The sequence below is a fragment of the Dipodomys merriami genome, unplaced genomic scaffold (genome assembly GCF_024711535.1).
Source record: "Dipodomys merriami isolate MVZ:Mamm:240054 unplaced genomic scaffold, mDipMer1.0.p SCAF_78, whole genome shotgun sequence".
In the NCBI taxonomy this organism is placed as follows: domain Eukaryota; kingdom Metazoa; phylum Chordata; class Mammalia; order Rodentia; family Heteromyidae; genus Dipodomys; species Dipodomys merriami.
In genome coordinates this window covers 5,031,035-5,101,574 of record NW_027206379.1, presented here as the reverse complement: position 1 = coordinate 5,101,574, position 70,540 = coordinate 5,031,035, and the positions used below count along the sequence as shown (strand labels likewise).

General features: G+C 50.2%; 4 protein-coding genes and 1 pseudogene across 4 annotated transcripts; 4 read left to right on the top strand and 1 right to left on the bottom strand.

Moving 5' to 3' along the window:
• Nucleotides 1-10,861: 10,861 nt before the first annotated feature.
• On the bottom strand, nt 10,862-11,749 carry LOC138818642 (keratin-associated protein 5-4-like). Its single transcript, XM_070009619.1, has one exon. The coding sequence runs from the start codon at nt 11,747-11,749 to the stop codon at nt 10,862-10,864; it is 888 nt and encodes a 295-aa protein (XP_069865720.1).
• Nucleotides 11,750-14,896: 3,147 nt separating this feature from the next.
• Nucleotides 14,897-22,988, top strand: LOC138818641 (keratin-associated protein 5-2-like; annotated as a pseudogene).
• Nucleotides 22,989-30,334: 7,346 nt separating this feature from the next.
• LOC138818640 (keratin-associated protein 5-5-like) lies at nt 30,335-30,976 on the top strand. Its single transcript, XM_070009617.1, has one exon. The coding sequence runs from the start codon at nt 30,335-30,337 to the stop codon at nt 30,974-30,976; it is 642 nt and encodes a 213-aa protein (XP_069865718.1).
• Nucleotides 30,977-38,385: 7,409 nt separating this feature from the next.
• LOC138818639 (keratin-associated protein 5-5-like) lies at nt 38,386-39,027 on the top strand. Its single transcript, XM_070009616.1, has one exon. It carries the CDS (start codon nt 38,386-38,388, stop codon nt 39,025-39,027), a length of 642 nt encoding a protein of 213 aa, XP_069865717.1.
• An 8,404-nt stretch (nt 39,028-47,431) lies between these two features.
• Nucleotides 47,432-48,043, top strand: LOC138818637 (keratin-associated protein 5-5-like). Its single transcript, XM_070009615.1, has one exon. It carries the CDS (start codon nt 47,432-47,434, stop codon nt 48,041-48,043), a length of 612 nt encoding a protein of 203 aa, XP_069865716.1.
• Nucleotides 48,044-70,540: the final 22,497 nt, after the last annotated feature.

Here is a 70,540-nt window from a genome sequence, read left to right as displayed (position 1 = left end):
AGGGCCAGGGCTGGCCTAGAACCATGATCTTCCGATCTCAGCCTCTTGAGTAGCTAGGATTACAGATATGAGCCACGGGTGCCCGGCTCAGACACAGACGCCTGGACTTCAGGCTGAGCCTGAGCAGCCCCCATGGAGGTGCCAGGCTGGAGACAGCCAAAACTGAGCACCTCCACAGTTGTTAGGATCCAAGGGGGAGCCCATTGGGTCCCTACCTCTCCTGTACAGTGGGATTCACACGGAACGCAGTTGGCTGTTCAGTGGGGGCAGCCACACCCGCCTCCGCGGCACCACCCACACCCGGTACACCCCACGGCCCTCCCGGCTCCCCGGCGGGGGCCCCTCCCCATCAGAGCTGCTCCCAGCTCTTGGCACCCACTGTCCCCATTCCTCCTCTGCACTGCCTACTTCAGACAGGACATGAAAACAGGGCCTCGCTGGGCCTGTGACCTAACGTCAAGTATTTGAGGCACATGTACCTCACACACCAATCAGAACCTTATTCCTCTTGGTGGGGAATCTCCCCACAGAGGCCAAAGGGCCAGGGTGCTTGCCTCAACCTCCCCTAGCCAGAGGACCCTAAGGTCACTGGCGGGACAGGACATGTCAGACAAGGAAGGAGTGAAGTGTGGAATCACTTGAGGCTGTGAAGCAGAGGAACTAGAGGAAATATCACCCCCAGAGTCAAAGACCCCTCCAGAGGCCCAGCGACCCCTGCCCCCCGCCATGCTCCTGTGCCTGAAACACAGGCCGGGCAGTGTGTCCACCACCCAAACACAGCAAGGACTCAGCCCAGAGCCCAACCTCCACCCTGTTCCATCCAGCAAAAGGACACTAGAATGTAGAGTGTACAAGCATGTCTCGGGAGTTAAACACGTCTGGAACAAAGACAGAGATTTCCCCTGCCTGAGCAGCCGTGGACAGCCATGGGGACCCGAGTGGCCAGAGGTGAAGGTTTTCCCTGGCATTAGAAGGAGGAGAGACGCGGAGTTCCCTCCTTGGTCCTGGTGAGGATCACAAGTTCCAAGTGCCGGGGCCTTCGGTGCTGGGGCCACTGGCGAGGCCCAGGGCTTTATCAGAACCATCGCCCCGACTCTGCCCCGACTCCTCACAGCTCCCGCCTTGACCATGACAGCTGTGACCACAGCCAGCCTCGCCCTGGGGCAAGCTCCTCAGTCCTGCTCCTGCTCCTGACTGGGCTGGTCAGAAGCCAGCCAAGGGTGCTGCTCCCTCCCACTGACTCCAACCCGGGAGTGCTCCCTCCCACTGACTCCACTTGTTCCTTCACTTCAATGAAGTCAAGAACACTGCCCCGCGCTCCCCTGACCAACCCAGGAAGCGCTGTGTGCCCTTCCGAGTGCCCACAGGGGTGCTCTTCACCCCAGGACCCGAGCCCTCTCCTCTTCATAGCAGGCAAGACCTCCAGCTGGCCACTTGGCACCTCGTGGAGGGGGCTGGGGCTCAGAGCAGGCCCATCCTGTCTTCCAGAAGCTCCAGGTACAAGGCCACTTGCGGAAAAGCCAGCTAGGGACACCTCCATCGAGGGCTGGTGTGGGCACCAGTGCGGGATGGTGTGGGCACAGGACACCAACTGGGAAGGAACTGGGCAAGGCTGAGGCCCCCTCTGCGGAAGGGCACAGCACCCACGAGGAAACAAAGAAGTGCAACGGACCAGCTCGGCCGGAGCACTGGGACCGACGGGACAGGGATCTTGGGATAGGTGGGCAAGGAGTCGGCGAAGTGACAAACAGACACAGACTCAAAAGAGTTGCATCTGAGTGTATCTTTATTGAGGAGAATTAACATTTTTATACAGTGTGTGATTGTGACATAGATTCTTTATTTAAGCACGTAATCAATTTTTTAAAAGGCAAAGCATTGATGAATTATATGAAAATTGATGACTATCCCACCAACTGTTAAAGCTAAGTGGTGTGAAACAAGTCTAGCAGATTGTTTAATAGAATGCATCATCTATTCAGCCTTTTTAGTTTAATAATTAACAAACCTAAGAAAGGGCTGTACTTATATTGTACTTTTTTATTTTTATTTTTATCCAACTATTTTCATCTTTATAAGCTCCTGTATAAGGAAATGGTTCTTTGGTTGGTTCAGGAAATATGATGTTACTAACTTTATATTTTGTGTGAAACCACCATCTATTCCCTATAACGTAAGTTGGACTAAACTCAATCATAACTGTTGGGAGAATCTTTCTTTTTCTTTTATAATCAGAGGTCCCCCTTTTTTTTAGAACTCTCTGAACAACTGGGATAACTCTTTCTAACTTAGTTTAATTTATTGATTTTGTCTGTTGAACATATCTGGAAATTTTAAGTCTCTATATTTATTATGCATGAGCTGCAAAACTGCTTGTGAAGTTGTAGGAGTTTTTGGAGGCAACATCACATCAGATGATAGATTGATTGGGGCATTGCCCACATTTAATCTTTGGTCTTAGTCTTTATTACTTAGAGAAGCCGTCTCTATTGGACTGGAAAGATACAACATGCTCTGTTCGCGGATCAATAGAAAAATAGCCAAAATGAGGATAAAGGCAACGAATGTACAGCCAAGAAGAATATAGTAAGAATAAAGGTAGAGGCTATAAAGGTGCAGCCAAGTGTATGGGAAGCCTTGAACCAGCACCCCCTTCCTGCAGGCATGCTTTCTTGAAGCTCTTTGTCTAACACGATCTCTCACGCAGACTCCGCAGAAGGTGGCGTGGCACCCACTGGCCACAGAAAGATGTCCACCCAGCTGGAGATACCAGGAACCACTGGAAGTGCAGAAACTTAAGCATTTGACCTGGTTTCTCTGGCCAGAGACTATTCATTGAATTTGCAGCCCCTTATTCTGTTGCCAATGTCAAATCAGAAGCCATCTATCCACCACAGGCAGCTTCATTAGATGTTCAAATTGGTTATGGAAGTGCCCTGCCCACCTGCGCCGGCCTCTCTTTGCTGAATCCAGCTAAGGACTCCTTGCAGACACATCCTCATGGCTGCTTTGCCTGCTGTGATCTCTGCTCCTTTCCAAACACTTGCTTCGGCAGCTTCCCCTCCATTGTGCCTGTGCCTCTCGGACTGGGTTCCCATGGTGGTTGGATATTGAGCTGCTTGTTAGAGGAGAAAACAAGGGTTGCTGTGTACAATGGAAGGCCTGAACTGGCCTGGAGGCAGGACAGACGCTCTCCCAGGTGGGACTTGTCAGGGCACAGGGCAGGCATCCTGCCCCTGGGCCCTGGGTCACTGTGGTGAGCAGCAGTCACACTGGAACTTCTCTTTCTCAGAGAACAATGGGTTATGTCTGACCAGATTTTCTTCTCTAGGGAATCTGGTTCTCCACCAATTTCTGGGGGATGCCTGGGGCTTAAGTCTATGCCAGGCTCCACTCCTGTCCAGAACCTTTCATTCCAGAAGTTTCAACCAAGTGTATGTGGCATGGCAAAGAAGTAAACACACAGGGCAGGCACAGGTTTCTCCCAATGTGAAACCGCCCTTTGCTCTGATTGGTCAGAACTTCTATGCAATTGGCTACCTAGAACTGGGTTGAAAGTGTATTCTAACATCAAACCTGGACACCTGGTCAAAGCAGGAACTTCTCAGAAAATCAATTTTTTAAAAAAAATTTTTTATTATGATTAAGTGATTACATAATTTCCCAAATTTCACAGTATTGTGGGATAGTGATGCTATCACAAACACATTCTAACTTTCCTGGGGCAGATTGTTTATCATGGTCTATAACATTTATGAGTCCTATGAGCTTTGCAATAGTTATTTCTTCCACATTGGTGATATGTACATTTCTTTTGTTTTGCATAGCATCAGCTGTTTCCTCTCTCCCACTTGTTCCCTCCCTCCCATCGCTGCCATTGAGTTGCTTAGTTCATTTTGATCAATGTCCAGTGCAGCTGATGGGTCCCGCTGTTGTATGTTTTTCCCTGATTCCCTCTAGTTCTGTGTCCTCCTCCTGGTTTCCCTCCAGTGTGCACATATATACCCTACACGTGATCAGCAGCGTGGGGTTATTTGGTAGTGACTTGACCAGATGAGTGGAAATCCTTTGAGAAAATCAATTCTTACTCAGATGGTGCTCTCCCACTTGAGCCACGCCTCCAGCCAGTAGGAAAACAATTCTAGATCTTAGAATAGGATGTGACTTCGCTCAAATGGCTTCTGGCTTAAGGACGGCTACCCTTAAAATGGCAGTGCTTCTGTCAAGCGACCACTTTGACAGAAAAGACTGACTCCTTCGGGATACCCAGGCACTTCGCACACACATTTAACCGCACACACCCACTCCCTCTCTCTCATGCCTCTTCCTGCTGTTCCCTGTGGTCCTACCAGAACACAGCACTTGCTCAGGGCCACCTCTCTACCCTGCCAAACTCACCTGGCACATCACCCAGCGAGAGACAGGTGCAAGGCTTGTGCCAAGCAGGTGGATACACAGGAACAAAGCTTATTTTGGCTGTAGAGCATGATGTGATGGCTGGCGTGTATCTCACAGAGCTGTAGCTCATCACGGCATCTTTGAGTGCTGTTTGTTTCCATTCCTGGAGCCATTTAAACAGGCACAGCTGGGAGTGGAGACGCTGCGTCCTGATTCTCTAGCAAGCCTCCCTGGGTGGTTTTTTTTCCTTCCTTCCATTTCATTGACAAGTAAAAAGAAAAGCTCTTCTCACTGAACTTCGGTGATGCTGTTGAGCTTTGTTACTATTCTCCATGAAAACAGTATTATTTCTATTTTGCCATGTTTTTTCTAACGAAGATGCTGTTAACTTCTGAGGTGTTGTCAGGACAAATGTTTCTGCTCCACTTCTGTTAAGCCTTTTAAACAAGTTCTAAGCTATTACTTAAGACACTTTGCACTCAACTGAATGAAAATAGAATATTGTTTCAAAAAAGAAAAAAGACTCTGCTGCACGTGGGCCTCGTGTCCTGTGCAGGCCGCTGGGGCCACGGGGCCTCGCCTCCTGAGGTCCCTGCTCACACCGGCACCTGCTCGCTACCCTCCTCACACCTGAAGCACACCGGGAAGTGCATCCTCCCGCTGTGTCCCTGAAGGGCTTGTGTGGAACCGCGTCTCTCCTACGTGTGTGTGTGTGTGTGCACGTGCATGCATGTGTGTGTTCCATTTCCTCTTGAGTCAATTGTGAGAACTAATGCCCTGCTAGGAATTCTTCCATGTCATCAAAGGTATCTCATTTGTGATCTGAAAGTTGCTTAGATTCCATTATAACTGGTTTTCACCTGACTCCTTGAGAAGTTTTTTAATGTTTGTAAAGTTGGGAGTAAGTTTGTTGCATTCTCTGTGTGTGTGTATGTGTGTGTGTGTGTGTGTGTGTGTGAGAGAGAGAGAGAGAGAGAGAGAGAGAGAGAGAGAGAGAGAGAGAGAGAGAGAGAGAGAGAGAGAGAGAGAGAGAGAGGAGGGGGGATAGTAGGGCTTGAATTCAGGGCCTGTATGCTAACCCTTAGCTTTTTTGCTCAGGACTGGTACCTAACACTCTAGCCACATCTCCACATCCAACTTTTTTTTGCCAGTTAATTAGACATAAGAGTCTTCCAGACTTTCCTGCCCAGGCCGACTTTGAACCTTGATAGTAGCTGGGATTACAGGTAAGAAATACTGGCACTGATTTTAGGAATTTGAGTCTTCTCTCCTGGCCAGCCTGGCTAAAGATTTGTCAATTTTGCTGGCATTTTCAAGAATATTCAGATTTGGTCTTATTAATTTTCATTAGTCTGGCTAGGTGCTGGTAACTCACACCGGGAATCCTAGCTATTCAGGAGGCTGAGATCTGAGGATCACAGTTCAAAGCCAGCCCAGGCAGGAAAGTCGGAGACTCTTATCTCCAATAAACCACCAGAGAACCAGAAGTAGTGCTGTGGCTCAAGTGGTAGAGCACTTGCTTTGAGCTGAAGAGCTGAGGGACGGTGCCCAGGCCCAGAGTTCAAGCCCCATGACCAACAAAATAATAATAATAATAATTTAAAAATTCACTAGTCTGCTTTTAGTTTTTGTTTCACTTACACTTGTGTGGCTCTGGCTTTTTGTTTTTCTTTTTTCCTTCTACTTGCTTTGGGTTTGGTTTTTCTCTCCTCCCAGCTTCTGAAGGCAGAAAGCTGAGTTATTGATCCGAGATCTTCTTTCCCTAGGGGAAGACAATACCACGCATCTGTGCAGGTGTCGGGTGCTGTCCGCCTGCCCGTGGTCAGTCATAACTGTTAGCATGATCGCACCTTTGGTCCTCAGCTCCACCCACACCTGAGCTCCTCCCAGCCCCGGAGTTCCCGCCCTCAGCTGGCTGCTCCCCCTCTCTGCCCAGACCCACTCCTGCACCCGTTTTACCTCACTTCTACCCTCATTCCTCCGGGGGTGGGGTGGGGGACAGAAGCCATGCGCCCTCTCCCCCAGGGAGATAAGGCCCTTCTAATAAACCTCACAATACTGTTTCTCCTATGCTGCCTGCCTGCCTCTGCGTGGTCCTCTGAAGGGCCCTGGAGGATCCTTTCATTCGGTGCCAAAACTCAGGATAGATTCCCCAGTGGATTTGCTCCCCCCTCTACTTCGGGTGGGGGTCCAACCGGCTGCCCCAGGACCTAGCTCACAGCCCACAATACCGTCGCCGGAGGACCAGCAAGGTTAGTTTCTCTGACAGCGCTCTGCCTCCTACCCATCCAACAGTGGGTAGTTTGTTCCTATTCCTGGGTAAGTGACCAGAAGACTGTAGATCCAGCCTCCACTATATTAAGGCTACGTGGGCTGCCCCGGACCGGGTTCTGTCGGGATGACGGAGGACACCTAGGGGAGGAACCTGGAATAGGATGGGGAGATGGCAAACAGACAACTCACACACAAGAGGAGTGGATGCTGAGTGCGATTTAATACAGAGGAAAACAAACTTTTATAACAGAAGTCTTCATGAGAAAGGGCAAAAGGTTACACAATCTTGCTGCATGGCTTCATTTTTGGGTGGTTACCAGATGGTCACCTGATAGGCACTTGTTTCCGGCTTATCTCTAAGAAATACAATGGGTTTCGATGTTTGTCACCAATTAACCATTACCTTCTTTTATAGAGGCCTTAACTGTCTCATTAAGATCTTTCCTGTTCCTTTTTTAATAGTAAACACCAAGGAGACCTAGATCTAGCAAGTCTCTTAGTAAATAGCAGGAAATTCTTTCTCCTAAATAATTATCTCAGCAATTGCCATACATTCTTTCTGTTCTAGCCGACCTACAGCTTCTTGCAAATCTCTTACAAACAATTCCTTCTGCTGAAGTGACATCGTGAAACCCCCAATACTTTTATATTTACTTGTGACTTGTCTACTAGCCTCCATAAGAGGGGCTTCCAGGGTAGCACTTAACTCTGGTGAGTTAGTCATATTTTTAAGGCACTCATCAGATATTGGAGTCGTCAATACTCTTAAGAAAGAGCTTTGAATAAGGGAACGTTGACAATGAGTAAGTACAAAGAGCAGTAGAAACAGTAAAAGATTAATAGGCACTCTTGTGAGGAAAAGAAAGACAGAAACATATCTTTCCCAGGGGTTTGCCAGCCTTTCCAGGAGTAGGCCTCTTAGAAGCCCTATTCTCCGAGGTAGACTTCGGTGAAGTCCCAAAACTCGGAGATAGGTCTCTGTAAAGCCCCATTCTCTGAGGTAGACTTCGGTGAAGTCCCAATACTCAGAGATAGGTCTCTGAAGCCCCATTCTCAGGTCTGAAAGCTGGTTTCCCATGCTAAGAAGACTCCACTGGAGTAGGCGTGGCAGTGGGCCTTGGTGGGTTGATGAATGCCCCATATTAAAGGGGGGATACTCCTGAGTACTGACGGGGAAGAGGTCACATTTGCACCCCAGGACAGTGGCTGTCACCAGTCCCACAGCCGTCATGTGAGCAGATTAGATCTGAGCCAGATCTGAGCCTCACTGACTCCGGAGGAGAAGCGAAGGCCGCAGGGGGGGCAGGGCTGTGCAGGAGGGCGCTGCACTGGCCTCAGTCCTTGAGGGCCTCTGGGGCCCCAGCGATGTGTGACAGACCCGCAGTGCACAGAGCCTCACACCCGAGGCTGCATGCGCACCTTGGCCATCTTGGAGTTGCTGTCCACAATGACAGGCAGCCCGCAGGGCAGTGACAGACCATGGCTGCCGCTCTCCCTGGGGACAGACACTAACCCTCCCGACCTCTTCTCCCCACACCCAGCTCTGCAGCTCTCCACCTCATTAGTTCAGTCTTCAGGTTTTGGTGTCACCCACAAACTCGAGGATGGTTTCAGCTCCCCAAATTGTCACCAGGAGCACCTGTGACCCCAGCTCCCTCTCTCCCTCTTAGCATGGACGCCCTCTGCCTGACCCTGGCAGGGCTGACTCCGCTGGGACTGCCCGGGCCCTGGGTGGCGATCCTCCCCTCCAGGTGTCTCCCTCCCCCAGTGGACATGGTCACCCCTTTCCTGTGGCCCCGTCTGTTTCCTTCATGAGCTCACCACCATGCCTTATTGACTTCCGGTTTATGGTGTGTGTGTGTGTGTGTGTGTGTGTGTGAGACTGGTTTATCATAGTTGTCTTCCATCATGAGTGGGGGGGCCTCCTCATTTGTCCCCTGCTCTAGGGCCAGGCCCCCCCCCCACACCCCCACACTGTAAATCTTGATTCTGAGCACAGGCCACTGGAAGGGGCTGGGAGCCTCGGGAGGCAGGACTGAGCGGGAGGCAGGACTGAGCGGGAGGCCCTGGGCCTCTGGGGTGTGGGTGTGCGGGTAAAGGGGCTGTGGGGCTGTGTCCTTCTCTTGCTCACTTGTGCTTCCTGGCCAGGAGGCAGGCAGTTTTGCACTACTGCTTCTGCATGAGCTCAAAGCCCAGGGTCCTCTGCTCCCGGGACGGACTGAACCTTTCTTCTTGGTGATCCCATTGTCTCAAGGGCTTTGTCTCAGCCTGGGACTGGACCTAGAGGGGCTCAGGCCGCAGCCGCAGGGTCTGTGCAGACGCTGCCTTCCGGGACTGGCTCAGCTCGCGCCTGAGACCCGTGTCTCCTGCGGCACGAGGCCCAGTGGGCTGAGGCACCAAGGACGGAAGGAGAAGCTGTGGGAGCTGAGCCCGCGCTGAGCAGGGCCGGCGCGGAGCACGGGTCGGCGGGCAGCCCGGCCCGCGTGCTCGGTTGACAGCACCAGGGTAGAGACTTCCAGAAACATACTGCTGAGGAGAAAGCAAGACATTTTGTCCAGGACGTCACCCCAAGGCAACCACAATTGGGGGAAGGCTCTATGAGAAAACGTGTACTTTTAATACTCCACTTGGCATCCCAGCAAGAATTCAGACGAGGTGAAAGTTCAGAGGATGGCTACTCTATCATGCAAGGAGCACTCAACTTCCAACCAGGCCTGGGGCGGTGAGAGACGGGGCGGCGGCCACCTTCCTCGTCATCTCTGCCGGTCCACAGTCCTGACTGCAGAGTGGCGGGGCGCGAGGACATGGGGCCTCCTGTGTGAGGGTCAGGGCGCTTGCTAGCCTGTGAGAACGGCCAGCAGGCGGAGGGTGCTCGACGCAGCCCACTGCACAGGCCAGTCACAGGACGGGACCCCAGGCGCTGATGTGAGCCCAGGGTGCTGTGCCCTCTTGGCTGGGTTGGCCCTGCTCCTTTGCCCAAACTTGGGCAGAAGACACCTCGCTTGGAGGCAGCTGGGGGGCTGCGGTGAGCAGGCTGGCCGGGCCTGCAGGTCCCCCTCAAGAGCTGCCCCTAACCGGAGGATGACCTGCATGCCCCTCCCCCAGACTGACCACTGCATGCCCCTCCCCCAGGCTGAACATGCATGTCCCTCCCACAGGCTGACCACTGCATGTCCCTCCCCCAGGCTGAACATGCATGTCCCTCCCCCAGACTGACCACTGCATGCCCCTCCCCCAGGCTGACCTGCATGTCCCTCCCCCAGGCTGACCTCTGCATGTCCCTCACCCAGGCTGACCTCTGCTTGTCCTTCCCCCTGGCTGACCCTGCATGTCCCTCCCCCTGGCTGACCCTGCATGTCCCTCCCCCAGGCTTACCCTGCATGCCCATCCCCCAGACTGACCACTGCATGACCCTCCCCCAGGCTGACCCCTGCATGCCCCTCCCCCAGGCTTACCCTGCATGCCCATCCCCCAGACTGACCACTGCATGCCCCTCCCCCAGGCTGACCACTGCATGCCCCTCCCCCAGACTGACCACTGCATGCCCCTCCCCCAGGATGACCCTGCATGCCCCTCCCCCAGTCTGACCACTGCATGCCCCTCCCCCAGGCTGACCACTGCATGTCACCTCACTGTCCCCTCCAGGCTGCCTCATTGACCGTGAATTTGCTCACCATTCTGACACAGAACCAAGTTGGTAGCACAGAAGCAAGGTTGTGTTTGCAGTGTCAGGAAATGATTTTATTGAAAGGAAATATTGCTTTGGACAGACAGAGGCAGACCCACAGGAAGGCAGGGTGGACCAGACGCTCTGGGGTTTGCAGAGAAGCTGGGATGAGGGCCAAGCATTTCTTCACTTGCTACCTCAGGCCTGGCCCAGCCCTGCTGAGGACCGGCTCCCGGTTAGTGGGAAAGAGCCAGAAAGGCCAGAGGGCACGGGTCTCCAGAGGGCTGTGGTTACAATATGCGGCTCTTCTGAGAAGAGCGTGGCAAGGCCAAGAAGAGCCAGGCCCATGGGCACCAGTGCTGTCCTCAGGCAGGAGAGGGAGAGCAGGAGAGAGCTGCAGGCAGAAATACACCAGGAACAGTGGGCCAGAGACCTTCCCAGGGAGCAGTCTGGGTGACTTACCTAGAGACTCGACTCTGTCATTTCAGACCTTGCACTGGCAACACACGGGGGCACAGCAGTTTAGCAAGAGCAGGACTCACAGCAGCAGGGTTTGCAACAGCTGGACTGGCAGCAGCAGGGTTTGCAACAGCAGGACTGACAGCAGCAGGGTTTGCAACAGCAGGACTGACAGCAGCAGGGCTTGCAGGACTGACAGCAGCAGGGCTTGCAACAGCTGGACTGGCAGGAGCAGGGCTTGCAACAGCAGGACTCACAGCAGCAGGGCTTGCAACAGCTGGACTCACAGCAGCAGGGTTTGCAACAGCTGGACTCACAGCAGCAGGGTTTGCAACAGCAGGACTGGCAGCAGCAGGGCTTGCAACAGCTGGACTGACAGCAGCAGGGCTTGCAACAGCAGGACTCACAGCAGCAGGGCTTGCAACAGCTGGACTCACAGCAGCAGGGTTGGCAACAGCTGGACTCACAGCAGCAGGGTTTGCAACAGCTGGACTGACAGCAGCAGGGTTTGCAACAGCTGGACTGGCAGCAGCAGGGCTTGCAACAGCTGGACTGGCAGCAGCAGGGCTTGCAACAGCTGGACTGGCAGCAGCAGCAGGGCTTGCAACAGCTGGACTGGCAGCAGCAGGGTTTGCAACAGCAGGACTCACAGCAGCAGGGTTTGCAACAGCTGGACTGACAGCAGCAGGGTTTGCAACAGCCTCCCTTGCAGCCCCCACAGGAGCCACAGCCCCCCTTGCAGCCCCCGCAGGAGCCACAGCCCCCCTTGCAGCCCCCACAGGAGCCACAGCCCCCCTTGCAGCCCCCGCAGGAGCCACAGCCCCCCTTGCAGCCCCCACAGGAGCCACAGCCCCCCTTGCAGCTCCCGCAGGAGCCACAGCCCCCTTTGCAGCCCCCGCAGGAGCCACAGCGGGAGCAGGAGCAGGAGCAGGCTGGCACACAGCAGCTCATGGTTGTGGTGGTGGAGGGTGGAGGAGGTGAGAGGAGCAGGTGGAGAGAGGTGAGTGGTGTGGGGCCTCCTGGCCTGGCCTTTATGTCCCTGTGGGGTCAGGTGTGGACTGGGCACGAGGTCACTTCCTGGTCCTGCCATGTGGTCACTTCCTGGTCCTGGCACACGGTCTCTTCCTGGTTCTGGCACGCGTGCACTTCCTCCTGTGTGGAGCTGTTTCCTGGCGGCTGCCTACAGTCTGTTTGCTCTTCTGGTTCTCTGCTGACCCTGTGATCTGGTCAGGTGTCTTGGCGCTCCCTGTCCCCCAGGCTCAGCTCGCTCGACCTCATGACCCTGCACAGTGCCCACCTGCCTCAAGCTGACCCCGACACTAACAGTGGACGCTCCAGTCCTGGCTGCTTTCCATCGGTGGCTTTGGGTCTTCAGTTCTTTATTTTGATGTCTGATTTGGGGCTTGGTTACATGAGGAGGATTGAGGCCCGGGATCTGAGGTCCCAGTGTTTCTGGCCGTGACTCTCTGCTGGTGTGCAAGGAGCTTCTCTGAAGACATGATGGAGCTGGGGTTGGAGGCTGGGCGCACGCGCTGCGCGGACCCCTGTGAGGGCGGCGGAGGCAGCGTGGGCTCCACGGGGCACACGGGACAGTGAGGGCCCCACACGGAGCTGGGACCGAAGATTTCTCGCTGCTCCTTGTGATTGCATGGATTTAGGCAGTGCCGTGGGTTGAATCCGGGTGTAGCCATTGCCGGGAGCAGTGCCAGCCCTGGAGGCCCTGGCCCGACACTGGTTGGGGGTCTGGTGCTGCGGCAGCCACAGGAAGATGATGGAGATGCTCCTATGCACACATGGAGTGTGGCTGACTGTGTCCACGATGGTGGAGGTGGCGTGGAGGGGGCCGTGGTGGAGGAGAGGAGAAGGTGCCTCCAGCAGACAAGGGCCAGCCTGGGTATTCAAGCTGGGGGAGGGGAGGAGCATTGAGGGACAGGAGGCTGGGGCCGGCGGTGGGGAAGACAGCGGTGGTTGTGGGCAAGGTGGTATCCTGTTCTCTGTGTTTGGAGAGAGGCCTGACATTTCCTTTGCTTGTATTCATTCGTTTATTTGTTTATTATTTGCAGGCACCTAGGTTTGACCTCAGGGCCTGGGCAGAAGCTCCTGGGACTGGAATGCCTGCTTCTTCCATTCTGCTTTTTGTTGGTTGTTTTAGAGATGGAGTCGCTTGGAATTTATTTCATGCTATTTAGTTCACCTTCTATTAATTTTTTGTTTTTGTTTGTTTTTTGCATTCATGGGGCCTGAACTCTGGGCCTGGGTGCTGTCCCTCAGCTCTTCAGCTCAAGGCCAGCGCTCTACCACTTGAGCCACAGCACCACTTCCAGTGTTCTGGTGGTTCATTGTAGATAAAAGTCTCAGGGACCTTCCTGTTGGGCTGGCTTTGAACCACAATCATCATATCTCTGCCTCCTGATGAGCAGGATTACAGGTGTGAGCCTCCTCTTTTTATTATTTAATAGGTTTCTTCACAAGATGTGTTTTCAGTGACCAGGAAGACTTACATAGTTATGGTTTGTGATGTGACATTTTGGATTAAGTGCCTAGAGACAAGGCCCAGTGACTGGGGTCCTGGTTTACTGACTGTGGGCGTGGCTCCGTGACTGTGGGCGTGGCTCACTGATGGCTTAGCTCACTGGCTGGGGGTGTGGCTCATGACTGGGGGCGTGGCTCAGTGACTGGGGATGAGGCTCAGTGGCCTATACTGGGGTCTGTGGGCATTTTCCTACCACATGCAAGGCCCTTCGGGTTCCATCCCCAGCAATGCAGAAATAAATGTAATTTGAAACATAAAGTGTGTCATAAATTGAGGCCACACATACACATCTATAGGAGACAAGACATCGTGAGGTAAGGAATTCGTTTTCTCCGTAAATACAATACAAGTCAAAGGACATGTAAGTTGCCTGAGAGTCAAACCACACCCACAGTAATAATGAAAGAAATTCAGGAGATACCCCTTTCTACCTTTGAAGGGCATGAAGATTTCAAAGCTACATCGCTGGTTGGCGGTGGCTCACGCCTGTCATCTTAGCTACTCAGGAGACTGAGATCTGAGGCTCACAGTTCAAAACCAGCCCAGGAAGGAAAGTTGTGAGACTCCTAGGGTGCTAGCAGCATTGAGGAAAGATGTTCAGGGACAGCATCCAATCCCCGATTTCATTCCCCAGTGCCAGCCTGTAGGTGGTGCCAGTGTACACACACACACACACACACACACACACACACACACACATACACACACGCACACTAACATTGACTGTGGTGAATGCTATTTATGAATATATAAAATGTGTATACAAAACAGTACCTACAGATCTGAAAGAGGACAAAGGTGAAATTAATGAGCCTGTGACCAGGTGTAGACACTGGGTGGGATATGACATTTCTTCTCCCAGTAGTCTCTCTAATGATGTGGATAAAAGTGTGGTTTTAAAATACTGTAATCAGCAGACACTATGCTTAAAGTGGACTGTACAACCTGTGGGTGGGGACGGGAGGGAAGACCTAGGACTGAAGGAGGGGGAGACACTGTCCAAACAGAAATGCACGCATTACCTGCCTGTGTAAGCCCACTGTACACCACCTTGTAACAATAAAAGAATTCTAAAGTGCTGTACTGGAACAGGGTGGAATTTGCATAGAAATACAGTTGTATGTGGGGGGAGATGGGAGAAATCAGTCAGAATGGCCCTGGGAAGCCACGCCCCTGGAAGCCACGCCCCAGAGGCCACACCCACAGTCAGTCCTACCCCCACGGAGCCACACACCATGGGAGACCACGCCCACAGAGAGCCACACCCATGGGAGACCACGCCCAGAGAGCCACACCCACAAGAGACCACGCCCACAGAGCCACACCCACGGGAGACCACGCCCAGAGAGCCACACCCACAAGAGAACACACCCACAGAGCCACACCCATGAGAGACCACGCCCACAGAGCCACACCCACGGGAGACGACGCCCACAGAGGCCACACTCACAGTGACCACGCCTACAGAAAGCCACACACATAAAGGCCAGGCCAGGAGGCCCCACACCACTCACCTCTCTCTCCACCTGCTCCTCTCACCTCCTCCACCCTCCACCACCACAACCATGAGCTGCTGTGTGCCAGCCTGCTCCTGCTCCTGCTCCAGCTGTGGCTCCTGCGGGAGCTGCAAGGGGGGCTATGGCTGCTGCGGGAGCTGCAAGGGAGGCTGTGAGCCACACACATGGGAGACCACACCCACAGAGCCACACCCACAAGAGACCACGCCCACAGAGCCACACCCATGGGAGACCACGCCCAGAGAGCCACACCCACAAGAGACCACGCCCACAGAGCCACACCCACGGGAGACCACACCCACAGAGCCACACCCATGGGAGACCACACCCACAGAGCCACACCCATGAGAGACCACGCCCACCGAGCCACACCTATGAGAGACCACGCCCACAGAGCCACACCCATGGGAGACCACGCCCAGAGAGCCACACCCACAAGAGACCACGCCCACAGAGCCACAGCCATGGGAGACCACACCCACAGAGCCACACCCATGAGAGACCACGCCCATAGAGAGCCACACCCACGGGAGACCACGCCCACAGAGCCACACCCACAGGAGACCATGCCCACAGAGCCACACCCATGAGAGACCACGCCCACAGAGCCACACCCACGGGAGACGACGCCCACAGAGGCCACACTCACAGTGACCACGCCTTCAGAAAGCCACACACATAAAGGCCAGGCCAGGAGGCCCCACACCACTCACCTCTCTCTCCACCTGCTCCTCTCACCTCCTCCACCCTCCACCACCACAACCATGAGCTGCTGTGTGCCAGCCTGCTCCTGCTCCTGCTCCAGCTGTGGCTCCTGCGGGAGCTGCAAGGGGGGCTATGGCTGCTGCGGGAGCTGCAAGGGAGGCTGTGGCTCCTGCGGGGCTGCAGTGGGGGCTGTGGCTCCTGCGGGGGCTGCAGTGGGGGTTGTGGCTCCTGTGGGGGCTGCAAGTCTTGCTGTTGTAAACCCTGCTGTGGTGAGTCCAGCTCTTCAAAGCCTTGCTGCTGTAGGGAGCCCAGGCGAGACTCCGCCCACTCCCTTGCAGCTTTGAGGTAACCACCCCAGACGGTGCTTGGTGGGAGGCCTGGGCTGTGCGCGTGCACGAGCCAGGTAGAGCCCCCAGCCAATCCCATGACACCTGGTGACGGTGAAAGGCAGGCGACCAACAATAGAAAGACCCGCGTTCCGATTCTCCTATATAAGCGGCTGTGTTTCGGGTGCACGCTCTCTCGCGCCCAAGCTCTCCTACAACTAAAAGGCTCTCCAATAAAGCGTGATCTGAGAAGACTCCTGGTGTGGTGGTCGTTTTTCCTCGCTGGTCGAGTAGACGGTCACTACAGCTGCTGCCAATCCCGCTGTTGTGAGTCCGTCTGTTATGAGCCCTGCTGCTGTCAGTCCATCTGTTGTGAGCCCGGCTGCTGCCCGTCCAGCTGCTGTGCCCCGTGTGCTGCCAGTTCAGGGCTGAGGCTTGGAACTCAGCCAGGTCCTTGCAGAGCTGCTGCTATGGCCTGGCCTTTGTCACTGAGCCTCACACCGTGATGTGTAGTCATTCTCCCACTTCGCTGGTAGAGTGAGGGCAGGGTTGGGTCCAGACGCCAGGAGGGGGACGTCCCCATGCCTGGTGTCCGGAGGAAACCTCAGGTCCCCTGCTGCTGTCAGAGCCGCCGGAGCCTTGGCGCACAGCGGCCTGTCCTGGGTTATAATCTTGGGGTTCAGGGTGGGTGAGGACTTCCCCTGGGCAGCCTTGCACTCAAACCCTGTTTCATCTTCAATTGAATGCTGCAAAGCAATGAAATGCTAAGCCAGCACACGGAAAGCCGTCCCACAGGGTTCGGTGGCCTGCTGTCTCAGCGCTGGGGTGGCTTCTTGGTCTTGCTGTGTGGGACCTCGGAAGCCGCCGTCCCCCTCCTTCCCACCGTTCTGTCTCTGCCCTGGGTCTCAGCAGCCACTGGTCTGAGGAGACAGGCCTGACCCTGGGCCAGGCCCACAGAAGGCCAGGCCGGCAGCTCCCGGCGGTCCAGCCCCTGCCCACCTCCCCATCCTTACACATCTCCCTTCCAATGCTTCACAACTGACTGCTCTCCTCTCCTTTGTGATGGGTAAATGGACGGTGCCTTTGAAGCCGATGTTTCTATATCCACCGACCTTCTCAGTGGGACCCGAGATCCTATCTACACCCACATGGTGGCCTGGAGACTGCCACGTCCCCACAGCAGGAGGCTTTGCGTGCTCTCATAAGCCCGCCGGGCACTGGAGGGGAGGCTGACTCCATGGTAGTCCTCCCTGGCTTGTCCCGATCTGCACACCACCTGCAGAATTGTCTGGGAGAGACACAGGGCTGCGTCCAGAGTCCAGCCCTTGGGGCCCCCGGTGCCCTCCTGCTCCTGCCCTTGCGGCCGGCGTTCTCTCAAGACTCTTAACCTGTGCTACTGATTCTTATTTCAAATCATCTGAAAACACGATATTTTGCTGGCAGGAAATGTCCAAAGCAAACAAAAGGCTCATGCCTGTAATTTAGTTACTCAGGAGGCTGAGATCTGAGGGTCCTGGTTCAAAGCCAGTCTGGGGAGGAAAGTTTCTGAAAGTCTCTCTCTCTTTGTATTGCCAGGCTTGGGGCTTGAACTCAGGGCCTGGATGTTGTCTCTGAGTGTCTTTTGTTCAAGGCTAGCTCTCCACCACTTGAGCCACAGTGCCACTTCCCGCTCTTTCTGTTAATGTGGTACGGAGGAATCAAACCCAGGGCTGCATGCGTGCTAGGCAAGCACTCTAACACTGAGCTACCTTCCCAGCCCCTAAACTCTTTTCTGCAATTAATCACCAGAAAGAAAGCTAGAAGTAGAGCTGTGGCTAAAGTGGCTGAACATTAGCCTTGAGAGAGAGGGAAAAAAAGCTGAGTGAAAGCACCTAGTCCTGAGTTCAAGCCCCAGGTCTGGCAAGAAATACTGTAAGAAGGGAAGGCAGGGACGGGTAGGAGTGATAAGGGAATGGATTTGGTGGAGATACGCTGTGTGTGTGTATGCAGATTCCACAGCCAAACTCTTTTTCTTAATCAATGTATGCGGTCAAAAATGTAAGATACAAACTAAGCAAAAGACAAAATACAGGCAGAAAAATATACTTCAAGAAATTGTTTAGAAAAAGATTCAAATGAAGCCAGGCACCGGTGGCTCATGCCTGCAATCCCAGCTACTCAGGAAGCTGACATCTGAGGATCACAGTTCAAAGCCAGCTTGGTCAGGATAGTCTGAGGGACTCTTATCTCCAGTCAACCACTGAAAACCAGACATGGTGCTGGGACTCCAGTGGTAGAGTGCTAGCCTTGAGCTGAAGAGCTCAGGAACAGCGCCCAGGCCCACAATTCAAGACCCAAGATGGACTAAAAGAAAACAAGACTCAAATGAACAAAGGACTTCAGTGAAAAGTCAATGAATTCATGAAATCCACGGTGGTGTCTACTCACCATGGAGTGTTTTCAGCCACAAAGCAGTGACATCAGCAGCAGGTACATGGGTAGAGCTGCAGACCTTTCTGCTAAGTGAGACAAGCCAGGGTCAGAAGGACGAAGGTCACACTTTCCTTCATATGCACATTACACAGACAAGTGTGCACTGCAGGGGAGGAGGATGAGGAGAAGGAACAGAAGCTGCTAGATAGTGGGAGGAGGAGGGGAAACGAGCCAGCGATGGAGGGGTTGATCTGATCCGAGTGTGCTGTACTGGACTGTTAGCAGACTCCAACAGGAAGCATGCATGTGAAGAGTGCAAATGCGTGCAGGCAAAGAGCACAAGGACACTTGGATTGGCACATCAGGGGGAAGCCCCTGTGTGTGCGTTCCCTCCCGTCCATAAGGACAGAGATCTCAGGATGTGGGTGTTGCCCAGCCAGCGGCCAGGCCAGCTTGCTTCTACACAGACAGGCCCACGCGCACACCAGTGGGGTGTGAAGCCACAGTCACACTCACACACACTCACACACTCACACATTACACACTCCCACTCACACAGGCACACACACATGCACACACACACACACACATACACACTCACACACACACAGGTGGGAGCAACTGCCCTTCATCCTGGTGCAGTGGGCCCCACCCCCTTACCTGGATTGGTCAGGCTCAGGTTTGTAGTCTCTCAGGATTGGCTAACACCAACACTTAGCCCACAAAGCTGGGGGCTCAGTGGGCCTTCAAGGAGCAAAGGGCCAGGGAAGTCTGGACCAGTTTCACCAAGAAGGAGGGCGGAGGAAGCAAGAATCCAGAAAAAGAATCCAGAGCAGGACAAGTAAACATGGTGTCTTCCAAGGAAGGTAACCATGCACGCTGACAGAAACCCTGTCCCTACTTAGAGAGGACTAGTGGCCTGCCAGTGATCACCACTAATGCCAAGAGTTTTACTCTTCTTCTCCTCCTCCTCCTCCTCCTGCTCCTCCTCCTCCTCCTCCTCCTCCTCCTCCTGCTCCTCCTCCTCCTCCTCCTCTTCATCCTCCTCCTCCTCCTCCTCCTCCTCCTCTTCATCCTCCTCCTCCTCCTCTTCATCCTCCTCCTCCTCCTCCTCCACTCCTCCTCCTCTCCTCTTCCTCTTCTCTTCCTCCTCCTTTCCTCCTCTCCTCTTCTTCTCCTCCCCTCTCCTCCTCTCTTCTTCCTCCTCCTCTTCTCCTCCAAAACTTTTCTGCCTATGGCTGACTTTTGAACTCTGATCCTCTGGACCTCATCCTTCTCAGACTCTGGGACATCCTGGCCGCCCTTCCTTCCTTCCGTCCTTCTTCCTTCTTCTTTTCTTCCTTCCTTCCTTCTTTCCCTTCCTCAATCTTCCCCCTTTCCTTCCTTTCCTCCTTCCTTCCTTCTTTCCTCCTTTCCTTTCTTTCTTCCTTCCCTCCTTCCCCGTCTTTCTCTTTGTTGCTTGTATTTTTGTTGATTTTTCTTTTCAGAGGGGCTTTACTATGTGACCCAGGCTGGCCTTGAGTTTTCATCCTGTGACCTCAGACTCGCAAATGCTGGGATTATGGGCATGTGAGACCATGGCTTTTTTGTTTTGTTTTGTGTTGTGTTTGTCGGTCCTGGGGCTTGAACTCAGGCCTGGATGCTGTTTCTGAGCTCTTTTTTCCTTTTTTTTTTTTTTTCTCAATGCTAGTGTTCTATCCCCTGAGCCACATTTCCACTTCTGGGCTTTTCATTTTCTAAAGTTAATTGGAGAAAAAGTCTCATAGACTTTGCTGCCTGGACTAGCTTTAAACTGGGATCCGCAGCTCTCAGCCTCCTGAGGAGCTTGGGTTACAGGTGTGCGTCCCTGGCACCGGGCTGAATTTTTCCCCTAGACAATTTTTTGGATCTAAACAAAGTCTGAGTTCTCCGGACAGATGGACCGGGAATGAATGGATGAATCTGGACCATCTTTTGGCTTTAGAAAGAAGGAGAGGGCAGGGAGCCCCAAGGTGGTGCCAGGACCCCGGCGGGCTCGGTCCTGCCTTGCCAGCCCGCTCCAGTGGCGTGTCCCGTCCGGCCTGGCCACCGCTCTCATTCTACGACAGTGTCGGCTCAGTTCACTGGCTGGGTCAGGGGCTGGATGACAGGCGAGGCTCAGAGCCCACAGCCCTGTCCCGTGGGCCCTGCAGGGCACGGCCAGGCTTGTGTGAGGACACCAGGACAGGCGGCAGGAGAACAGGCAGGCTGCACAGGCAGGGCTGGGGGCCTCTGCACAGCCAGGGACAAGGGAGTCCCCGATTGAAAGGAAACATCTCCTGTCCCCCTCTATCGGCCCCACGGGGGCCACGGCTGTTGCGGGGGCTGATGGCCGCTCCCACCAGTGGAGGGGCCGAGGGGGCACCAGGTGGGCACAGGAGTGGCGGGCGCCTCCCTGTTCCCGCTCAGCTGTCCCAGGTCGCTCCGCCACTTCTTCCGCAGAGGAGTCTTGCTGCGGGCGGTCAGGGCTCCGGCTGGGGCAGGACATCCACACACCCCAGAGGACATCCTGGCCACCCGTGCTGGCCCGGGAGCCTCCCCCTGACCTCCGGGAAGCAGCCCAAGGCCCAAGACCCCACAGGGCAGGGGCAGGGGCAGGGGCAGGGCGACGGACAGAGGGCAGAGGGCAAGAGGCAGAGGGCAGGGAGGAGGAAGTCTGCTAATCCAGGCACCACACACACACTCTACCAGCTCGCTCTGTGAGACATATTTAGGATCTAATTTGCCAATTGCCGAACTAGTTATTGTCCTAATCAGCCGCTTCACAGCCACACCTGCCCCAAGCCCTCACCAGCCAACTCCCCTTCCACAGGCTGCCTGACATCCTCTCCCACCTCCTCCTCCTCCAGGCTGCCTGACATCCTCTCCCACCACCTCCTCCTCCTCCTCCAGGCTTGGTGCTCTTTCTCCTTTTTTGGGGTGTGGGGGTTGAACTTAAAGCCTCATGCCTACTAGTCAGGGATTTGAACCCCGAGCCAGATGAGCCTACTCCCCAAGGGGTCTCCCAAAGCCAGCTGAGGCTCCTCCCTAAGCCAGCTGAGGCTTCTCCCCACAGGGTCTCCCCAAAGCCAGCTGAGGCTCCTCCCCACAGGGTCTCTCACAGCCAGCTGAGTCTCCACGATTGGGTCCGGCAGTCATTGTCCAGGCTGGATCTGATCTTGGCCTTGACCCTGCACAGGACCTCTGCTGGGACTTTCCAGTGCAAGGCACTGAAGCCTCTCGCCCGGGAACCTCTGGAGAGCACATGTCACAGGCGGTGGCCCTAAACATGTGGACATGAAACCAGCAGCACAGGGGCTGCCCAAAGAAAACCAGGCAGACCTAGAACCACAGCCAGACACAGAGAGAAGAGATCACCCAAAGACTGCCTGCCTCTCCTCTTCCATTCCCCTCCCCTTCCTCTACCTGCTTCCTCTCCTCTTCCTCTCCTCCTTCCCCTCCCTTCTTCTACCTTATTCCTCTCATCTTCCTCTCCCCCTTCCTCTCCTCTTTACTTCGCTTCTTATGCTCACCCTTCTCTTCTCCATCCTCCATCCTCTCCCTCCATTCCTTCCTATTCCTCCCTTCTCCCTCCCTTACTCCCCTCTCTTCTCCTCTCCACTCATTTCTTTTCTCCTGCCTCCGCTCCCTCTTCTCTTCCTTCTTTCCTTCCTCCCTTCCTTACTTCCTCCTTCGTTGGCTTAGAGTAGCTGACAGGACACTGATGATATTAAAAATAAACAAAAACAAGACAGAATCATGTGAGGTGGACAAACACTGGTGGGGACATAAAGGCCAGACCAGGAGGCCCCACACCACTCACCTCTCTCTCCACCTGCTCCTCTCACCTCCTCCACACTCCACCACCACAACCATGAGCTGCTGTGTGCCAGCCTGCTCCTGCTCCTGCTCCAGCTGTGGCTCCTGCGGGGGCTGCAAGGGGGGCTGTGGCTCCTGTGGGGGCTGCAAGGGGGGCTGTGGCTCCTGTGGGGGCTGCAAGGGGGGCTGTGGCTCCTGTGGGGGCTGCAAGGGGGGCTGTGGCTCCTGCGGGGGCTGCAAGGGGGGCTGTGGATCCTGCGGGGGCTGCAAGGGGGGCTGTGGCTCCTGTGGGGGCTGCAAGGGAGACTGTGGCTCCTGTGGGGACTGCAAATCCAGCTGTTGCAAGCCCTGCTGCTGTGAGTCCAGCTGTTGCAAACCCTGCTGCTGCCAGTCCAGTTGTTGCAAGCCCTGCTGCTGTCAGTCCAGCTGTTGCAAACCCTGCTGCTGTCAGTCCAGCTGTTGCAAACCCTGCTGCTGTGAGTCCTGCTGTTGTAAACCCTGCTGCTGCAAGTCTGGCTGTTGCAAACCATGCTGCTGTGAGTCCTGCTGTTGCAAGCCCTGCTGCTGCCAGTCCAGCTGTTGCAAGCCCTGCTGCTGCCAGTCCAGTTGTTGCAAACCCTGCTGCTGCCAGTCCAGCTGTTGCAAGCCCTGCTGCTGTGAGTCCTGCTGTTGCAAGCCCTGCTGCTGCCAGTCCAGCTGTTGCAAGCCCTGCTGCTGCCAGTCCAGCTGTTGCAAACCCTGCTGCTCCAGCTGCTGTGCCCCCGTGTGCTGCCAGTGCAAGGTCTGAGGCTCTCATCACAGACACAGGTAAGCTGGAACAGTTGGGTATCTCAGCAAAGGTCTTGCTGCTTCTCCCAGACCTGAAGCTCCACCCCCACTAGGCTCCAGAACCCTGGCCTCCTGCAGAGCCAGCATTCAGGGCACTAGCAGGGAGCCCAGCCCAGGGGCACAGCCCAAGCTGCTCCTGCTGTCTTTGCTGACCCACCCCTTCTCAAGAGCCATCACCCCCAGCCCTCTTGGTCCTTTAAGCTCCCTGAACCCCTGGACCAGCCCTGCCAGAGCATCCCTGACTCCTCCAGCTCTTCAACACTGGCCCTGACATTGCTCTCTCCCTCCTTGCCTGCCTCACTGCCTGCCTCCTTCCTTCTCTCCCTCTCTCCTTCCCTCCTTCTCTGCTTGCAGCCCTGCCTTCCTTCCTCTGTCCCTTTCTCTTCCTCCCTCCCTCTTTCTCACTTCCCTTTCTCCCTTTCCCCTCTCTTTATTCCTTCCCCCTCCTCCCTGCCCCTTTTTCCTGCTTTCGACTGTCCTTCTTCTCCCTCCTTCCCCCCCGCCCCCTCCCCGTTTTGTCTCTCTCATCCTCCCCCTACCATGTCCAACAGGATGCTGTGGCATCCTTAAATAAAAAGCTTTTCAAAGCATGGTCTAATTCGTATCGTGAGCTTTATTAATTTATTGACATTATATGAGCTTCAATCTGACTAATAAAGTACAGTTCTTTGGTTCCTCATTCATCCAGGGACGGTGGTCCCTGGCAGACCCAGCTGGAGCCTCCGGGTCCAGGGTACGGGTGGCCAGGTAGGAAAGCTGGACACGATGCCTGGTCCAAGCTGCCTGGGCCCCTGCCCAAGCCTAGGCCTTCCTGAGAGGAGGCTGAGCCTGTGTGAGCCTGGAGTGTGCCCGGATGACAAGTATGCACTACCACACAGTTACTTCTGTCAAGATGGAGTCTTGTGAGCCAGATGCTGGTGACTGGTTCCTGTAATCCTAGCTGCTTCAGGAGCCTGAGATCTGAAGAGGTCAATTCAACTTCTGCTGGGTCAGAAAAGTCTCCTTGACTCGATTTCCAATTAGCAAGCAAAATACAACACCTGAGGTGCTGCTCAAGCGGTAGAGCCGCAGCCATAAGCAAAACAGCTGAGTGAGCATGTGAGGCCCTGAGCTCTCTAGCCTTGGTACCAGAACACAACAACAACAAGGCAAAACAACACAAGAAACCTATGGAGTCTTGAAGAGTGTTTTCTCCATTCTTCATGGAACACGCATAACTCTCCCAGGGCCAAAATCCCCCCAGCTCTTCTCCTTTGAAGCTCAGAGTTACATGGAAAGGAAATTGCTTTCAATTCCTGGGTGCCTCCCTGGCAGTCCTGCAATTATCTAGCCATTTACAGCCTCCTACCTATTGCAGTGTGCAGGTCTTGAAAGACCACAGCAAGGCAGGCCTGCCTCCACTCACAACGCTTACTTAAAAATTATTTGGTCTTCCTTTTTCTCCTTCCTTCCTTCCTTTCTTCCATCCTTTCATCCTTCCTTCCTTCCTTCCTTCCTTCCTTCCTTCCTTCCTTCCTTCCTTCCTTCCTTCCTTCCTTCCTTCCTTCCTGCTCTTTCTCCTTTATTTCTCTCTCTCATTCTTCCTTCCTTCCTTCTAACTTTTTTGCAATACTTGGGTTTGAACTCAGGGCCTTGCACTTGCTCTGCTGGTACTCTACCACTGGAATCATACAACCACCCTGCTATTTTGCTCATTATTTTGGGGATAGAATCTAGAAAACTTTTCTGTCCAGGCTGATCTTGAACCATGACCCTCCAGATCTCAGCCTTGGGAGTAGCTAGGATAGCAGGTGTGATCCACCAGCACTCGGCTCATTTGGGCTATTTCCAAAGATTGCAAAGATAACATGGGTAGTATAGAACAGCACCAAGAAATGTTCTTAAGCCCCAGCAGAGCATCACTGCCCCGCCAACCTTCCCAAAGGCCGGGTACCTCCTTTCAGGACCCTTCAGACTTAGAGAATGGTGGTGCTTTAATTATTAGTCTGCTTTCTGTTGGTAAAATGAAATAATGGAGGAAAGAGGTGGACTTGGCTCACAGTTCCAAGGCTGAGAGTGGGACAGCGAAGGCCCCTCACCCATCTCATGGTTCTGTGGGAGAGGACAGGAGGCCCATGCCCTCACCCCTCCACTCCCTGAGAGCTGACCAGACCCAAATCCACCTCCATCTGACCTAACAGACCTGCCAGCCCTCTCAAGGGCCCACAACTCCTAATGGTTGACACACTCTGAACTCCAAGGGCACATGTGAGCATTCCCAAGTATGGAGCTTTCCAGGACCCCTCACTCCTGATGCCACAGGATAGGGCCTGGAGCTGGAGGGCCAGCTAACCCCCTGATTCTGTGTGTGGAGGGCCTGGGGAGCTCAGGACCTACTGAGCCTCTGATCTTGCATGGTGGGATCCCTGGGCTGGAGAACCCGCTGGCCAGGGTGCTGTCTGGCTCCTTTGCCCTTTTCCCACCATCCCTCAGGGCACTGGGCAGAGCTGGCCTGCCGGGAAATTGAGCGGGACACGTGGCTGGCACATGTCGTGCCAACCCCTCCCCCCAGCATCTGGAGTCCCACACGGGGCCTCCATGCTCTGTGTGTGCACTCACCCCTCCAGCCCAGCCTGGCATCCTGGGGCTGTGAAAGGCTCCCCAAAAAGGAAGCAAAGATCACAAGGCAGAAATCCCAAAATGCAAGGAAAGCACATCCTGTGTTCATTTGTACCCTCTATGGAGCCTTCAAATGTTTTCCTCCCCTAGTGATGAAACCCATTGCATCCCAGGAGCTGAAATGCCACACAAGGAGCTCAAAGTCTAGTTTAGAAATGGTCAATGGCCTCAAAGAGGATTCAAATAAATGGATAGAGTTGGAAAGCTAATTTGAAATAAGAAGCAATTCAGCAGCTGAGATGAGAAATACAGAAGGCAAGTTGAGATTCTAAAAACAACAACAGGAAACAAAACAAAAAAAGAAACAAAAATCAGCATTGATAAGGATGCAGTGCCCACATAAATACACATGCTAAATGGAAACCATTTTAAAAAGAAAAGCAGCAAAAGAGAAAAAACTCTCAAAATGGAAAACATGTTTGGCAACCATTTGAAGGTAATAAAGTGGAAAACCCAGATTCTTGTGTCTCACGCCTGTAATCCTAGCTCCTCAGGAGGCTGAGATCTGAAGATTATAGTCCAAAACCAGCTGGGGTAGAAAAGTATGTGACAACCTTATGTCCAACTAACCACCAAAAAGTTAGAAGTGGATCTGGGCTCAAGTGGTAGAGCACAAGGCTTGAGCACAAAACCCAGGCACTGAGTTCAAACCCCAGGATTCGTATACAAACACATGCAAACACATACACTCACACATACATGCACACACACACACACAAACACCCACCACACAAATACACACACATACGAGGAAAAAATGGGAATATTGGAATTGAAAAACTCCATAAATAAAATAGAAAGCCTCAATGGAAAGTGTCGCCAGTGGACTAGATCAAGCAGAAGAAAGGATGTCAGCGAGGAAGATGGTGTCATGGAAGTGTGAAAATCAGACAGAAACAAAACAACAGAAATCACATGCCAGCTTTCCAGTGCTCTGAGACAGATCAAGAGACCAAACTAAGAATCCGTGCATTAGAGGAAGGAGCTGAGATGCAAACAAAAACTACAAAAAAGACAGATCGTCTATGCAGTGAAATTATAGCAGGAAACTCTCTGAACCTAGGGAAGATATGGAAAACCAGGAAGTATCTAGAGCAGCAGATACTACACTTGACCAGAAAAGATCTTCCACTTCACATTACAGTTAAAATGTAGAAAACAGAACCAAGGAATGATATCGGTAGGGGGGGGGGGCGGGGAGGGCATGGAGGCCTTGGTTACTCACAAAGGCAAATTCATCAGATCTAAATCAAGAGAAACCCTAGAATCCAGGAAAATGTGGAATGATAAATTCAAGTCCTGAAAATAATACCTGCCAACCAAGATTACTGTATCCAACAAACAAAATTATCCCATAACATTGATGGAGAGATAAAACTAAACCAAAACAATTCAGGACCAATATTTACTAAAGAAATCCCAAACAGAGATGAGAAAGCAAGCTGGAGATGATGGGAATGCTGAGGAGGCATGGATGGAAGAGAGGGACAAATAGATAATGAGAGGGATGGATGACTAATGATAACAGATAAATAATACGAGAGATAGATGGCTCATGAGACAACTGGATGTCTAATGAGAAGGATAGCTGGATAATGAGAGAGAGAGGTGAATATCAGATGGACAGATGGACAAAAAGAGGAACCGATAGATAATGAGAGGAAAGGACAGATAATGAGAGGAATGGATGAACAAAAAAGAACTGGGAAAGAGTAGAGCATGTTCCACTCACATACACAGTCAACAGCAGGACAAATTATACATGACTCTAAACATTCACACGGTGAGAAGAAAGACAGATATTCTCAGGAGAGGATCACAAAGGCCCAATAGCTATATGCATCTGATCATATAAAATGCCACGCACTGAAATGAACTCCAAGAAATGGAAACAAGAGGGTTTGGTTATTTTGCTAGTTTTTTTCTCCTTTGTTGCCGTTTTTGATTTTTGTACCTTCTGAATTGTATGTAAGTTTATCAGTTTGGGGGAGGGTAAGGGAAGTACAGAAATGGAGGGACAAAGGGTGAACAAACGCCGTTGTGATATTCACTAGACACTTTGAAAACAAATTATACAACTTGTGGGGGAGGGGTTCAGGAGGGAAAAATGGAGATAATGAGGGAAGATGAGACACTGTTAAAACAAAGAAATGTACTCATTTTCTGACTTATGTAACTGTAACCCCCTATATATCACCCTTACAATAACAAGAAAAGACTTAAAATAAAAAATGAAAATCAGCCACCTCCCAAAACAATTGAGGAGGATATAAAAATAAAGCTATGCAGGATAAGCAGAAAAAGACACACTGAATGATGACCATCAGCTCATGACAGTCCACAATGACCCCAAGGTAAATGGTCTTAACTCTCCACTTAAAAGATACACTCTTGGTTGATACGATTTTAAAAAAAGAAAAAGAAGAAGAAGAAGTTTCAGTGGAAAGAAACTCAGCTCACTGGGAAAGAAACTCAGGTCACTGGCAAAGATACTCACAGGCTTAGGGAAAGGATGGAAGATCACATGCCCAGTGAAGAGAAGCTAGATGGTGACTGGAGTACCTGTGCTTATATCTCACAATGTAGATAGACTCCAAGCAAAATCCAGCTGAAGAGATAAAAGCCAGGTTACTTGCATAAAAGGAGTGATCCAGCGAGACCCACAGCAATAGTAAAGAGACAGCATTAAATGCTGCACAAGACAAAAACGCTGCAGGGCATAAAATAACAGAGGGTCTAGATGCAATCATACTTCATGGGGAGCAAGAAATCTTTCCTTTGTGTGACTTTTCCCACTGTATTGGTGGGGGTAAAAAATCAATTAAACAATCCTTGATTTTTTTAAATAGTAGGAGATTTCAATACCCCACTCTACCCTGAGATGATCCCAACACCCCTCCAGAAAAAACTAACAAAGGTGTCATGTCTGCCCTGGGGCAAGCTGGCCCTGTGCAGAGGCCTCCCCACCTCCTGGCTAAGTCTCCCCCCAGTGTCTGTTACCTAGGGAACCCGCACACCTGGAAACAGTCGCTGCCCCTCCTGCTAGACCACAACCTGGGCTGCCGGTGGTCCTGGCTTCCATCTGACCATAGGAGGGTCCCAGGACCTGAGGTCACATCCAGATGCAGTGTGGACACACCTTTCCTCCACGTGGCCACACCTCTTCCCATCTCTGGCACAGATAAGTCTTGGCCTGGGGTGGGTCTCCCCTTTCCAACATGACATTCGACCATGCACTGCAGGGGGCAGCAGGGCCATAAATACACGTCTTTTCCTGTCTGAATACCGCGTGGTACTCTCTTCATGGGCCACCTAGCGAAACTACCTACTGAATACACATTACAGAAGGCAGGTCAGCATTAGGCTGATGGCCTCAGCAGATGTCTCCGGTCTAGTCCATGTGGAGCCTCAGCATGATCCCTCTTCTAAGCCAACCAAGGAATGACTCCAAATAGATTTCACTTCAGCCCATGTCTTCCAACAAGTAGAAATAACTATTTCCTTACAGCCACCTGTATCACAGTAGAAGACAAAAAGACATCACAGAGAGAAAACACACTCACCCAATAGACCCTTCATTGAAGAAGGAGGAGAGGGGAACAAAAGGCTTGCTAGAATCCAATGGAAGTAAAGATGACACTTTTCAGTGTTTGCAATTCCACAGCAATGAAACGAGGGGAAGAAGGAAGGTTTGTAGCGATGGGAACCTACATGAAAGATCAGAGCTAAGCATGCCCATCCATGTCTGAAGAGAAGGAAGAGCAAGCCCAGCCCCAAGTCAGCAGAAGGAGAGAGACAATGAAGATCAGAACCGAGCAAAGGGTGGACAAATGCAGCCGTGTTCCTCACTGGACACAACGTGGAAAATGGACTCTAGAACTTGTGGGCAGGGGCAGAGGGAAAATCTAGGACAGACTGAGGGCAGGGGTGACACTGTCCAAAAGGAAATGAACTCTACCTGACCTATGCAACTATAACCCCTCTGCCATCCCCTTTAAAGTAACAAGAATTATTTTTGCAAAGCATCAGAGCTGATGAGTGAAAAATGAAATAATACTGCAGAGCAATGGATGAAGCAGCACTCTTTGAGAGAATAAACCCGAGTGACAATTCTTGACCAAACTAACCAGAGCAAAGGGCCCCAGGCCAGCAGGACGCCAGAGAATGAAGCAGGACGGCACAGCAAGAAAGTCGCCAAGGAAGCTCAGGGGAAGGAGCCCCAGAGCCCAGGCCACAGGGTCCCAGACCACCGGCATAGGGGAGAGTGACTGCTCCAGAACTTTCTCTCTCAGACAGGATCTAGCGTCAAGAGCAGGCCCAGAACTCTGACTACCTGAAACCCCAAGACCAGGGAGCCCGTGGAGAGCCTGCTGTTGTTCAAGACCTCCTGGAACAGCACAGACATGGAGGGGTGAGTGTGGCGGGCAGCAGGGACAGAGCCCAGCTCCGCTCACTAAGTGTCCTGTTTCATTTGTCCTGCAAGGTTTGTCCCAGGAAGTGTGTCTCAGGAAGTGTGCCACATGACTCATCCATGCTTGTTACTTTGCAATGACACACAACTTCCCAGGGAAAGCCCACACAGGACCAGGAAGTGACCATGTGCCCCAGACCAGGAAGTGACCTCGTGCCCAGTCCACACCTGACCCCACAGGGACATAAAGGCCAGGCCAGGAGGCCCCACACCACTCACCTCTCTCTCCACCTGCTCCTCTCACCTCCTCCACCCTCCACCACCACAACCATGAGCTGCTGTGTGCCAGCCTGCTCCTGCTCCTGCTCCAGCTGTGGCTCCTGCGGGGGCTGCAAAGGGGGCTGTGGCTCCTGCGGGAGCTGCAAGGGGGGCTGTGGCTCCTGCGGGGGCTGCAAGGGAGGCTGTGGCTCCTGTGGGGGCTGCAAGGGAGGTTGTGGCTCCTGTGGGGGCTGCAAGGGGGGCTGCGGTTCTTGTGGGGGCTGCAAATCCAGCTGTTGCAAACCCTGCTGCTGTGAGTCCAGCTGTTGCAAGCCCTGCTGCTGTCAGTCCAGCTGTTGCAAACCCTGCTGCTGTGAGTCCTGCTGTTGCAAACCCTGCTGCTGCCCATCCTGCTGTTGCAAACCCTGCTGCTGTGAGTCCTGCTGTTGTAAACCCTGCTGCTGTGAATCCTGCTGTTGTAAACCTTGTTGCTGTGAGTCCTGCTGTTGCAAGCCCTGCTGCTGCCAGTCCAGTTGTTGTAAACCCTGCTGCTGCCAGTCCAGCTGTTGCAAGCCCTGCTGCTGTGAGTCCTGCTGTTGCAAGCCCTGCTGCTGCCAGTCCAGCTGTTGCAAGCCCTGCTGCTGCCAGTCCAGCTGTTGCAAACCCTGCTGCTCCAGCTGCTGTGCCCCCGTGTGCTGCCAGTGCAAGGTCTGAGGCTCTCATCACAGACACAGGTAAGCTGGAACAGTTGGGTATCTCAGCAAAGGTCTTGCTGCTTCTCCCAGACCTGAAGCTCCACCCCCACTAGGCTCCAGAACCCTGGCCTCCTGCAGAGCCAGCATTCAGGGCACTAGCAGGGAGCCCAGCCCAGGGGCACAGCCCAAGCTGCTCCTGCTGTCTTTGCTGACCCACCCCTTCTCAAGAGCCAACACCCCCAGTCCTCTTGGTCCTTTAAGCTCCCTGAATCCTTGGACCAGCCCTGCCAGAGCATCCCTGACTCCTCCAGCTCTTCTACAGTTGCCCTGACAATGCTCTCTCCCTCCCTGCCTCCCTGCCTGCCTCCTTCCTTCCCTCCCTCTCTCCTCTCCTCTCTCCCTGCCTGCTGCCCTGCCTATCTTCTTTTCTCCCTTTCTCTCTTCCTCCCTCCCTCTCTCTCACTTCCCTTTCTCTCTTTCCCCTCTCTTTATTCCTTCCCCCTCCTCCCTGCCCCTTTTTCCTGCTTTCGACTGTCCTTCTTCTCCCTCCTTCCCCCCGCCCCCTCCCCGTTTTGTCTCTCTCATCCTCCCCCTACCATGTCCAACAGGATGCTGTGGCATCCTTAAATAAAAAGCTTTTCAAAGCATGGTCTAATTCGTATCGTGAGCTTTATTTATTTATTGACATTATATGAGCTTCAATCTGACTAATAAAGTACAGTTCTTTGGTTCCTCATTCATCCAGGGACGGTGGTCCCTGGCAGACCCAGGTGGAGCCTCAGGGTCCAGGGTACGGGTGGCCAGGAAGGAAAGCTGGACACGCTGCCTGGGCCAAGCTGCCTGGGCCAAGCTGCCTGGGCCCCTGCCGAAGCCCTGGCCTTCCTGAGAGGAGGCTGAGCCTGTGTGAGCCTGGAGTGTGCCCGGATAACAAGTATGCACTACCACACACAGTTACTCTGTCAAGATGGAGTCTTGTGAGCCAGATGCTGGTGACTGGTTCCTGTAATCCTAGCTACTTCAGGAGCCTGAGATCTAAAGAGATCAATTCAACTTCTGCTGGGGCAGAAGTCTGCTTGACTCGATCTCCAATTAGCCAGCAAAATACAACACCTGAGGTGCTGCTCAAACCGTAGAGCCGCAGCCATGAGCAAAACAGCTGAGTGAGCGCGTGAGGCCCTGAGCTCTAGCCTTGGTACCAGAACACAACAACAACAAGGCAAAACAACACAAGAAACCTATGGAGTCTTGAAGAGTGTTTTCTCCATTCTGCGTGGAGCACGTATAACTCTCTCAGGACCAACCTCACCCCAGCTCTTCTCCTTTGAAGCTCAGAGTTACTGGGAAAGGGAATTGCTTTCAATTACTGGGTGCCTCTCCTGGCAGTCCTGCAATTATCTAGCCATTTACAGCCTCCTACCTATTGCAGTGCGCAGGTCTTGAAAGACCACAGCAAGGCAGGTCTGCCTCCACTCACAACGCTTACTTAAAAATTATTTGGTCTTCCTTTTTCTCCATCCTTCCTTCCTTCCTTCCTTCCTTCCTTCCTTCCTTCCTTCCTTCCTTCCTTCCTTCCTTCCTGCTCTTTCTCCTTTATTTCTCTCTCTCATTCTTCCTTCCTTCCTTCTAACTTTTTTGCAATACTTGGGTTTGAACTCAGGGCCTTGCACTTGCTCTGCTGGTACTCTACCACTGGAATCATACAACCACCCTGCTATTTTGCTCATTATTTTGGGGATAGAATCTAGAAAACTTTTCTGTCCAGGCTGATCTTGAACCATGACCCTCCAGATCTCAGCCTTGGGAGTAGCTAGGATAGCAGGTGTGATCCACCAGCACTCGGCTCATTTGGGCTATTTCCAAAGATTGCAAAGATAACATGGGTAGTATAGAACAGCACCAAGAAATGTTCTTAAGCCCCAGCAGAGCATCACTGCCCCGCCAACCTTCCCAAAGGCCGGGTACCTCCTTTCAGGACCCTTCAGACTTAGAGAATGGTGGTGCTTTAATTATTAGTCTGCTTTCTGTTGGTAAAATGAAATAATGGAGGAAAGAGGTGGACTTGGCTCACAGTTCCAAGGCTGAGAGTGGGACAGCGAAGGCCCCTCACCCATCTCATGGTTCTGTGGGAGAGGACAGGAGGCCCATGCCCTCACCCCTCCACTCCCTGAGAGCTGACCAGACCCAAATCCACCTCCATCTGACCTAACAGACCTGCCAGCCCTCTCAAGGGCCCACAACTCCTAATGGTTGACACACTCTGAACTCCAAGGGCACATGTGAGCATTCCCAAGTATGGAGCTTTCCAGGACCCCTCACTCCTGATGCCACAGGATAGGGCCTGGAGCTGGAGGGCCAGCTAACCCCCTGATTCTGTGTGTGGAGGGCCTGGGGAGCTCAGGACCTACTGAGCCTCTGATCTTGCATGGTGGGATCCCTGGGCTGGAGAACCCGCTGGCCAGGGTGCTGTCTGGCTCCTTTGCCCTTTTCCCACCATCCCTCAGGGCACTGGGCAGAGCTGGCCTGCCGGGAAATTGAGCGGGACACGTGGCTGGCACATGTCGTGCCAACCCCTCCCCCCAGCATCTGGAGTCCCACACGGGGCCTCCATGCTCTGTGTGTGCACTCACCCCTCCAGCCCAGCCTGGCATCCTGGGGCTGTGAAAGGCTCCCCAAAAAGGAAGCAAAGATCACAAGGCAGAAATCCCAAAATGCAAGGAAAGCACATCCTGTGTTCATTTGTACCCTCTATGGAGCCTTCAAATGTTTTCCTCCCCTAGTGATGAAACCCATTGCATCCCAGGAGCTGAAATGCCACACAAGGAGCTCAAAGTCTAGTTTAGAAATGGTCAATGGCCTCAAAGAGGATTCAAATAAATGGATAGAGTTGGAAAGCTAATTTGAAATAAGAAGCAATTCAGCAGCTGAGATGAGAAATACAGAAGGCAAGTTGAGATTCTAAAAACAACAACAGGAAACAAAACAAAAAAAGAAACAAAAATCAGCATTGATAAGGATGCAGTGCCCACATAAATACACATGCTAAATGGAAACCATTTTAAAAAGAAAAGCAGCAAAAGAGAAAAAACTCTCAAAATGGAAAACATGTTTGGCAACCATTTGAAGGTAATAAAGTGGAAAACCCAGATTCTTGTGTCTCACGCCTGTAATCCTAGCTCCTCAGGAGGCTGAGATCTGAAGATTATAGTCCAAAACCAGCTGGGGTAGAAAAGTATGTGACAACCTTATGTCCAACTAACCACCAAAAAGTTAGAAGTGGATCTGGGCTCAAGTGGTAGAGCACAAGGCTTGAGCACAAAACCCAGGCACTGAGTTCAAACCCCAGGATTCGTATACAAACACATGCAAACACATACACTCACACATACATGCACACACACACACACAAACACCCACCACACAAATACACACACATACGAGGAAAAAATGGGAATATTGGAATTGAAAAACTCCATAAATAAAATAGAAAGCCTCAATGGAAAGTGTCGCCAGTGGACTAGATCAAGCAGAAGAAAGGATGTCAGCGAGGAAGATGGTGTCATGGAAGTGTGAAAATCAGACAGAAACAAAACAACAGAAATCACATGCCAGCTTTCCAGTGCTCTGAGACAGATCAAGAGACCAAACTAAGAATCCGTGCATTAGAGGAAGGAGCTGAGATGCAAACAAAAACTACAAAAAAGACAGATCGTCTATGCAGTGAAATTATAGCAGGAAACTCTCTGAACCTAGGGAAGATATGGAAAACCAGGAAGTATCTAGAGCAGCAGATACTACACTTGACCAGAAAAGATCTTCCACTTCACATTACAGTTAAAATGTAGAAAACAGAACCAAGGAATGATATCGGTAGGGGGGGGGGGCGGGGAGGGCATGGAGGCCTTGGTTACTCACAAAGGCAAATTCATCAGATCTAAATCAAGAGAAACCCTAGAATCCAGGAAAATGTGGAATGATAAATTCAAGTCCTGAAAATAATACCTGCCAACCAAGATTACTGTATCCAACAAACAAAATTATCCCATAACATTGATGGAGAGATAAAACTAAACCAAAACAATTCAGGACCAATATTTACTAAAGAAATCCCAAACAGAGATGAGAAAGCAAGCTGGAGATGATGGGAATGCTGAGGAGGCATGGATGGAAGAGAGGGACAAATAGATAATGAGAGGGATGGATGACTAATGATAACAGATAAATAATACGAGAGATAGATGGCTCATGAGACAACTGGATGTCTAATGAGAAGGATAGCTGGATAATGAGAGAGAGAGGTGAATATCAGATGGACAGATGGACAAAAAGAGGAACCGATAGATAATGAGAGGAAAGGACAGATAATGAGAGGAATGGATGAACAAAAAAGAACTGGGAAAGAGTAGAGCATGTTCCACTCACATACACAGTCAACAGCAGGACAAATTATACATGACTCTAAACATTCACACGGTGAGAAGAAAGACAGATATTCTCAGGAGAGGATCACAAAGGCCCAATAGCTATATGCATCTGATCATATAAAATGCCACGCACTGAAATGAACTCCAAGAAATGGAAACAAGAGGGTTTGGTTATTTTGCTAGTTTTTTTCTCCTTTGTTGCCGTTTTTGATTTTTGTACCTTCTGAATTGTATGTAAGTTTATCAGTTTGGGGGAGGGTAAGGGAAGTACAGAAATGGAGGGACAAAGGGTGAACAAACGCCGTTGTGATATTCACTAGACACTTTGAAAACAAATTATACAACTTGTGGGGGAGGGGTTCAGGAGGGAAAAATGGAGATAATGAGGGAAGATGAGACACTGTTAAAACAAAGAAATGTACTCATTTTCTGACTTATGTAACTGTAACCCCCTATATATCACCCTTACAATAACAAGAAAAGACTTAAAATAAAAAATGAAAATCAGCCACCTCCCAAAACAATTGAGGAGGATATAAAAATAAAGCTATGCAGGATAAGCAGAAAAAGACACACTGAATGATGACCATCAGCTCATGACAGTCCACAATGACCCCAAGGTAAATGGTCTTAACTCTCCACTTAAAAGATACACTCTTGGTTGATACGATTTTAAAAAAAGAAAAAGAAGAAGAAGAAGTTTCAGTGGAAAGAAACTCAGCTCACTGGGAAAGAAACTCAGGTCACTGGCAAAGATACTCACAGGCTTAGGGAAAGGATGGAAGATCACATGCCCAGTGAAGAGAAGCTAGATGGTGACTGGAGTACCTGTGCTTATATCTCACAATGTAGATAGACTCCAAGCAAAATCCAGCTGAAGAGATAAAAGCCAGGTTACTTGCATAAAAGGAGTGATCCAGCGAGACCCACAGCAATAGTAAAGAGACAGCATTAAATGCTGCACAAGACAAAAACGCTGCAGGGCATAAAATAACAGAGGGTCTAGATGCAATCATACTTCATGGGGAGCAAGAAATCTTTCCTTTGTGTGACTTTTCCCACTGTATTGGTGGGGGTAAAAAATCAATTAAACAATCCTTGATTTTTTTAAATAGTAGGAGATTTCAATACCCCACTCTACCCTGAGATGATCCCAACACCCCTCCAGAAAAAACTAACAAAGGTGTCATGTCTGCCCTGGGGCAAGCTGGCCCTGTGCAGAGGCCTCCCCACCTCCTGGCTAAGTCTCCCCCCAGTGTCTGTTACCTAGGGAACCCGCACACCTGGAAACAGTCGCTGCCCCTCCTGCTAGACCACAACCTGGGCTGCCGGTGGTCCTGGCTTCCATCTGACCATAGGAGGGTCCCAGGACCTGAGGTCACATCCAGATGCAGTGTGGACACACCTTTCCTCCACGTGGCCACACCTCTTCCCATCTCTGGCACAGATAAGTCTTGGCCTGGGGTGGGTCTCCCCTTTCCAACATGACATTCGACCATGCACTGCAGGGGGCAGCAGGGCCATAAATACACGTCTTTTCCTGTCTGAATACCGCGTGGTACTCTCTTCATGGGCCACCTAGCGAAACTACCTACTGAATACACATTACAGAAGGCAGGTCAGCATTAGGCTGATGGCCTCAGCAGATGTCTCCGGTCTAGTCCATGTGGAGCCTCAGCATGATCCCTCTTCTAAGCCAACCAAGGAATGACTCCAAATAGATTTCACTTCAGCCCATGTCTTCCAACAAGTAGAAATAACTATTTCCTTACAGCCACCTGTATCACAGTAGAAGACAAAAAGACATCACAGAGAGAAAACACACTCACCCAATAGACCCTTCATTGAAGAAGGAGGAGAGGGGAACAAAAGGCTTGCTAGAATCCAATGGAAGTAAAGATGACACTTTTCAGTGTTTGCAATTCCACAGCAATGAAACGAGGGGAAGAAGGAAGGTTTGTAGCGATGGGAACCTACATGAAAGATCAGAGCTAAGCATGCCCATCCATGTCTGAAGAGAAGGAAGAGCAAGCCCAGCCCCAAGTCAGCAGAAGGAGAGAGACAATGAAGATCAGAACCGAGCAAAGGGTGGACAAATGCAGCCGTGTTCCTCACTGGACACAACGTGGAAAATGGACTCTAGAACTTGTGGGCAGGGGCAGAGGGAAAATCTAGGACAGACTGAGGGCAGGGGTGACACTGTCCAAAAGGAAATGAACTCTACCTGACCTATGCAACTATAACCCCTCTGCCATCCCCTTTAAAGTAACAAGAATTATTTTTGCAAAGCATCAGAGCTGATGAGTGAAAAATGAAATAATACTGCAGAGCAATGGATGAAGCAGCACTCTTTGAGAGAATAAACCCGAGTGACAATTCTTGACCAAACTAACCAGAGCAAAGGGCCCCAGGCCAGCAGGACGCCAGAGAATGAAGCAGGACGGCACAGCAAGAAAGTCGCCAAGGAAGCTCAGGGGAAGGAGCCCCAGAGCCCAGGCCACAGGGTCCCAGACCACCGGCATAGGGGAGAGTGACTGCTCCAGAACTTTCTCTCTCAGACAGGATCTAGCGTCAAGAGCAGGCCCAGAACTCTGACTACCTGAAACCCCAAGACCAGGGAGCCCGTGGAGAGCCTGCTGTTGTTCAAGACCTCCTGGAACAGCACAGACATGGAGGGGTGAGTGTGGCGGGCAGCAGGGACAGAGCCCAGCTCCGCTCACTAAGTGTCCTGTTTCATTTGTCCTGCAAGGTTTGTCCCAGGAAGTGTGTCTCAGGAAGTGTGCCACATGACTCATCCATGCTTGTTACTTTGCAATGACACACAACTTCCCAGGGAAAGCCCACACAGGACCAGGAAGTGACCATGTGCCCCAGACCAGGAAGTGACCTCGTGCCCAGTCCACACCTGACCCCACAGGGACATAAAGGCCAGGCCAGGAGGCCCCACACCACTCACCTCTCTCTCCACCTGCTCCTCTCACCTCCTCCACCCTCCACCACCACAACCATGAGCTGCTGTGTGCCAGCCTGCTCCTGCTCCTGCTCCAGCTGTGGCTCCTGCGGGGGCTGCAAAGGGGGCTGTGGCTCCTGCGGGAGCTGCAAGGGGGGCTGTGGCTCCTGCGGGGGCTGCAAGGGAGGCTGTGGCTCCTGTGGGGGCTGCAAGGGAGGTTGTGGCTCCTGTGGGGGCTGCAAGGGGGGCTGCGGTTCTTGTGGGGGCTGCAAATCCAGCTGTTGCAAACCCTGCTGCTGTGAGTCCAGCTGTTGCAAGCCCTGCTGCTGTCAGTCCAGCTGTTGCAAACCCTGCTGCTGTGAGTCCTGCTGTTGCAAACCCTGCTGCTGCCCATCCTGCTGTTGCAAACCCTGCTGCTGTGAGTCCTGCTGTTGTAAACCCTGCTGCTGTGAATCCTGCTGTTGTAAACCTTGTTGCTGTGAGTCCTGCTGTTGCAAGCCCTGCTGCTGCCAGTCCAGTTGTTGTAAACCCTGCTGCTGCCAGTCCAGCTGTTGCAAGCCCTGCTGCTGTGAGTCCTGCTGTTGCAAGCCCTGCTGCTGCCAGTCCAGCTGTTGCAAGCCCTGCTGCTGCCAGTCCAGCTGTTGCAAACCCTGCTGCTCCAGCTGCTGTGCCCCCGTGTGCTGCCAGTGCAAGGTCTGAGGCTCTCATCACAGACACAGGTAAGCTGGAACAGTTGGGTATCTCAGCAAAGGTCTTGCTGCTTCTCCCAGACCTGAAGCTCCACCCCCACTAGGCTCCAGAACCCTGGCCTCCTGCAGAGCCAGCATTCAGGGCACTAGCAGGGAGCCCAGCCCAGGGGCACAGCCCAAGCTGCTCCTGCAGTCTTTGCTGACCCACCCCTTCTCAAGAGCCAACACCCCCAGTCCTCTTGGTCCTTTAAGCTCCCTGAACCCCTGGACCAGCCCTGCCAGAGCATCCCTGACTCCTCCAGCTCTTCAACACTGGCCCTCTCCCTCCCTGCCTGCCTGCCTCCCTGCCTGTCTCTTTCCTTCTTTCCCTCTCTCCTTCCTCCCCTTCTCTGCTTGCAGCCCTGCCTTCCTTCCTCTCTTCCTCTCTTCCTCCCTCCCTTTCTCTCACTTCCCTTCCTCCCTTTCCCCTCTTTCTTCCTTCCCCCTCCTCCCTACGCATTTTCCTTCTTTCCCCTTAGCTTCTTCTCCCTCCTTCCCCCTGCTCCCCGCTTTGACTCTCTCATGCTCCCCCTATCATGTCCAACAGGATGCTGTGGCGTCCTTAAATAAAAAGCTTAACAAAGCATGGTGTAATTGTTGTGATAACATTTATTTATTTATTTATTTGTTTATATTATTTTTATTTTATATTTATATATGAGCTTCAATCTAAGAAATAAAGTCCAGGTCTTAGGTTCTTCATTCGTCCATGGACGGTGGTCCCTGGCAGGCCGAGGTGGAGCCTCGGGGTCCAGGGCATGGGTGGCTAGGTAGGAAAGCTTGGCCTGCTGCCTGGGTCAAACTGCCTGCGCCCCTGCCCAAGCCCAGACCTTCCTGAGAGGAGGCCTAGCTGGTGTGAGCCTGGGGCTGGAGAGAGGAGAGGCTCCTGTGGGAGAAAGCATGGCAGGGTTCAAGGAAGCCCACCCAAGGCAGCAGCTCCCTCAGTTTGGGGGGGCCTGCATTTGGGGACACGGGACTAGGAAGTGTGTCTTAGCAAATTTCAGGCTGCGGGGCCCACGCACAGATGGACCTCCATGATGGCAGTGAGTGCTGGCAAATGCCCCATTAATCATGGACACGGAGCACAAACTTCACAAAACATAGACCTGCATGCTGCCAACCACACCATGCAGAGAGGCAAACCCAAGAACATCTCTCTCAATAAAGGGCACGGAACACACTCATGGACAAAGCACTCAACACAGCAGAGGGCCTGAGACTCATCTGTAGTTCTCATGAAATGACGTGCTATTAAAACCCCAGAAAGATCCATGGCACAAACAGACGACCATGGAGAGTGCAGAAAGATCCATGGCACAAACAGATGACCATAGAGAGTGGAGGCTGACCTGCTCACTGTGGGTCTTTGTTTTGTGTTTGTTTGTTTTTTCTTTGTTTTTTGCTGGTCGTGGGGCTTGAACTTTGGGTCTGGTTGCTGTCCCTCATCTCTTCAGCTCAAGGCGAGTGCTCTACCACTAGAGCCACAGCGCCACATCTGGATTTTGTTGCTTATGTGGGGTGAGGATTTGAACCCAGGGCCTCATGCATGTGAGGCAAGCATGTGCTCTACCACTGAGACAACCGCTCAGCCCTTGCTGTGGTCTTTTACGACCTGCACACTGTAATAAGTAGGAGGCTATAAATGGCTAGGTAAATGCAGGACTGCCAGGAGAGGCCACCCAGTAATTGAAAGGAATTTCCTTTCTAGGTAACTATGAGCTCCAAGGTGAAGAGAGGGGGTTGGTGAAACGTGGCCCTGGAGAGCCTTTAGTCACTGTCTCCCACCTGTCGGGACCCTTTGTGATCTCTACAGTCCTGAAAGCATCCTGCAGAAACCCACCACCTCGCCCTGTGGGTCCCAGCATCCTGCTCCCTGCTCTGTGTGTGCACACATCCCTGAAGCCCTGGCGGTTGGGCAGACCCATCAACTCTCCCAGTGCCCACCATCCACAGATTGCAAATGGCTCCCCACAAAGGGAGCACACATCATAAGGCAGAAACCCCAAAACACAAGGCAAGCACTTATATCCTCTGTTCATTTGTACCCTCTACGGAGCCTTCAAATGTTTACCTCCCCTGGTGACAAAACCCAAAGCATCACAGGAGCTGAAATGCCACAGAAGGAACCCAAAAGTCTAGTTTAGAAATGGTCAAAGGCCTCAAAGAGGATTCAAATAAGTGGATGGAGTTAGAAAGCTAATTTGAAATGACAAGAAATTCAGCAGCTGAGATGAGAAATACAGAAGGGAAGTTGTGTGGACTAGAGGGAACTGAGATGCAAACAAAAACTACAAAAACCACAGAATGTCTACAGTGACATTGCAGCAGGAAACTCCCCAAACCTAGGGAAGATATGGACACCCAGGAGGTGTTTAGAGCAGCAGATACTAGACTTGATCAGAGAAGAACTTCCATCTTGCATCACAGTTAAAATGTAGAGAACAGAGCCAAGGATGGATATCAGAGAGGTGGTGGGGAGGCCTTGTGATTCACAAAGGCAAATTCATCAGATCTATATCAAGAGGAACCCTAGCGTCCAGGAAAAGGTAGAATGATATGTTCAAGTCCTGAAAATGAAGAACTGCCAACCAAATCTTGTATTTAAAGAATCCCATAGACTCCACTCCCAAATTACTCAAGCTGATTCAACGCTGTGGCAAAGTAGCAGGGTATAAAATTAACCCTCAAAAATCAATGGCTTTTCTGTATGCCAACAATGAGAAAAGTGTGGCTGAAATTAGGAAAGCAACTCCATTTGTAATAGCCCCACAAAAAATAAAATACCTAGGTATTAACTTAACCAAAGAAGTGAAGGACCTCTATGATGAAAACTTTAAAAACTTCAAAAAGGAAATCAAAACAGAACTTAGAAAGTGGCAAAAACTCCCATGCTCCTGGATTGGAAAGATCAACATCGTGAAAATGGCAATACTTCCCAAGGCTATCTACCAATTCAATGCGATACCTATCAAAATTCCAACCTCATTCTAAAAGGAAATAGAAGAGGCAATCCCAAAATTCATATGGAGCAATAAAAGACCCCGAATAGCATAAACGATCCTCAACAGAAAGAACACTGCTGGAGGAATATCAATACCAAATCTCAAACTCTACTATAAAGCCATAGTAATCAAAGCAGCTTGGTACTGGCACAAGAACAGACCTCAGGACCAATGGGATAGAATTGAAAACCCAGAAATGAACCTACAGACCTATAGCCATCTAATCTTCGATAAGGGAGCTAAAAAAAAATAGAATGGAAGAAAGACAGCCTCTTCAGTAAATGGTGCTGGCAAAATTGGTTAACTACTAAAGCCAGATCCTTATATATCACCCTGCACCAGAATCAACTCCAAATGGATCAAAGACCTCAGAGTCAAAGCAGACACTCTGAAAACATTACAGGATGGAATAGGAGAAACCCTAGGTCTTGTTGGCACTGACCAAAATTTTCTTAATAGAGACCCAGAAACACAACAAATCAAAGAATGGTTGGACAAATGGGATTGCATGAAATTGCAGAGCTTCTGCATGGCAAAGGACATAGCTAGCAAGATCAATAGAAAGCCCACGGATTGGGAGAAGATCTTCACTAGCCATACAACAGACAAGGGTCTCATATCTAAAATATACCTTGAACTCAAAAAATTAAATCCCCCAACAACAAATCTTCAAAGAAACAACTGCCCAACAAATAAGTGGGCTAAAGACTTAAAGAGAAACTTCTCTAAAGAGGAAAGAAGGTTGGCCAATAGACACATGAAGAAATACTCAACCTCCCTAGCCATAAAAGAAATGCAAATCAAAACAACATTGAGATACGACCTCACTCCAGTTAGAATGGCTAAAATCAAACTCTAATCACAACAGATGCTGGAGAGGATGTGGACAGAAGGGAACCTTACTGCATTGTTGGTGGGGGTGTAAACTTGTTCAACCACTTTGGAAAGCAGTATGGAGTTTCCTCAAAAGACTCCATGTAGAGCTCCCCTATGACCCAGCAATCCCACTTTTGGGCATTTACTCAAATGTTTACAAACAAGATCACACTAAAGCTACCAGCACCACTATGTTTATTGCAGCATTATTTACTATAGCTAAGATATGGAACCAACCCAGATGCCCCTCAGTAGATGAATGGATCAAGAAAATGTGGTATATATATACAATGGAATTCTATGCCTCCATCAGAAAGAATGACATTGCACCACTTGTAAGGAAATGGAAAGGCTTGGAAAAAATTATATTAAGTGAAGTAAGTCAGGCCCAAAGAAACATAGTTTCCCTTATTTGCAATATCTAGTATATGTCTGAGTCAAGTAGAAAAGGTCAGATAAGGTGATGTTAGGGAAATGAACCCTAAGATATGTATTCAAATGTTTTGTTTTACTTTCCTGCGATTGTTTCTAACACATTTATAAGATTATTTCTCTGTTGCTTTGTATGTCCCTCGCCTACAGTATAACCCCTATTTTCACTGCATTTGATGTTGGTATAATTTGTGGAGGGGAAGGGGAAAAACAAATCGTTTAAATAGGGATACAGGTGGACCCATTGCAACAACGAGATATACAGGTTGTTATGTTGCAAACAAACTTTAAAACTTTGGTGGGGAGGGCAGGGAGGACTGGGTAGGAGGGTGGGGGAAGATGGGAAGGGATGGGAAGGGCAAACAAAGGAAGAGGATAAAATGCTTGATAAGAAATGTACTCATTACCTTGCCCATGTAATTGTGACCCCTCTGTACTGTATTTTCACAATAAAAAAAAGAACTGCCAACCAAGATTACTATATCCAGCAATATTATCCCTTAACATTGATGGAGAGATAAAACTAAGCAAAAATAATTTGGGACCAAAAGCTGGCATCAGAATATCTACTAAAGAAATCCCAGGGGCTGGGAAGATGGCTCAGTGGTAGAGTGCTTGCCTTGCATGCATGAGGCCCTGGGTTCCATTCCTCAGCATCACATAAACAGAAAAAGCCGGAAGTGACGCTGTGGCTCAAGTGGTAGAGTGCTAACCTTGAGCTGAAGAGCTGAGAGACAGTGCCCAGGCCCAGAGTTCAGGCCCCAGGACTGGACACAAAAAAAAAAAGAAAATGAAAGAAAGAAGAAATGCCATACAGAGATGAGGAAGCAAGCTGGAGGTGATGGGAAAGCTGGGAAGGCATGGATGGATAACGAGAGGGACAAATAGATCATGAGAGGGATGGATGGCTAACGAGAGGAACGGATGTCTAACAAGAAGGACAGACGGATAACTAGAGGGATGGATGTATAATGGGAAGAATGGATGGATATCAAGAGGGACAGATGAATAATGAGAGGAAAGGACAGATATCGAGAGGAATGGATGAACAAACAAGAACTGGGAAAGAATGGAGCATGTTCAACTCAGAAAGCCAGCCAACTACATGGTGAATTATACAGGACTCTAAACACTCACACAGTGAGAACAAAGACAGATATTCTCAGGAGAGGATCACAAAGGCCCAATAGCTATGTGCATCTGATCATATAAAATGCCACTTACTGAAATGAACTCCAAGAAATGGAAACAAGAGGGTTTGGTTAATTTGTCACTTTTTTCCTCCTTTTTCCTGTTTTAGATTTCTGTATCTGATGTCTTGTATGTAAGTTTATCAGTTTGGGGGATGGTAAAGAAGGTACAGATATGGAGGGACAAAGGATGAACAAAAGCTGCGGTGATATTTCACTAGACACTTTGAAAACAAATTATACAACTTGTGGGGGAGGGGCTCAGGAGGGAAAAACAGAGAAAAAGAGGGAAGATGAGACACTGTTAAAATCAAAGAATGTACTCATTTTCTGACTTATGTAACTGTAACCGCCTATGTATCACCCTTACAATAACAATAAAAGATTAAAATAAAAAATGAAAATCAGCCAACTCCCAAAACAAATAAGGAGAATGTAAAAAGAAAACTATGCAGGATAAGCAGAAAAAGACACACTGAATGATGACCATCAGCTCATGAGAGACCTAATGACCCAAAGGTAAGTGGTCTTAACTCTCCAATTAAAAGGCGCACACTGGCAGATACGATTTAAAAAAAAGAAGATGGAGAAGAAGTTTCAGTGGAAAGAAACTCAGGTGACTGGGAAGGAAACTCACAGGCTGAGAGAAAGGATGGAAGATCACAAGCCCAGTGAAGAGAAGCTAGATGGAAACTGGAGTACCTGTGCTCATATCTCACAATGTAGACTCCAAGCAAAATCCACCCCAAGAGATAGAAGCCAGGGTACATGCATAAAAGGAGTGATCCACCGAGACCCACAACAATCGTAAAGAGACAGCATTAAATGCTGCACAAGACAAAAATCACTGCAGGGCATAAAATAACAGAGGGTCTAGATGCAATGATACTTCATGGGGAGCAAGAAATCTTTTCTTTGTGTGACTTTTCCCATTGTATTGGTGGGGGGAAAAATCAATTAATCAATCCTTGATTTTTTTTTTAAAAAGTAGGAGATTTCAATACCCCACTCTACCCTGAGATGATCACGATACCCCTCCAACAATCTAACAAAGGTGTCGTGTCTGCCCTGAGGCAAGCTGGCCCTGTGCAGAGGCCTCCCCACCTGCTGGCTAAGGCTCACCCCAGTGTCTGTGTTACCTAGGGAACCGGCACACCTGGAAGCAGTCACTGCCCCTCCTGCTAGATCACATCCTGGGCTGTTGGTGGTCTTGGCTCTCATCTGACCTTAGGAGGTTCCCAGGCCGTGAGGTCAGATCCAGATCCAGTGGGGCCACAACTTTCCTCCACCTGGGCACACCTCTTCCCATCCCTGGACCAGATAAGTCCTGGCCTCGGGTGGGTCTCCCCTTTCTGCCAAGCCTCTCCACCATGCACCGTGGGATAAATAAACTTCTTTTCCTGTCTGAATACCTGAGTGGTGTTCTCTTCATGGGCCACCTAGCGAAACTACCTACTGAATACACATTACAGAAGGCAGGTCAGCATTAGGCTGATGGCCTCAGAAGATGTCTGCGGTCTAGTCCATGTGGAGCCCCAGCATGATCCCTCTTCTAAGCCAACCAAGGAATGACTCCAAATAGATCACACTTCAGCCTATGTCTTCCAACAAGTGGAAATAACTAACTATTGCCTTACAACCACCTGTATCACAGTAGAAGAAGACAAAAAGACATCACAGAGAGAAAACACACTCACCCAATAGACCTTTCATTGAAGAAGGAGGAGAGGGGAACAAAAGGCTTCCTAGAATCCAATGGAAGTAAAGATGACACTTTTCAGTGTTTGCAATTCCACAGCAATGAAACGAGGGGAAGAAGGAAGGTTTGTAGCGATGGGAACCTACATGAAAGATCAGAGCTAAGCATGCCCATCCATGTCTGAAGAGAAGGAAGAGCAAGCCCAGCCCCAAGTCAGCAGAAGGAGAGAGACAATGAAGATCAGAACCGAGCAAAGGGTGGACAAATGCAGCCGTGTTCCTCACTGGACACAACGTGGAAAATGGACTCTAGAACTTGTGGGCAGGGGCAGAGGGAAAATCTAGGACAGACTGAGGGCAGGGGTGACACTGTCCAAAAGGAAATGAACTCTACCTGACCTATGCAACTATAACCCCTCTGGCATCCCCTTTAAAGTAACAAGAATTATTTTTACAAAGCATCAGAGCTGATGAGTGAAAAATGAAATAATACTGCAGAGCAATGGATGAAGCAGCACTCTTTGAGAGAATAAACCCGAGTGACAATTCTTGACCAAACTAACCAGAGCAAAGGGCCCCAGGCCAGCAGGACGCCAGAGAATGAAGCAGGACGGCACAGCAAGAAAGTCGCCAAGGAAGCTCAGGGGAAGGAGCCCCAGAGCCCAGGCCACAGGGTCCCAGACCACCGGCATAGGGGAGAGTGACTGCTCCAGAACTTTCTCTCTCAGACAGGATCTAGCGTCAAGAGCAGGCCCAGAATTCTGACTACCTGAAACCCCAAGACCAGGGAGCCCGTGGAGAGCCTGCTGTTGTTCAAGACCTCCTGGAACAGCACAGACATGGAGGGGTGAGTGTGGCGGGCAGCAGGGACAGAGCCCAGCTCCGCTCACTAAGTGTCCTGTTTCATTTGTCCTGCAAGGTTTGTCCCAGGAAGTGTGTCTCAGGAAGTGTGCCACATGACTCATCCATGCTTGTTACTTTGCAATGACACACAACTTCCCAGGGAAAGCCCACACAGGACCAGGAAGTGACCATGTGCCCCAGACCAGGAAGTGACCTCGTGCCCAGTCCACACCTGACCCCACAGGGACATAAAGGCCAGGCCAGGAGGCCCCACACCACTCACCTCTCTCTCCACCTGCTCCTCTCACCTCCTCCACCCTCCACCACCACAACCATGAGCTGCTGTGTGCCAGCCTGCTCCTGCTCCTGCTCCAGCTGTGGCTCCTGCGGGGGCTGCAAAGGGGGCTGTGGCTCCTGCGGGAGCTGCAAGGGGGGCTGTGGCTCCTGCGGGGGCTGCAAGGGAGGCTGTGGCTCCTGTGGGGGCTGCAAGGGGGGCTGCGGTTCTTGTGGGGGCTGCAAATCCAGCTGTTGCAAACCCTGCTGCTGTGAGTCCAGCTGTTGCAAGCCCTGCTGCTGTCAGTCCAGCTGTTGCAAACCCTGCTGCTGTGAGTCCTGCTGTTGCAAACCCTGCTGCTGCCCATCCTGCTGTTGCAAACCCTGCTGCTGTGAGTCCTGCTGTTGTAAACCCTGCTGCTGTGAATCCTGCTGTTGTAAACCTTGTTGCTGTGAGTCCTGCTGTTGCAAGCCCTGCTGCTGCCAGTCCAGTTGTTGTAAACCCTGCTGCTGCCAGTCCAGCTGTTGCAAGCCCTGCTGCTGTGAGTCCTGCTGTTGCAAGCCCTGCTGCTGCCAGTCCAGCTGTTGCAAGCCCTGCTGCTGCCAGTCCAGCTGTTGCAAACCCTGCTGCTCCAGCTGCTGTGCCCCCGTGTGCTGCCAGTGCAAGGTCTGAGGCTCTCATCACAGACACAGGTAAGCTGGAACAGTTGGGTATCTCAGCAAAGGTCTTGCTGCTTCTCCCAGACCTGAAGCTCCACCCCCACTAGGCTCCAGAACCCTGGCCTCCTGCAGAGCCAGCATTCAGGGCACTAGCAGGGAGCCCAGCCCAGGGGCACAGCCCAAGCTGCTCCTGCTGTCTTTGCTGACCCACCCCTTCTCAAGAGCCAACACCCCCAGTCCTCTTGGTCCTTTAAGCTCCCTGAATCCTTGGACCAGCCCTGCCAGAGCATCCCTGACTCCTCCAGCTCTTCTACAGTTGCCCTGACAATGCTCTCTCCCTCCCTGCCTCCCTGCCTGCCTCCTTCCTTCCCTCCCTCTCTCCTCTCCTCTCTCCCTGCCTGCTGCCCTGCCTATCTTCTTTTCTCCCTTTCTCTCTTCCTCCCTCCCTCTCTCTCACTTCCCTTTCTCTCTTTCCCCTCTCTTTATTCCTTCCCCCTCCTCCCTGCCCCTTTTTCCTGCTTTCGACTGTCCTTCTTCTCCCTCCTTCCCCCCGCCCCCTCCCCGTTTTGTCTCTCTCATCCTCCCCCTACCATGTCCAACAGGATGCTGTGGCATCCTTAAATAAAAAGCTTTTCAAAGCATGGTCTAATTCGTATCGTGAGCTTTATTTATTTATTGACATTATATGAGCTTCAATCTGACTAATAAAGTACAGTTCTTTGGTTCCTCATTCATCCAGGGACGGTGGTCCCTGGCAGACCCAGGTGGAGCCTCAGGGTCCAGGGTACGGGTGGCCAGGAAGGAAAGCTGGACACGCTGCCTGGGCCAAGCTGCCTGGGCCAAGCTGCCTGGGCCCCTGCCGAAGCCCTGGCCTTCCTGAGAGGAGGCTGAGCCTGTGTGAGCCTGGAGTGTGCCCGGATAACAAGTATGCACTACCACACACAGTTACTCTGTCAAGATGGAGTCTTGTGAGCCAGATGCTGGTGACTGGTTCCTGTAATCCTAGCTACTTCAGGAGCCTGAGATCTAAAGAGATCAATTCAACTTCTGCTGGGGCAGAAGTCTGCTTGACTCGATCTCCAATTAGCCAGCAAAATACAACACCTGAGGTGCTGCTCAAACCGTAGAGCCGCAGCCATGAGCAAAACAGCTGAGTGAGCGCGTGAGGCCCTGAGCTCTAGCCTTGGTACCAGAACACAACAACAACAAGGCAAAACAACACAAGAAACCTATGGAGTCTTGAAGAGTGTTTTCTCCATTCTGCGTGGAGCACGTATAACTCTCTCAGGACCAACCTCACCCCAGCTCTTCTCCTTTGAAGCTCAGAGTTACTGGGAAAGGGAATTGCTTTCAATTACTGGGTGCCTCTCCTGGCAGTCCTGCAATTATCTAGCCATTTACAGCCTCCTACCTATTGCAGTGCGCAGGTCTTGAAAGACCACAGCAAGGCAGGTCTGCCTCCACTCACAACGCTTACTTAAAAATTATTTGGTCTTCCTTTTTCTCCTTCCTTCCTTCCTTCCTTCCTTCCTTCCTTCCTTCCTTCCTTCCTTCCTTCCTTCCTTCCTTCCTTCCTGCTCTTTCTCCTTTATTTCTCTCTCTCATTCTTCCTTCCTTCCTTCTAACTTTTTTGCAATACTTGGGTTTGAACTCAGGGCCTTGCACTTGCTCTGCTGGTACTCTACCACTGGAATCATACAACCACCCTGCTATTTTGCTCATTATTTTGGGGATAGAATCTAGAAAACTTTTCTGTTCAGGCTGATCTTGAACCATGACCCTCCAGATCTCAGCCTTGGGAGTAGCTAGGATAGCAGGTGTGATCCACCAGCACTCGGCTCATTTGGGCTATTTCCAAAGATTGCAAAGATAACATGGGTAGTATAGAACAGCACCAAGAAATGTTCTTAAGCCCCAGCAGAGCATCACTGCCCCGCCAACCTTCCCAAAGGCCGGGTACCTCCTTTCAGGACCCTTCAGACTTAGAGAATGGTGGTGCTTTAATTATTAGTCTGCTTTCTGTTGGTAAAATGAAATAATGGAGGAAAGAGGTGGACTTGGCTCACAGTTCCAAGGCTGAGAGTGGGACAGCGAAGGCCCCTCACCCATCTCATGGTTCTGTGGGAGAGGACAGGAGGCCCATGCCCTCACCCCTCCACTCCCTGAGAGCTGACCAGACCCAAATCCACCTCCATCTGACCTAACAGACCTGCCAGCCCTCTCAAGGGCCCACAACTCCTAATGGTTGACACACTCTGAACTCCAAGGGCACATGTGAGCATTCCCAAGTATGGAGCTTTCCAGGACCCCTCACTCCTGATGCCACAGGATAGGGCCTGGAGCTGGAGGGCCAGCTAACCCCCTGATTCTGTGTGTGGAGGGCCTGGGGAGCTCAGGACCTACTGAGCCTCTGATCTTGCATGGTGGGATCCCTGGGCTGGAGAACCCGCTGGCCAGGGTGCTGTCTGGCTCCTTTGCCCTTTTCCCACCATCCCTCAGGGCACTGGGCAGAGCTGGCCTGCCGGGAAATTGAGCGGGACACGTGGCTGGCACATGTCGTGCCAACCCCTCCCCCCAGCATCTGGAGTCCCACACGGGGCCTCCATGCTCTGTGTGTGCACTCACCCCTCCAGCCCAGCCTGGCATCCTGGGGCTGTGAAAGGCTCCCCAAAAAGGAAGCAAAGATCACAAGGCAGAAATCCCAAAATGCAAGGAAAGCACATCCTGTGTTCATTTGTACCCTCTATGGAGCCTTCAAATGTTTTCCTCCCCTAGTGATGAAACCCATTGCATCCCAGGAGCTGAAATGCCACACAAGGAGCTCAAAGTCTAGTTTAGAAATGGTCAATGGCCTCAAAGAGGATTCAAATAAATGGATAGAGTTGGAAAGCTAATTTGAAATAAGAAGCAATTCAGCAGCTGAGATGAGAAATACAGAAGGCAAGTTGAGATTCTAAAAACAACAACAGGAAACAAAACAAAAAAAGAAACAAAAATCAGCATTGATAAGGATGCAGTGCCCACATAAATACACATGCTAAATGGAAACCATTTTAAAAAGAAAAGCAGCAAAAGAGAAAAAACTCTCAAAATGGAAAACATGTTTGGCAACCATTTGAAGGTAATAAAGTGGAAAACCCAGATTCTTGTGTCTCACGCCTGTAATCCTAGCTCCTCAGGAGGCTGAGATCTGAAGATTATAGTCCAAAACCAGCTGGGGTAGAAAAGTATGTGACAACCTTATGTCCAACTAACCACCAAAAAGTTAGAAGTGGATCTGGGCTCAAGTGGTAGAGCACAAGGCTTGAGCACAAAACCCAGGCACTGAGTTCAAACCCCAGGATTCGTATACAAACACATGCAAACACATACACTCACACATACATGCACACACACACACACAAACACCCACCACACAAATACACACACATACGAGGAAAAAATGGGAATATTGGAATTGAAAAACTCCATAAATAAAATAGAAAGCCTCAATGGAAAGTGTCGCCAGTGGACTAGATCAAGCAGAAGAAAGGATGTCAGCGAGGAAGATGGTGTCATGGAAGTGTGAAAATCAGACAGAAACAAAACAACAGAAATCACATGCCAGCTTTCCAGTGCTCTGAGACAGATCAAGAGACCAAACTAAGAATCCGTGCATTAGAGGAAGGAGCTGAGATGCAAACAAAAACTACAAAAAAGACAGATCGTCTATGCAGTGAAATTATAGCAGGAAACTCTCTGAACCTAGGGAAGATATGGAAAACCAGGAAGTATCTAGAGCAGCAGATACTACACTTGACCAGAAAAGATCTTCCACTTCACATTACAGTTAAAATGTAGAAAACAGAACCAAGGAATGATATCGGTAGCGGGGGGGGCGGGGAGGGCATGGAGGCCTTGGTTACTCACAAAGGCAAATTCATCAGATCTAAATCAAGAGAAACCCTAGAATCCAGGAAAATGTGGAATGATAAATTCAAGTCCTGAAAATAATACCTGCCAACCAAGATTACTGTATCCAACAAACAAAATTATCCCATAACATTGATGGAGAGATAAAACTAAACCAAAACAATTCAGGACCAATATTTACTAAAGAAATCCCAAACAGAGATGAGAAAGCAAGCTGGAGATGATGGGAATGCTGAGGAGGCATGGATGGAAGAGAGGGACAAATAGATAATGAGAGGGATGGATGACTAATGATAACAGATAAATAATACGAGAGATAGATGGCTCATGAGACAACTGGATGTCTAATGAGAAGGATAGCTGGATAATGAGAGAGAGAGGTGAATATCAGATGGACAGATGGACAAAAAGAGGAACCGATAGATAATGAGAGGAAAGGACAGATAATGAGAGGAATGGATGAACAAAAAAGAACTGGGAAAGAGTAGAGCATGTTCCACTCACATACACAGTCAACAGCAGGACAAATTATACATGACTCTAAACATTCACACGGTGAGAAGAAAGACAGATATTCTCAGGAGAGGATCACAAAGGCCCAATAGCTATATGCATCTGATCATATAAAATGCCACGCACTGAAATGAACTCCAAGAAATGGAAACAAGAGGGTTTGGTTATTTTGCTAGTTTTTTTCTCCTTTGTTGCCGTTTTTGATTTTTGTACGTTCTGAATTGTATGTAAGTTTATCAGTTTGGGGGAGGGTAAGGGAAGTACAGAAATGGAGGGACAAAGGGTGAACAAACGCCGTTGTGATATTCACTAGACACTTTGAAAACAAATTATACAACTTGTGGGGGAGGGGTTCAGGAGGGAAAAATGGAGATAATGAGGGAAGATGAGACACTGTTAAAACAAAGAAATGTACTCATTTTCTGACTTATGTAACTGTAACCCCCTATATATCACCCTTACAATAACAAGAAAAGACTTAAAATAAAAAATGAAAATCAGCCACCTCCCAAAACAATTGAGGAGGATATAAAAATAAAGCTATGCAGGATAAGCAGAAAAAGACACACTGAATGATGACCATCAGCTCATGACAGTCCACAATGACCCCAAGGTAAATGGTCTTAACTCTCCACTTAAAAGATACACTCTTGGTTGATACGATTTTAAAAAAAGAAAAAGAAGAAGAAGAAGTTTCAGTGGAAAGAAACTCAGCTCACTGGGAAAGAAACTCAGGTCACTGGCAAAGATACTCACAGGCTTAGGGAAAGGATGGAAGATCACATGCCCAGTGAAGAGAAGCTAGATGGTGACTGGAGTACCTGTGCTTATATCTCACAATGTAGATAGACTCCAAGCAAAATCCAGCTGAAGAGATAAAAGCCAGGTTACTTGCATAAAAGGAGTGATCCAGCGAGACCCACAGCAATAGTAAAGAGACAGCATTAAATGCTGCACAAGACAAAAACGCTGCAGGGCATAAAATAACAGAGGGTCTAGATGCAATCATACTTCATGGGGAGCAAGAAATCTTTCCTTTGTGTGACTTTTCCCACTGTATTGGTGGGGGTAAAAAATCAATTAAACAATCCTTGATTTTTTTAAATAGTAGGAGATTTCAATACCCCACTCTACCCTGAGATGATCCCAACACCCCTCCAGAAAAAACTAACAAAGGTGTCATGTCTGCCCTGGGGCAAGCTGGCCCTGTGCAGAGGCCTCCCCACCTCCTGGCTAAGTCTCCCCCCAGTGTCTGTTACCTAGGGAACCTGCACACCTGGAAACAGTCGCTGCCCCTCCTGCTAGACCACAACCTGGGCTGCCGGTGGTCCTGGCTTCCATCTGACCATAGGAGGGTCCCAGGACCTGAGGTCACATCCAGATGCAGTGTGGACACACCTTTCCTCCACGTGGCCACACCTCTTCCCATCTCTGGCACAGATAAGTCTTGGCCTGGGGTGGGTCTCCCCTTTCCAACATGACATTCGACCATGCACTGCAGGGGGCAGCAGGGCCATAAATACACGTCTTTTCCTGTCTGAATACCGCGTGGTACTCTCTTCATGGGCCACCTAGCGAAACTACCTACTGAATACACATTACAGAAGGCAGGTCAGCATTAGGCTGATGGCCTCAGCAGATGTCTCCGGTCTAGTCCATGTGGAGCCTCAGCATGATCCCTCTTCTAAGCCAACCAAGGAATGACTCCAAATAGATTTCACTTCAGCCCATGTCTTCCAACAAGTAGAAATAACTATTTCCTTACAGCCACCTGTATCACAGTAGAAGACAAAAAGACATCACAGAGAGAAAACACACTCACCCAATAGACCCTTCATTGAAGAAGGAGGAGAGGGGAACAAAAGGCTTGCTAGAATCCAATGGAAGTAAAGATGACACTTTTCAGTGTTTGCAATTCCACAGCAATGAAACGAGGGGAAGAAGGAAGGTTTGTAGCGATGGGAACCTACATGAAAGATCAGAGCTAAGCATGCCCATCCATGTCTGAAGAGAAGGAAGAGCAAGCCCAGCCCCAAGTCAGCAGAAGGAGAGAGACAATGAAGATCAGAACCGAGCAAAGGGTGGACAAATGCAGCCGTGTTCCTCACTGGACACAACGTGGAAAATGGACTCTAGAACTTGTGGGCAGGGGCAGAGGGAAAATCTAGGACAGACTGAGGGCAGGGGTGACACTGTCCAAAAGGAAATGAACTCTACCTGACCTATGCAACTATAACCCCTCTGCCATCCCCTTTAAAGTAACAAGAATTATTTTTGCAAAGCATCAGAGCTGATGAGTGAAAAATGAAATAATACTGCAGAGCAATGGATGAAGCAGCACTCTTTGAGAGAATAAACCCGAGTGACAATTCTTGACCAAACTAACCAGAGCAAAGGGCCCCAGGCCAGCAGGACGCCAGAGAATGAAGCAGGACGGCACAGCAAGAAAGTCGCCAAGGAAGCTCAGGGGAAGGAGCCCCAGAGCCCAGGCCACAGGGTCCCAGACCACCGGCATAGGGGAGAGTGACTGCTCCAGAACTTTCTCTCTCAGACAGGATCTAGCGTCAAGAGCAGGCCCAGAACTCTGACTACATGAAACCCCAAGACCAGGGAGCCCGTGGAGAGCCTGCTGTTGTTCAAGACCTCCTGGAACAGCACAGACATGGAGGGGTGAGTGTGGCGGGCAGCAGGGACAGAGCCCAGCTCCGCTCACTAAGTGTCCTGTTTCATTTGTCCTGCAAGGTTTGTCCCAGGAAGTGTGTCTCAGGAAGTGTGCCACATGACTCATCCATGCTTGTTACTTTGCAATGACACACAACTTCCCAGGGAAAGCCCACACAGGACCAGGAAGTGACCATGTGCCCCAGACCAGGAAGTGACCTCGTGCCCAGTCCACACCTGACCCCACAGGGACATAAAGGCCAGGCCAGGAGGCCCCACACCACTCACCTCTCTCTCCACCTGCTCCTCTCACCTCCTCCACCCTCCACCACCACAACCATGAGCTGCTGTGTGCCAGCCTGCTCCTGCTCCTGCTCCAGCTGTGGCTCCTGCGGGGGCTGCAAAGGGGGCTGTGGCTCCTGCGGGAGCTGCAAGGGGGGCTGTGGCTCCTGCGGGGGCTGCAAGGGAGGCTGTGGCTCCTGTGGGGGCTGCAAGGGAGGTTGTGGCTCCTGTGGGGGCTGCAAGGGGGGCTGCGGTTCTTGTGGGGGCTGCAAATCCAGCTGTTGCAAACCCTGCTGCTGTGAGTCCAGCTGTTGCAAGCCCTGCTGCTGTCAGTCCAGCTGTTGCAAACCCTGCTGCTGTGAGTCCTGCTGTTGCAAACCCTGCTGCTGCCCATCCTGCTGTTGCAAACCCTGCTGCTGTGAGTCCTGCTGTTGTAAACCCTGCTGCTGTGAATCCTGCTGTTGTAAACCTTGTTGCTGTGAGTCCTGCTGTTGCAAGCCCTGCTGCTGCCAGTCCAGTTGTTGTAAACCCTGCTGCTGCCAGTCCAGCTGTTGCAAGCCCTGCTGCTGTGAGTCCTGCTGTTGCAAGCCCTGCTGCTGCCAGTCCAGCTGTTGCAAGCCCTGCTGCTGCCAGTCCAGCTGTTGCAAACCCTGCTGCTCCAGCTGCTGTGCCCCCGTGTGCTGCCAGTGCAAGGTCTGAGGCTCTCATCACAGACACAGGTAAGCTGGAACAGTTGGGTATCTCAGCAAAGGTCTTGCTGCTTCTCCCAGACCTGAAGCTCCACCCCCACTAGGCTCCAGAAACCTGGCCTCCTGCAGAGCCAGCATTCAGGGCACTAGCAGGGAGCCCAGCCCAGGGGCACAGCCCAAGCTGCTCCTGCAGTCTTTGCTGACCCACCCCTTCTCAAGAGCCAACACCCCCAGTCCTCTTGGTCCTTTAAGCTCCCTGAACCCCTGGACCAGCCCTGCCAGAGCATCCCTGACTCCTCCAGCTCTTCAACACTGGCCCTCTCCCTCCCTGCCTGCCTGCCTCCCTGCCTGTCTCTTTCCTTCTTTCCCTCTCTCCTTCCTCCCCTTCTCTGCTTGCAGCCCTGCCTTCCTTCCTCTCTTCCTCTCTTCCTCCCTCCCTTTCTCTCACTTCCCTTCCTCCCTTTCCCCTCTTTCTTCCTTCCCCCTCCTCCCTACGCATTTTCCTTCTTTCCCCTTAGCTTCTTCTCCCTCCTTCCCCCTGCTCCCCGCTTTGACTCTCTCATGCTCCCCCTATCATGTCCAACAGGATGCTGTGGCGTCCTTAAATAAAAAGCTTAACAAAGCATGGTGTAATTGTTGTGATAACATTTATTTATTTATTTATTTGTTTATATTATTTTTATTTTATATTTATATATGAGCTTCAATCTAAGAAATAAAGTCCAGGTCTTAGGTTCTTCATTCGTCCATGGACGGTGGTCCCTGGCAGGCCGAGGTGGAGCCTCGGGGTCCAGGGCATGGGTGGCTAGGTAGGAAAGCTTGGCCTGCTGCCTGGGTCAAACTGCCTGCGCCCCTGCCCAAGCCCAGACCTTCCTGAGAGGAGGCCTAGCTGGTGTGAGCCTGGGGCTGGAGAGAGGAGAGGCTCCTGTGGGAGAAAGCATGGCAGGGTTCAAGGAAGCCCACCCAAGGCAGCAGCTCCCTCAGTTTGGGGGGGCCTGCATTTGGGGACACGGGACTAGGAAGTGTGTCTTAGCAAATTTCAGGCTGCGGGGCCCACGCACAGATGGACCTCCATGATGGCAGTGAGTGCTGGCAAATGCCCCATTAATCATGGACACGGAGCACAAACTTCACAAAACATAGACCTGCATGCTGCCAACCACACCATGCAGAGAGGCAAACCCAAGAACATCTCTCTCAATAAAGGGCACGGAACACACTCATGGACAAAACACTCAACACAGCAGAGGGCCTGAGACTCATCTGTAGTTCTCATGAAATGACGTGCTATTAAAACCCCAGAAAGATCCATGGCACAAACAGACGACCATGGAGAGTGCAGAAAGATCCATGGCACAAACAGATGACCATAGAGAGTGGAGGCTGACCTGCTCGCTGTGGGTCTTTGTTTTGTGTTTGTTTGTTTTTTCTTTGTTTTTTGCTGGTCGTGGGGCTTGAACTTTGGGTCTGGTTGCTGTCCCTCATCTCTTCAGCTCAAGGCGAGTGCTCTACCACTAGAGCCACAGCGCCACATCTGGATTTTGTTGCTTATGTGGGGTGAGGATTTGAACCCAGGGCCTCATGCATGTGAGGCAAGCATGTGCTCTACCACTGAGACAACCGCTCAGCCCTTGCTGTGGTCTTTTACGACCTGCACACTGTAATAAGTAGGAGGCTATAAATGGCTAGGTAAATGCAGGACTGCCAGGAGAGGCCACCCAGTAATTGAAAGGAATTTCCTTTCTAGGTAACTATGAGCTCCAAGGTGAAGAGAGGGGGTTGGTGAAACGTGGCCCTGGAGAGCCTTTAGTCACTGTCTCCCACCTGTCGGGACCCTTTGTGATCTCTACAGTCCTGAAAGCATCCTGCAGAAACCCACCACCTCGCCCTGTGGGTCCCAGCATCCTGCTCCCTGCTCTGTGTGTGCACACATCCCTGAAGCCCTGGCGGTTGTGCAGACCCATCAACTCTCCCAGTGCCCACCATCCACAGATTGCAAATGGCTCCCCACAAAGGGAGCACACATCATAAGGCAGAAACCCCAAAACACAAGGCAAGCACTTATATCCTCTGTTCATTTGTACCCTCTACGGAGCCTTCAAATGTTTACCTCCCCTGGTGACAAAACCCAAAGCATCACAGGAGCTGAAATGCCACAGAAGGAACCCAAAAGTCTAGTTTAGAAATGGTCAAAGGCCTCAAAGAGGATTCAAATAAGTGGATGGAGTTAGAAAGCTAATTTGAAATGACAAGAAATTCAGCAGCTGAGATGAGAAATACAGAAGGGAAGTTGTGTGGACTAGAGGGAACTGAGATGCAAACAAAAACTACAAAAACCACAGAATGTCTACAGTGACATTGCAGCAGGAAACTCCCCAAACCTAGGGAAGATATGGACACCCAGGAGGTGTCTAGAGCAGCAGATACTAGACTTGATCAGAGAAGAACTTCCATCTTGCATCACAGTTAAAATGTAGAGAACAGAGCCAAGGATGGATATCAGAGAGGTGGTGGGGAGGCCTTGTGATTCACAAAGGCAAATTCATCAGATCTATATCAAGAGGAACCCTAGCGTCCAGGAAAAGGTAGAATGATATGTTCAAGTCCTGAAAATGAAGAACTGCCAACCAAATCTTGTATTTAAAGAATCCCATAGACTCCACTCCCAAATTACTCAAGCTGATTCAACGCTGTGGCAAAGTAGCAGGGTATAAAATTAACCCTCAAAAATCAATGGCTTTTCTGTATGCCAACAATGAGAAAAGTGTGGCTGAAATTAGGAAAGCAACTCCATTTGTAATAGCCCCACAAAAAATAAAATACCTAGGTATTAACTTAACCAAAGAAGTGAAGGACCTCTATGATGAAAACTTTAAAAACTTCAAAAAGGAAATCAAAACAGAACTTAGAAAGTGGCAAAAACTCCCATGCTCCTGGATTGGAAAGATCAACATCGTGAAAATGGCAATACTTCCCAAGGCTATCTACCAATTCAATGCGATACCTATCAAAATTCCAACCTCATTCTAAAAGGAAATAGAAGAGGCAATCCCAAAATTCATATGGAGCAATAAAAGACCCCGAATAGCATAAACGATCCTCAACAGAAAGAACACTGCTGGAGGAATATCAATACCAAATCTCAAACTCTACTATAAAGCCATAGTAATCAAAGCAGCTTGGTACTGGCACAAGAACAGACCTCAGGACCAATGGGATAGAATTGAAAACCCAGAAATGAACCTACAGACCTATAGCCATCTAATCTTCGATAAGGGAGCTAAAAAAAATAGAATGGAAGAAAGACAGCCTCTTCAGTAAATGGTGCTGGCAAAATTGGTTAACTACTAAAGCCAGATCCTTATATATCACCCTGCACCAGAATCAACTCCAAATGGATCAAAGACCTCAGAGTCAAAGCAGACACTCTGAAAACATTACAGGATGGAATAGGAGAAACCCTAGGTCTTGTTGGCACTGACCAAAATTTTCTTAATAGAGACCCAGAAACACAACAAATCAAAGAATGGTTGGACAAATGGGATTGCATGAAATTGCAGAGCTTCTGCATGGCAAAGGACATAGCTAGCAAGATCAATAGAAAGCCCACGGATTGGGAGAAGATCTTCACTAGCCATACAACAGACAAGGGTCTCATATCTAAAATATACCTTGAACTCAAAAAATTAAATCCCCCAACAACAAATCTTCAAAGAAACAACTGCCCAACAAATAAGTGGGCTAAAGACTTAAAGAGAAACTTCTCTAAAGAGGAAAGAAGGTTGGCCAATAGACACATGAAGAAATACTCAACCTCCCTAGCCATAAAAGAAATGCAAATCAAAACAACATTGAGATACGACCTCACTCCAGTTAGAATGGCTAAAATCAAACTCTAATCACAACAGATGCTGGAGAGGATGTGGACAGAAGGGAACCTTACTGCATTGTTGGTGGGGGTGTAAACTTGTTCAACCACTTTGGAAAGCAGTATGGAGTTTCCTCAAAAGACTCCATGTAGAGCTCCCCTATGACCCAGCAATCCCACTTTTGGGCATTTACTCAAATGTTTACAAACAAGATCACACTAAAGCTACCAGCACCACTATGTTTATTGCAGCATTATTTACTATAGCTAAGATATGGAACCAACCCAGATGCCCCTCAGTAGATGAATGGATCAAGAAAATGTGGTATATATATACAATGGAATTCTATGCCTCCATCAGAAAGAATGACATTGCACCACTTGTAAGGAAATGGAAAGGCTTGGAAAAAATTATATTAAGTGAAGTAAGTCAGGCCCAAAGAAACATAGTTTCCCTTATTTGCAATATCTAGTATATGTCTGAGTCAAGTAGAAAAGGTCAGATAAGGTGATGTTAGGGAAATGAACCCTAAGATATGTATTCAAATGTTTTGTTTTACTTTCCTGCGATTGTTTCTAACACATTTATAAGATTATTTCTCTGTTGCTTTGTATGTCCCTCGCCTACAGTATAACCCCTATTTTCACTGCATTTGATGTTGGTATAATTTGTGGAGGGGAAGGGGAAAAACAAATCGTTTAAATAGGGATACAGGTGGACCCATTGCAACAACGAGATATACAGGTTGTTATGTTGCAAACAAACTTTAAAACTTTGGTGGGGAGGGCAGGGAGGACTGGGTAGGAGGGTGGGGGAAGATGGGAAGGGATGGGAAGGGCAAACAAAGGAAGAGGATAAAATGCTTGATAAGAAATGTACTCATTACCTTGCCCATGTAATTGTGACCCCTCTGTACTGTATTTTCACAATAAAAAAAAGAACTGCCAACCAAGATTACTATATCCAGCAATATTATCCCTTAACATTGATGGAGAGATAAAACTAAGCAAAAATAATTTGGGACCAAAAGCTGGCATCAGAATATCTACTAAAGAAATCCCAGGGGCTGGGAAGATGGCTCAGTGGTAGAGTGCTTGCCTTGCATGCATGAGGCCCTGGGTTCCATTCCTCAGCATCACATAAACAGAAAAAGCCGGAAGTGACGCTGTGGCTCAAGTGGTAGAGTGCTAACCTTGAGCTGAAGAGCTGAGAGACAGTGCCCAGGCCCAGAGTTCAGGCCCCAGGACTGGACACAAAAAAAAAAGAAAATGAAAGAAAGAAGAAATGCCATACAGAGATGAGGAAGCAAGCTGGAGGTGATGGGAAAGCTGGGAAGGCATGGATGGATAACGAGAGGGACAAATAGATCATGAGAGGGATGGATGGCTAACGAGAGGAACGGATGTCTAACAAGAAGGACAGACGGATAACTAGAGGGATGGATGTATAATGGGAAGAATGGATGGATATCAAGAGGGACAGATGAATAATGAGAGGAAAGGACAGATATCGAGAGGAATGGATGAACAAACAAGAACTGGGAAAGAATGGAGCATGTTCAACTCAGAAAGCCAGCCAACTACATGGTGAATTATACAGGACTCTAAACACTCACACAGTGAGAACAAAGACAGATATTCTCAGGAGAGGATCACAAAGGCCCAATAGCTATGTGCATCTGATCATATAAAATGCCACTTACTGAAATGAACTCCAAGAAATGGAAACAAGAGGGTTTGGTTAATTTGTCACTTTTTTCCTCCTTTTTCCTGTTTTAGATTTCTGTATCTGATGTCTTGTATGTAAGTTTATCAGTTTGGGGGATGGTAAAGAAGGTACAGATATGGAGGGACAAAGGATGAACAAAAGCTGCGGTGATATTTCACTAGACACTTTGAAAACAAATTATACAACTTGTGGGGGAGGGGCTCAGGAGGGAAAAACAGAGAAAAAGAGGGAAGATGAGACACTGTTAAAATCAAAGAATGTACTCATTTTCTGACTTATGTAACTGTAACCGCCTATGTATCACCCTTACAATAACAATAAAAGATTAAAATAAAAAATGAAAATCAGCCAACTCCCAAAACAAATAAGGAGAATGTAAAAAGAAAACTATGCAGGATAAGCAGAAAAAGACACACTGAATGATGACCATCAGCTCATGAGAGACCTAATGACCCAAAGGTAAGTGGTCTTAACTCTCCAATTAAAAGGCGCACACTGGCAGATACGATTTAAAAAAAAGAAGATGGAGAAGAAGTTTCAGTGGAAAGAAACTCAGGTGACTGGGAAGGAAACTCACAGGCTGAGAGAAAGGATGGAAGATCACAAGCCCAGTGAAGAGAAGCTAGATGGAAACTGGAGTACCTGTGCTCATATCTCACAATGTAGACTCCAAGCAAAATCCACCCCAAGAGATAGAAGCCAGGGTACATGCATAAAAGGAGTGATCCACCGAGACCCACAACAATCGTAAAGAGACAGCATTAAATGCTGCACAAGACAAAAATCACTGCAGGGCATAAAATAACAGAGGGTCTAGATGCAATGATACTTCATGGGGAGCAAGAAATCTTTTCTTTGTGTGACTTTTCCCATTGTATTGGTGGGGGGAAAAATCAATTAATCAATCCTTGATTTTTTTTTTAAAAAGTAGGAGATTTCAATACCCCACTCTACCCTGAGATGATCACGATACCCCTCCAACAATCTAACAAAGGTGTCGTGTCTGCCCTGAGGCAAGCTGGCCCTGTGCAGAGGCCTCCCCACCTGCTGGCTAAGGCTCACCCCAGTGTCTGTGTTACCTAGGGAACCGGCACACCTGGAAGCAGTCACTGCCCCTCCTGCTAGATCACATCCTGGGCTGTTGGTGGTCTTGGCTCTCATCTGACCTTAGGAGGTTCCCAGGCCGTGAGGTCAGATCCAGATCCAGTGGGGCCACAACTTTCCTCCACCTGGGCACACCTCTTCCCATCCCTGGACCAGATAAGTCCTGGCCTCGGGTGGGTCTCCCCTTTCTGCCAAGCCTCTCCACCATGCACCGTGGGATAAATAAACTTCTTTTCCTGTCTGAATACCTGAGTGGTGTTCTCTTCATGGGCCACCTAGCGAAACTACCTACTGAATACACATTACAGAAGGCAGGTCAGCATTAGGCTGATGGCCTCAGAAGATGTCTGCGGTCTAGTCCATGTGGAGCCCCAGCATGATCCCTCTTCTAAGCCAACCAAGGAATGACTCCAAATAGATCACACTTCAGCCTATGTCTTCCAACAAGTGGAAATAACTAACTATTGCCTTACAACCACCTGTATCACAGTAGAAGAAGACAAAAAGACATCACAGAGAGAAAACACACTCACCCAATAGACCTTTCATTGAAGAAGGAGGAGAGGGGAACAAAAGGCTTCCTAGAATCCAATGGAAGTAAAGATGACACTTTTCAGTGTTTGCAATTCCACAGCAATGAAACGAGGGGAAGAAGGAAGGTTTGTAGCGATGGGAACCTACATGAAAGATCAGAGCTAAGCATGCCCATCCATGTCTGAAGAGAAGGAAGAGCAAGCCCAGCCCCAAGTCAGCAGAAGGAGAGAGACAATGAAGATCAGAACCGAGCAAAGGGTGGACAAATGCAGCCGTGTTCCTCACTGGACACAACGTGGAAAATGGACTCTAGAACTTGTGGGCAGGGGCAGAGGGAAAATCTAGGACAGACTGAGGGCAGGGGTGACACTGTCCAAAAGGAAATGAACTCTACCTGACCTATGCAACTATAACCCCTCTGGCATCCCCTTTAAAGTAACAAGAATTATTTTTACAAAGCATCAGAGCTGATGAGTGAAAAATGAAATAATACTGCAGAGCAATGGATGAAGCAGCACTCTTTGAGAGAATAAACCCGAGTGACAATTCTTGACCAAACTAACCAGAGCAAAGGGCCCCAGGCCAGCAGGACGCCAGAGAATGAAGCAGGACGGCACAGCAAGAAAGTCGCCAAGGAAGCTCAGGGGAAGGAGCCCCAGAGCCCAGGCCACAGGGTCCCAGACCACCGGCATAGGGGAGAGTGACTGCTCCAGAACTTTCTCTCTCAGACAGGATCTAGCGTCAAGAGCAGGCCCAGAATTCTGACTACCTGAAACCCCAAGACCAGGGAGCCCGTGGAGAGCCTGCTGTTGTTCAAGACCTCCTGGAACAGCACAGACATGGAGGGGTGAGTGTGGCGGGCAGCAGGGACAGAGCCCAGCTCCGCTCACTAAGTGTCCTGTTTCATTTGTCCTGCAAGGTTTGTCCCAGGAAGTGTGTCTCAGGAAGTGTGCCACATGACTCATCCATGCTTGTTACTTTGCAATGACACACAACTTCCCAGGGAAAGCCCACACAGGACCAGGAAGTGACCATGTGCCCCAGACCAGGAAGTGACCTCGTGCCCAGTCCACACCTGACCCCACAGGGACATAAAGGCCAGGCCAGGAGGCCCCACACCACTCACCTCTCTCTCCACCTGCTCCTCTCACCTCCTCCACCCTCCACCACCACAACCATGAGCTGCTGTGTGCCAGCCTGCTCCTGCTCCTGCTCCAGCTGTGGCTCCTGCGGGGGCTGCAAAGGGGGCTGTGGCTCCTGCGGGAGCTGCAAGGGGGGCTGTGGTTCCTGTGGGGGCTGCAAGGGAGGCTGTGGCTCCTGTGGGGGCTGCAAGGGAGGTTGTGGCTCCTGTGGGGGCTGCAAGGGGGGCTGCGGTTCTTGTGGGGGCTGCAAATCCAGCTGTTGCAAACCCTGCTGCTGTGAGTCCAGCTGTTGCAAGCCCTGCTGCTGTCAGTCCAGCTGTTGCAAACCCTGCTGCTGTGAGTCCTGCTGTTGCAAACCCTGCTGCTGCCCATCCTGCTGTTGCAAACCCTGCTGCTGTGAGTCCTGCTGTTGTAAACCCTGCTGCTGTGAATCCTGCTGTTGTAAACCTTGTTGCTGTGAGTCCTGCTGTTGCAAGCCCTGCTGCTGCCAGTCCAGTTGTTGTAAACCCTGCTGCTGCCAGTCCAGCTGTTGCAAGCCCTGCTGCTGTGAGTCCTGCTGTTGCAAGCCCTGCTGCTGCCAGTCCAGCTGTTGCAAGCCCTGCTGCTGCCAGTCCAGCTGTTGCAAACCCTGCTGCTCCAGCTGCTGTGCCCCCGTGTGCTGCCAGTGCAAGGTCTGAGGCTCTCATCACAGACACAGGTAAGCTGGAACAGTTGGGTATCTCAGCAAAGGTCTTGCTGCTTCTCCCAGACCTGAAGCTCCACCCCCACTAGGCTCCAGAACCCTGGCCTCCTGCAGAGCCAGCATTCAGGGCACTAGCAGGGAGCCCAGCCCAGGGGCACAGCCCAAGCTGCTCCTGCTGTCTTTGCTGACCCACCCCTTCTCAAGAGCCAACACCCCCAGTCCTCTTGGTCCTTTAAGCTCCCTGAATCCTTGGACCAGCCCTGCCAGAGCATCCCTGACTCCTCCAGCTCTTCTACAGTTGCCCTGACAATGCTCTCTCCCTCCCTGCCTCCCTGCCTGCCTCCTTCCTTCCCTCCCTCTCTCCTCTCCTCTCTCCCTGCCTGCTGCCCTGCCTATCTTCTTTTCTCCCTTTCTCTCTTCCTCCCTCCCTCTCTCTCACTTCCCTTTCTCTCTTTCCCCTCTCTTTATTCCTTCCCCCTCCTCCCTGCCCCTTTTTCCTGCTTTCGACTGTCCTTCTTCTCCCTCCTTCCCCCCGCCCCCTCCCCGTTTTGTCTCTCTCATCCTCCCCCTACCATGTCCAACAGGATGCTGTGGCATCCTTAAATAAAAAGCTTTTCAAAGCATGGTCTAATTCGTATCGTGAGCTTTATTTATTTATTGACATTATATGAGCTTCAATCTGACTAATAAAGTACAGTTCTTTGGTTCCTCATTCATCCAGGGACGGTGGTCCCTGGCAGACCCAGGTGGAGCCTCAGGGTCCAGGGTACGGGTGGCCAGGAAGGAAAGCTGGACACGCTGCCTGGGCCAAGCTGCCTGGGCCAAGCTGCCTGGGCCCCTGCCGAAGCCCTGGCCTTCCTGAGAGGAGGCTGAGCCTGTGTGAGCCTGGAGTGTGCCCGGATAACAAGTATGCACTACCACACACAGTTACTCTGTCAAGATGGAGTCTTGTGAGCCAGATGCTGGTGACTGGTTCCTGTAATCCTAGCTACTTCAGGAGCCTGAGATCTAAAGAGATCAATTCAACTTCTGCTGGGGCAGAAGTCTGCTTGACTCGATCTCCAATTAGCCAGCAAAATACAACACCTGAGGTGCTGCTCAAACCGTAGAGCCGCAGCCATGAGCAAAACAGCTGAGTGAGCGCGTGAGGCCCTGAGCTCTAGCCTTGGTACCAGAACACAACAACAACAAGGCAAAACAACACAAGAAACCTATGGAGTCTTGAAGAGTGTTTTCTCCATTCTGCGTGGAGCACGTATAACTCTCTCAGGACCAACCTCACCCCAGCTCTTCTCCTTTGAAGCTCAGAGTTACTGGGAAAGGGAATTGCTTTCAATTACTGGGTGCCTCTCCTGGCAGTCCTGCAATTATCTAGCCATTTACAGCCTCCTACCTATTGCAGTGCGCAGGTCTTGAAAGACCACAGCAAGGCAGGTCTGCCTCCACTCACAACGCTTACTTAAAAATTATTTGGTCTTCCTTTTTCTCCTTCCTTCCTTCCTTCCTTCCTTCCTTCCTTCCTTCCTTCCTTCCTTCCTTCCTTCCTTCCTTCCTTCCTTCCTTCCTTCCTGCTCTTTCTCCTTTATTTCTCTCTCTCATTCTTCCTTCCTTCCTTCTAACTTTTTTGCAATACTTGGGTTTGAACTCAGGGCCTTGCACTTGCTCTGCTGGTACTCTACCACTGGAATCATACAACCACCCTGCTATTTTGCTCATTATTTTGGGGATAGAATCTAGAAAACTTTTCTGTCCAGGCTGATCTTGAACCATGACCCTCCAGATCTCAGCCTTGGGAGTAGCTAGGATAGCAGGTGTGATCCACCAGCACTCGGCTCATTTGGGCTATTTCCAAAGATTGCAAAGATAACATGGGTAGTATAGAACAGCACCAAGAAATGTTCTTAAGCCCCAGCAGAGCATCACTGCCCCGCCAACCTTCCCAAAGGCCGGGTACCTCCTTTCAGGACCCTTCAGACTTAGAGAATGGTGGTGCTTTAATTATTAGTCTGCTTTCTGTTGGTAAAATGAAATAATGGAGGAAAGAGGTGGACTTGGCTCACAGTTCCAAGGCTGAGAGTGGGACAGCGAAGGCCCCTCACCCATCTCATGGTTCTGTGGGAGAGGACAGGAGGCCCATGCCCTCACCCCTCCACTCCCTGAGAGCTGACCAGACCCAAATCCACCTCCATCTGACCTAACAGACCTGCCAGCCCTCTCAAGGGCCCACAACTCCTAATGGTTGACACACTCTGAACTCCAAGGGCACATGTGAGCATTCCCAAGTATGGAGCTTTCCAGGACCCCTCACTCCTGATGCCACAGGATAGGGCCTGGAGCTGGAGGGCCAGCTAACCCCCTGATTCTGTGTGTGGAGGGCCTGGGGAGCTCAGGACCTACTGAGCCTCTGATCTTGCATGGTGGGATCCCTGGGCTGGAGAACCCGCTGGCCAGGGTGCTGTCTGGCTCCTTTGCCCTTTTCCCACCATCCCTCAGGGCACTGGGCAGAGCTGGCCTGCCGGGAAATTGAGCGGGACACGTGGCTGGCACATGTCGTGCCAACCCCTCCCCCCAGCATCTGGAGTCCCACACGGGGCCTCCATGCTCTGTGTGTGCACTCACCCCTCCAGCCCAGCCTGGCATCCTGGGGCTGTGAAAGGCTCCCCAAAAAGGAAGCAAAGATCACAAGGCAGAAATCCCAAAATGCAAGGAAAGCACATCCTGTGTTCATTTGTACCCTCTATGGAGCCTTCAAATGTTTTCCTCCCCTAGTGATGAAACCCATTGCATCCCAGGAGCTGAAATGCCACACAAGGAGCTCAAAGTCTAGTTTAGAAATGGTCAATGGCCTCAAAGAGGATTCAAATAAATGGATAGAGTTGGAAAGCTAATTTGAAATAAGAAGCAATTCAGCAGCTGAGATGAGAAATACAGAAGGCAAGTTGAGATTCTAAAAACAACAACAGGAAACAAAACAAAAAAAGAAACAAAAATCAGCATTGATAAGGATGCAGTGCCCACATAAATACACATGCTAAATGGAAACCATTTTAAAAAGAAAAGCAGCAAAAGAGAAAAACTCTCAAAATGGAAAACATGTTTGGCAACCATTTGAAGGTAATAAAGTGGAAAACCCAGATTCTTATGTCTCACGCCTGTAATCCTAGCTCCTCAGGAGGCTGAGATCTGAAGATTATAGTCCAAAACCAGCTGGGGTAGAAAAGTATGTGACAACCTTATGTCCAACTAACCACCAAAAAGTTAGAAGTGGATCTGGGCTCAAGTGGTAGAGCACAAGGCTTGAGCACAAAACCCAGGCACTGAGTTCAAACCCCAGGATTCGTATACAAACACATGCAAACACATACACTCACACATACATGCACACACACACAAACACCCCACCACACAAATACACACACATACGAGGAAAAAATGGGAATATTGGAATTGAAAAACTCCATAAATAAAATAGAAAGCCTCAATGGAAAGTGTCGCCAGTGGACTAGATCAAGCAGAAGAAAGGATGTCAGCGAGGAAGATGGTGTCATGGAAGTGTGAAAATCAGACAGAAACAAAACAACAGAAATCACATGCCAGCTTTCCAGTGCTCTGAGACAGATCAAGAGACCAAACTAAGAATCCGTGCATTAGAGGAAGGAGCTGAGATGCAAACAAAAACTACAAAAAAGACAGATCGTCTATGCAGTGAAATTATAGCAGGAAACTCTCTGAACCTAGGGAAGATATGGAAAACCAGGAAGTATCTAGAGCAGCAGATACTACACTTGACCAGAAAAGATCTTCCACTTCACATTACAGTTAAAATGTAGAAAACAGAACCAAGGAATGATATCGGTGGGGGGGGGGGGGCGGGGAGGGCATGGAGGCCTTGGTTACTCACAAAGGCAAATTCATCAGATCTAAATCAAGAGAAACCCTAGAATCCAGGAAAATGTGGAATGATAAATTCAAGTCCTGAAAATAATACCTGCCAACCAAGATTACTGTATCCAACAAACAAAATTATCCCATAACATTGATGGAGAGATAAAACTAAACCAAAACAATTCAGGACCAATATTTACTAAAGAAATCCCAAACAGAGATGAGAAAGCAAGCTGGAGATGATGGGAATGCTGAGGAGGCATGGATGGAAGAGAGGGACAAATAGATAATGAGAGGGATGGATGACTAATGATAACAGATAAATAATACGAGAGATAGATGGCTCATGAGACAACTGGATGTCTAATGAGAAGGATAGCTGGATAATGAGAGAGAGAGGTGAATATCAGATGGACAGATGGACAAAAAGAGGAACCGATAGATAATGAGAGGAAAGGACAGATAATGAGAGGAATGGATGAACAAAAAAGAACTGGGAAAGAGTAGAGCATGTTCCACTCACATACACAGTCAACAGCAGGACAAATTATACATGACTCTAAACATTCACACGGTGAGAAGAAAGACAGATATTCTCAGGAGAGGATCACAAAGGCCCAATAGCTATATGCATCTGATCATATAAAATGCCACGCACTGAAATGAACTCCAAGAATTGGAAACAAGAGGGTTTGGTTATTTTGCTAGTTTTTTTCTCCTTTGTTGCCGTTTTTGATTTTTGTACGTTCTGAATTGTATGTAAGTTTATCAGTTTGGGGGAGGGTAAGGGAAGTACAGAAATGGAGGGACAAAGGGTGAACAAACGCCGTTGTGATATTCACTAGACACTTTGAAAACAAATTATACAACTTGTGGGGGAGGGGTTCAGGAGGGAAAAATGGAGATAATGAGGGAAGATGAGACACTGTTAAAACAAAGAAATGTACTCATTTTCTGACTTATGTAACTGTAACCCCCTATATATCACCCTTACAATAACAAGAAAAGACTTAAAATAAAAAATGAAAATCAGCCACCTCCCAAAACAATTGAGGAGGATATAAAAATAAAGCTATGCAGGATAAGCAGAAAAAGACACACTGAATGATGACCATCAGCTCATGACAGTCCACAATGACCCCAAGGTAAATGGTCTTAACTCTCCACTTAAAAGATACACTCTTGGTTGATACGATTTTAAAAAAAGAAAAAGAAGAAGAAGAAGTTTCAGTGGAAAGAAACTCAGCTTACTGGGAAAGAAACTCAGGTCACTGGCAAAGATACTCACAGGCTTAGGGAAAGGATGGAAGATCACATGCCCAGTGAAGAGAAGCTAGATGGTGACTGGAGTACCTGTGCTTATATCTCACAATGTAGATAGACTCCAAGCAAAATCCAGCTGAAGAGATAAAAGCCAGGTTACTTGCATAAAAGGAGTGATCCAGCGAGACCCACAGCAATAGTAAAGAGACAGCATTAAATGCTGCACAAGACAAAAACGCTGCAGGG

Bases quoted from the DNA above. Each gene is read 5' to 3' on its own strand.
- LOC138818642 (XM_070009619.1), bottom strand. From the start codon at position 11,749: ATGAGCTGCTGTGTGCCAGCCTGCTCCTGCTCCTGCTCCCGCTGTGGC.
- LOC138818640 (XM_070009617.1), top strand. From the start codon at position 30,335: ATGAGCTGCTGTGTGCCAGCCTGCTCCTGCTCCTGCTCCAGCTGTGGC.
- LOC138818639 (XM_070009616.1), top strand. From the start codon at position 38,386: ATGAGCTGCTGTGTGCCAGCCTGCTCCTGCTCCTGCTCCAGCTGTGGC.
- LOC138818637 (XM_070009615.1), top strand. From the start codon at position 47,432: ATGAGCTGCTGTGTGCCAGCCTGCTCCTGCTCCTGCTCCAGCTGTGGC.